This window comes from Eurypyga helias, unplaced genomic scaffold (assembly GCF_000690775.1).
Source record: "Eurypyga helias isolate BGI_N326 unplaced genomic scaffold, ASM69077v1 scaffold9049, whole genome shotgun sequence".
Lineage (NCBI taxonomy): Eukaryota > Metazoa > Chordata > Aves > Eurypygiformes > Eurypygidae > Eurypyga > Eurypyga helias.
The window spans coordinates 1-63,884 of NW_010273896.1; the positions used below are offsets into that span (position 1 = coordinate 1).

At 41.4% G+C, this 63,884-nt stretch overlaps 1 protein-coding gene across 3 annotated transcripts; it reads left to right on the plus strand.

Annotated features, from left to right (window-relative positions):
- The first annotated feature begins 10,930 nt into the window (after window positions 1-10,930).
- Window positions 10,931-56,721, plus strand: TFDP2 (transcription factor Dp-2 (E2F dimerization partner 2)). Of its 3 annotated transcripts, none has more exons than XM_010159640.1 (12): window positions 10,931-10,945; window positions 17,159-17,225; window positions 31,139-31,242; window positions 35,634-35,755; window positions 38,270-38,317; window positions 39,633-39,795; window positions 40,351-40,497; window positions 42,790-42,858; window positions 44,471-44,622; window positions 48,859-49,025; window positions 55,402-55,507; window positions 56,407-56,721. In XM_010159640.1, exons 1-12 carry the CDS (start codon window positions 10,931-10,933, stop codon window positions 56,588-56,590), a joined length of 1,344 nt encoding a protein of 447 aa, XP_010157942.1. In that variant the 3' UTR covers window positions 56,591-56,721. The 3 variants fall into 3 exon arrangements, with proteins under 3 accessions (XP_010157942.1, XP_010157943.1, XP_010157944.1); XM_010159641.1 differs by having other exon boundaries at window positions 40,354-40,497; XM_010159642.1 differs by lacking the exons at window positions 10,931-10,945; window positions 17,159-17,225; window positions 35,634-35,755 and having other exon boundaries at window positions 31,226-31,242; window positions 40,354-40,497.
- The last annotated feature ends 7,163 nt before the right edge of the window (window positions 56,722-63,884 follow it).

The following is a 63,884-nucleotide window of genomic DNA, read 5'->3' on the forward strand; positions in this document are numbered from 1 at the left end:
GTGCCAAGCGTAGCTGGGACTTCACAGGGCGGCGGGGGTGACGCACGGTCGTTACCGGGGCAGGGTCAGTGGGACAGCAGCAACAGCAAAACTTGGTCGAGTGCCTCCCCCTGCGCCCTCCGCGGCAGGCCTGCCCGGACTGTCAGCCGTGAAGGGCTTAACGGCAGAGGGGACCCAAATACAAACCCCCTCTTTCGGAACTGAGCATACGAACCACAGGAGGAAAATACGGAATAAGCAAACGTCCTTGACATGGGGAAGAAAACCGAATCCGAGAGCGTGCTCCCTCACTGAGCAGGGGGATGATGCTGGCCCTGTGTCAGCTTGGGCTGTTTTCCTCTGTAGAAGGGACTTTGGTTTCATTTCCTCTGTCAGTTTTTGAATGGGCAGGGAAGTTGAACAGTTTAAATCGAGACCATTTAACATGCAGTGTAAACGTTTTTTTAAAGATATTACTTGGTCAGTTTTTATGATTTGGAAATAAATTATTTTTGTGATTTCATTAAGACTTTTATCAGCTGATAGGTTCCTCCCCCTGCCGCCTACTGTCACTGATGTAGCTTAATGATGCTGACAGAAAACAGGGCAAAACATTGACGGTTGTGTGAAGTTGTCACTATTTGCAACTTGATAGAATCTTTGATTTTAAAAACATTTATGCTTATATAAATTGATACTGTTAAAAGATAAATTATTATTTTTTTCTCTGTTTCTTTACCCTTCAAATTAACTTTAGTTCATTTGATTATATTATGTCCTGCCTTATACAGGAAAAGTCTTTCCCCCTGCATACAAATAACACATTTTCTGTATGTGGATACATACGTACACTGTATCTGTATGTGGATAGTAATATTTAAACTTCTGCATCCTAGTGTGGATCAGAATGAGTTCTTTAGTTATAGCTAGTCTAAATCAGTTCTTGAAATTGCTTTCTTCTTATGTGCTACCTTAAAATAGTATTCTTAGCATTGTCTTTTAATAAGCAACAATTTATGAAATTGTTTGCTTTTTCTACATACTTTCTGGTGTAATGATTAAGGAATTCTCATCTACTTTTCTGATTGTGTTCACAGGACGTGACTGCTAGTGAATTAGCAGTGAATCTTAACATAGGGAAGTTTAATCTGGTGCAATGAAGTGCATTTGTGTAGTTCTGATGTGCAAAATCAAGAAGCCACTGGGATCAGATAGGTTCAGTATAAAATTTTAGGTATTCAGTGGAAAACAATCCAAATGTCTTGGTGTGGTAGTAGTACACATACTGTGTCAAAACTGATGGAATAAATGCCTGTTGCAGTTTCAGAAAAACTAGGTATATTCCAGGAAACACTGTAAAAAGGTGCAGGGGTGGTATAAATCTGTCAGGGAGTGACAGATTTATATCAACTTCCTAGTTTGATTCTTCATGTGCTTTTTGTAACATCCAGTATTAGAATGAAATTAATTCTTTTTGTTTCCCGTTATTTGATTTGTAGACTACAGCTCTTTTGCAAGAAGGTGAGGCAATAGTAAGTGACCTTACAGTTTCATTAAAGGAACTTTCACTACTTTGTCTGATTTCCTGTGTGGGGTGATGGTTTCCAATAAAGGTCTTTATAGGCTGTTCAAGCATGCTTTTATACTTTCCAATATTAATAGCCTAAAAATTAGTCTAAGCAACTGCATGCCTGTGGTAGTTCAGTTTGCAAGACTAATATGTATTGCCATATCTGCTAGTATAAAAATAATATATGCTAATAATGCATATACTATTATGTCCTAATATACATGTTAGTAGAATCTGTAACAGAGCACAGCTTTATAGAATATATTACTAGTGAAATGCAGAATAGTAATTAAATGAAAAGGGATGATATTCAGAAATAATTTCTCCTAGATCTAGTTATTAAACTCTGCCTTTCAGAATACAGTTTTCAAAATCCATGTCCTACTGAAGCCGCTTTTGAGAATTTTTGTGTTTAACAAAACCTGCAGGAATTTTTAGATCTTTGCAGCACTAGCTTGGTAAAATAATGCTTTGGCCAGCACACATTCGGTATTGACTGTCACAGTAGAGCCTGAAACTGAGCTGGAAAGAGATCAGGGTTTGTTAGATATGCCTGGTTGTGAACTTCAGCAGTTGAGGTGTTGGCCCATTTTCATTCTTTCTGACTTGAAGATAACGTTTAAAGAGAGGCAGGAGACAACCTGATATTGTTAACGTTGCAAATCACTTAAGCGTGCATGCAGAGGGGTCTGCTTTGGAAGTGCCTTTGAAGATGCGATCCAGAATTGTCGTGGCCCTGTGGTCTTAGTTTACAGTCCTTAGAATATGTGATAGACACCAGCAACCGAGTTTTTCGTGAATCTTCTAAATATGCTGTTGGTTAACATAGCTTCTAGAACTAATCCATTTTATAAAGGCAGTGGTCCTTTTCTTTTGACTTGTTTTACATTATTTCATTGAGTGAGACATGCCCGGATCATCAAGTTTTACACAAACAGTGGCAAGAGGAAGCAGTGATTGTAGTTGAGATTATGCTTTTTATCTGCAGCTAGCTGATTCTTTCCTAACAGTGAATGGAGTGCCTGTGGTCCCTAACATGAAATCTTTGTTAGCTTCTATAGACCAAAGTCCATTTGTGGATGTAATTCTGGTCTTGCAGATTTTATTTTATTTTATTTTTTTTTCCCCCCTGTGGAAGTTAGGGCATGCTCCTCTGTTTGGAAAGTCAGGTTTCTCCTGTTTCATCGGGTTCCTGTTCCTGCCAGGTTTGTCTCAGTTTAGGTGGAATAGTAAATGATTCAGTTCTGTCTTAAAACCTCTTTAGTTCTTTTGTTCAACAGTGTCCCTTACTAACCTCTGTCAGGTGACTGACTATATCATCTGGCAGGGTGCATGAAAAGGTTGCTTTGATAGTAACTCATAATCCATTTCCCCATGGTAGGGGTTAGCAGATGTGTTCTGCATGAGTAAGTGCCTGTTTCCATTCACTGAGTTGTTACTGAGAATTTCAGCCCAAGATGGAAGTGGGAAAAATCAAGAAAAATAAGGTCATATGTTCAAAATAAAATTGGCAGGTTCCTACAAGTACATGCTGTCTTTAAGGCTATAAACTTTTAGTGAAGTTGTATAGATTAATTCAACTTGGTAGCAGCTATTATGATGATATTTGTGGGAATTAAAGTCTTATAGCAAATGGATCAGTATTTGCTCATTAAGGCTTGTGAATGGCAACGCATTAACAGATTAAAAGTCACTTGTGAACTGTAATTGTCATCCAAGTATTAAATTTGTATGAATGGTAGTTGTAATTACCAGAATAACTGTAATTGACCTGTAATAGAAATTGTGGTGGTAATGTGACCAATAATTATGAATAAGAGTAGGAACTGCAGCTGAAAGTCAGTTTATGTCCCCAGAATGAAATCAAAAACCTTCAGGTGCCTGGGGTCTCCAGTTGTTGTAAGGAACGAGTTAGGTAACTTTTCCCTGCACTATAAACATGACCTCGAGACTTGAGAAACCTCTTCCTGTCCTCTTAAACGTGCAATCCAATTGTCATCAGCTTCAGTTTCTTTAAAATACAATTTACATTTGCAAATATATATAAACAACTGTTTAAAATTAATAATTTCATACATAGAACTGATAAAATTTCAAGCTGTGTATTGATTCTGTATAACAGCAGGCTTCTGCTGTCTGTCAAAAGCAGATTATTCGTCATGCTTCTTGCTGTTTAAGAAATTGGGAAAGCTATGATCTGAAGGCATCCCACTACTTCCTAACAGATTTTTGAAGCATGCACACACTCCAGTGAACTGTTCAAAAGCATGGGGTAGTCTTCGTATAAATTAAGTATATCCAACCTTTTGCCACATTTCACCCCTTAAGTAAATTTTCAGGAGGTCATAAATGTATGCTTTTTGGTGGGTGTTTTTTGGGTTTTTTGGGGTTTTTTTTGTGTTTGTTTTTTTTTTTTTTTTTCCCCCAGAAGCTGAGTGATGATGTGGTTTGGCAAACCAGACTGAGCTGGTCAAAGAGCTTCCTAAATCTGAAGGGCTAGGCCTGTCCCATGCACAGAACTGGATGGTCGTCTGAGTTCTCAGTGGGCTGCAGCATGTGGAAAGCTTTCTTCCCCCTTTCAGCCCCATTGTCGCTACTCTGACAGTACTAGCATGAAATTGGCTCACTGAGGGGGTCAAGTAGAAATAGGAGTTGTTGAGAGCATATAGCTTGGGGAGGAATGGAAAGTGGAAGAAACAGGAGAAGTGTAATATGCCTTTTAGCAATGATAGCAGGGGTAGGGTCTTTTACCAATGCAACTTGTTTCATGGAATTGCACCCTTTAGATACTTTTGTATGCTGTAATCAATATTGGAGAGCTTGTGCATCATGAGAAAAATCCCCTTTCTCCTTTGTACTCTAAAGAAGTATGAATTTTTTTGTAACCTTTACCCTTCAGTGAGTACTGTCATAATCTTCAGTCTGTGCAAGGGTGGAGTTAATAATGTCTTTAAACCAGAACAAAGCTTCTAGCAAATTAGAAGGAAAATGTAGGAAATGGTTATTAAGACTCTCTCCATCGTCAAGTTCTTTATCCCTGTATAACTTGGTGATCTTTAATTAAATGCAAATGTAAAATTATCTTCAGTTCGTTGGATGTTAAGATCCTTCCAGCTGCGGGGTGTAGAAAAAAAGTGTATCTTGACTGTCCCACGTAGTTGTCAATGTACTGATAACTCTGGAAATTTTAAAATCTCAAAATTAATGCTCATTACAAGACAAAATTACTATCTTGAGCACTCTCGGATGTATCATATGGTATTTGAGCTGGTGGTAGCAAGAAGCTTGTTTGAAGCCTCAGTAGTCAAAAAGGTGCTCATTTCAGCTGAGCTTAATTGGAAGAGGAGCTAACGTTTTATTGGCAATGCACAAAGACTGTCTTGCCAAGATAATGTATAGTCATTCATATAGATTGCTTCATTGTTTTCAAATCTGTTGCTAAAGTGAAATTTCATAAGGAAAAAGTATGTTTGTGAAAATGAAAAGTGCTCTTCACTCTGGCGAGAAGTTGTACCTGCCTCTTCGCACTGAAGCCACAGACTCCCAGTGTTGCACCCTGTGTAGTAGTCAGACATGGAAAAAACCCTGGGCTAAAAACCTAGTTGGAGAACAAAGATGAGCTTAGGGAGTAGATTGTCTGCGTAAAAGAACCGCTGCTAAATTTCTGTTAATTCCAGATGTACCTGTGTGTATGCGTGCAGGTCAAAAAATAAAGGTTGTTTATAAAACTAAATTTTAGGCCATCTTAGGAATGTTACCCACTGTTGTGATAACAACCCCTACACACTTTGTCTTAAATGACAGTAAGCTGGTTTGGGGAATTAAATGATCCTTCAAAGGTTCAAGTACTTGGGAATTATTCTACGTTTAATGTAACGTTCTCATTTGAGCAATAAGGGACACGCTTCACCTCCTCAATTTTGAAGTAAGCCGTGGGTGCTGCACCTGTTCCTGGACATGGAGTTTACTGTTAGTACTTGCATGGCTTTGAGCACGTCTAAGAAACTGAGTCCCTTGAGGGAAGGAATATTGGTTTCCAGGTTGATGGGATTTGGGTCTCGGGCTGTCAGAACTGGACAGGCAGCAGAACTTGAGTTCAGCAGTGCAGTTAAGCAGTGGAGGCTCTGGGCACTTTCAGCTAGGGGAGAGTTTGATTACAGTTTTGGATTTTATTCCTGTTTTGTGTGTTCTTGTCACCTGTACATCTGCTGAGACTGTTTTCATTCCTGGTATTCAAGATACTCAGTAGCCTCCATCAACTGTTTTGCTAGTTGTGTTATAATATGTACAAAGAGAGTAAATGTAGTGAGTAGTGGGAGTAATGGGGACGTAGTGTTTGGGATTGAGCTGGAAAGTATTGAAAGAGATGCGATTCATTTGTTGCCCCAATATATGCTGCGTGAGGTTCTGAAAGGGATGTTTCCCCTGACGTCCTCTTAGCAAACCTCACTAAATGCTGGTTGGTTGTTACATAGCTTAAGTGCTACAGTTCATACTAATTGAACTCACACATAGGCCTTGTCTGTTTTCCCAGGTGATCTGCACTGTGTAAACTTGAGTCATCATTACTGCTGTGTCAGTTAATTTGATCTGATGATACCTTGGCTTAGTCACAGCACCTTAGGAGAACCTGGTCACTTGTAGGTATTTATTTGGGTTTGTTCCTTCTGGTTTCTTGTGTGTCAGCTGTTTTCCCCAGACTACAAGATGAGATCTTCACTTTCAAATTAGGTTCAGGTAGTTATATTTTCCATTTGCATCTTGGTTTAAAGCAGTCATACTCATGTCAGTTCTTGTGTCATGTCGCCGTGAAAACTTCTGTGCTTTGGATTCATAGGTTGCAGTCTTTTAAGTCGCATAAAAACGATTAAACAATGAAGCTTTTAAACTCGCTGTTCTTCTCAAGGTCTTACTATATTTTGTTAAAAACTCCTTATACCACTTAGCAGTCAGGTCACTTAATTTCCTTTGTTCAGTCTCTCTAACCACCTTGTCTGTTATCTACTGGGATGTTTCTGAAGGCATACAGTTGCTCACAGTAAAAGCTGGAAAAATAAGTTGTAGTAACTACAAGACCTTCATCATGCACATCATGGTGGGAGTTCAGGTGTTTCCTAAGGGCTACTTCCTAATGTTATTTTCAAAATGAAAATTACTGTGTGATAACTGAAGATGGTGACTTATTTCCCATTCTCTGTGTATGACTTGTTGCATACACCCCTTGGTTGGCTTTTTGAGGTCCTTTATTAAGTGACAAGCTGGATGTTACATGCACATGCGTATTCCTGTCTTTTGCAGTTCCTAGGCCATTTATTTGTTGTCTATATAAATAAAGGGTAAAACTGAGACTAAATGATCTGAAGAGGACTCAGGGAAAAAAGTTGACAAATCAATATTCTTACAGAGATGCAAAATCTGCCGTTTAAATTTCAGAAGTTTGATAACAAAGTTATTTTTCTGTTTCTTAGGGTAGCAAGAAATTAATCTGACTAATACATACAGATATTTTCACTAAAATTGGTCCTTTTGTGTCTCAGTTGCTTCAAAAAGGAGTTTGATGTTGAAATGTTTTTTAGGAACAAAATGGGGAAACGCTTCTGGAGAGCAGGTGGATTTCTGATAAGTATTTTGAAATTTTACTGGTCTGAAAACTGAGACACAATGAAGCAACATGTGTGTAGTAGGTGGTCTAATCCATGCAGGTGCTCTGCATAAATTGCTGGTTTAAAACTGACCTTGGACTGATTAATCAGCAGTCGTCTTGTTACTGCTGTCATCTGAAATCAGCCTTGGGGTACCATAACTTGACAGTATTACAGTGAGCGGTGTCAAGAGCACAAACTAATTTCTAGTGCAGAGGCTGGAGTTACACAGCTTTCTTTTCTTTTTGAAACCGATGACACTTTCTTTCCTCTTAGCTGACCCAGTTACTTGGAGTAATTTTCACTTCGCAATATTCTTGATCAAGTAAATGAAAAAAATACTCTTTGATGATGATAAAAATATTTCTCGTGTACTAAAATATCTCTACAACTTTTTCTGTGTTTTGTGAAGATTTTCATCGTTTGATTTTAGATAACTGTACAATAGTTATATTAATTTGTTGATGTTTAATATGGGTGTAGTACTGACATAAATGACACCTCTGTTGTGAAGTGGAGGTGGCCTCTAGGACTGGGGAGAATCTTTGTGTGGTGCTGATCTACACGAAGATGCAATATGGGAAGTACTGATAAGAATCTGAGAAAGCTAAAGAAAACCCGGATAAGTTTGGTAAAGCTTAATTTTCAGGGGCAGAAAAGAGACTGTTATAGTACAGTGTGTTATTATTTTCTACTGTTACGTTTTAGCCAGTTTACGTATCTTAAAGGGGTATTTTTAAATTAAGACCTCAGACCATACAAAATAAACCTATGAAGGAATATGATATTTTCCTGCAGATAACTCTTTTTTGGTTTGCATTGCTTCTTGTACTGAGGTTCAGCTTCAGTATCACTGAAACTTCAGAATAGATCTGGGTTTTAACTTGTAACAAAGAATAGGTACAGATAACCTCTCTTGTACCGTTTTGTTGTAACTAGAGCTTGATTGTCTGGGCTGTTGTAAATTTAATGCCCAAACTGGCTTTTTAATGTCATTGGCATAAGTGATTAGGCAACATACGTTCTAGGCGAAACTACAGCTCCAAGTTGACAAAGTCAGACGGTTTGGTTGGCTCACTGTGCTGTGTGGTATTTGATCAAAAGGCAAAATTACGGGAGTGGATTATAAACCAAGGTTTAGATTATGAAGGGGGAACCTTAGTTCAAATAAAGGAATCTTTGTGTCTCATGCTTTGGGCTCTAAACCTGTCTCTATGCAGCTTCGTTTCAGTAGAAACCAGCTAAAGAACAAAAAGGTTGAGTTTTATGTTCCTCTATCTGTATGGTGCAAGCTGTCAAACAGCAACTGGGCTTGAAGAGAATCTCCATTTTGAGGCCATCTGTGTAGGTTCTTTTGTCTGAACCTGACAAGAGGTCGTGGCAGATGGTGAGGTCACAAAGTCTGGCTTCTCGAGCTTGACAAAATGTGTTCATAAAGCTGGAAGAATACCAACTGTTCGTACTGGCTGAAGAGCATTGTGGCAAAGGACTGTAATAGTTTATGGACAATACCTTCTGGATCACTAAGCTTGACAGCAAATAACTTGTCAAAGATGAAACTAGTTTGCTTCTGTGTAAAGGGGTTAAAACTGCCTAGCAAATGTGTTTTTAACTGTTTTATTTGAGTAATTTACTTGTAAAGCCTCTGAAGGCAAGAGAGGGATGTCAAACTTCGTGAATTTTGGCCAAAGCTCCAGATGAGAGCTTGTGATGTGGAGTTTGTGTGGAAGGAGGTGGAAGGTGGAAGGAGAAAAGGCACGTAGATCAGAATTTTCAGATGCATGGCAAGGATTCAGTATTTCCTCTTTGACATGACAACTGTAGCTTTCTGGCTTTTCTGTGGCTCTTTCTCAGGTTTCAGGATTGCTACAGAGACCCAGTATCCTCTTTCCCCAGGGTGTGAATAGAGCGCTCTCTGAAGGCAGAGAAGAATGCTGCTTATTTTCTTGTATGTTTTCTGTAAAACTAAAAGTTTTCACTGGAGAATGTCTAAGTAGACAGATTTGCATGGTGTTCACATGCTGGAGTAGCTGCTTGATTATGGCTGTAATAAACTGAGGCAGTAGGGATGATAAATACAGCTCATTCAACAGGAAATGGAGAGCCCCGCCAAATTGAACAAATTTTTTTCCACTAACTATAACAACATTTGAACTTATATGATATCTGAATAAACCAAGAAATCTATGGGGATGTCCTAGAATTTGAAATTCTTCCAGATTGTCCAAATCACTAATGCAGTGATGGTAGAGCTTCCCATTGGCTACGCACAATACTGAAACAATTTTTGTCCCTTTTCTGGAAAGGAGGTAAAGACACTGGCCATTCTCAAACTTTGCACAGGTTAAAATAAAGGGGAAATAGAATGAATTGCACTTTGCTTTTGTAGCTGGTGAGTTCTGCTGTAAATAGTCGTGACTCGTATTTGGTAGCTAGTTTGGGCATCTTCTAAAAGATTTTGCTTAATTGATGCCACGCTTGAAAGTGTGAACAGTTCTCCTTCTATTATACATCCAAGTGCAATTCAGATATCTTTTGTAGTCCATTTATTAACAGCAAATAGTACTTATAAAGTACTTTTGAAGTACTTAAATGCTTTTGAAAGTTAATTCTGCCTTTAAAATGATCTGTGCTGCTGGCATTGTTTTGTAACTTGTTTTCTTCTATTTTCTGTAAGAATTCTGGAAGCTTTGATTTTAAGAAGTCGTCACTTTAAGTATCTTTCAGTATACCAAAATGTTTGTCTTTCCCTGGAATAGTAATACTACAGTTCTAGTTATACTATGTTAATAAAAAGGTCTGAAAATTATTAAAAAGATTATTTTGAACTGGAATGCATTTTATTGGATGTTTCCTACTTAGTTTGCTGTGTATATACATTCTGTGATGCTCTGAGTGCTGGAGCCCCTCTGCCATGGGGACAGGCTGAGGGAGTCGGGCTTGTTAAGCCTGGAGAAGAGAAGGCTCCAGGGAGACCTTCCAGTACCTGAAGGGGCTACAAGGAAGCTGGGAGGGGACTTTTTACAAGGGCAAGTGGTGACAGGACAAGTGTAAGGAGATAGATTTAGCTTGGATATAAGGAAGAAGTTCTTCCCGGAGAGGGTGGGGAGGCACTGGGACAGGTTGCCCAGAGAAGCTGTGGATGCCCCATCCCTGGGAGTGTCCAAGGCCAGGCTGGATGAGGAGGTTGGAACTACATTATTTTCAAGGTCCCTTCAGCTCAAACCCTTCTACAGTTCTATGGTTCATACTATTTCCTTTTTTTTACCAAGATCCTTGGATGTTTGCAGTGATGGAATTAGAAACTTTCTCTTTTGTTGGAGGCTAATGGGATGGAGAGAATTGATTCATTTCCAGTTTTTAGAGTCAATCTGCATTAGATACAAATGATTGCATGGTTTTAATTACAAGACTTTAGTACTGGTATGACACACTTTGCTAGCACATTAATATGGTTAGGCCTCTATGTAAGGTGGGCATTTGTATGTAAGATTACATGTCTGCCTATTCTAAGTACCACTGCACATTTCTAGTGTCCCTGTAGAACCTGACTATTGTGAGTATAAAAAAAAGTATCTGTCCTCTGGAGATGCAGGCTTTCAGCTAGAGAGGTAACTGAAAATACATTTTAACTAAGATATTTTATTAACTTTCTTACAGGATGTTCATTTTAAAGATTCTGTGAAGATGAAAAGGGATATCTTATGGTTTTACAGAATATAAAGCAATATTGTCTGACATGACGGCAAAAAATGTAAGTATAATTCTACAACATGTATTATTTTTTATATTGGCATACTGCCAGTCTCTTCCAGCTTTCAGAATTTGAAGGTCTTTTTGTTTGATTTCTGGTAGTTATCCATACAAGAAATCAAACACAAAGACCTTCAAATACAAAAATTGTCTGATTTTTGTATACCACAGAGGTATACCCCATCATCTTCTCCAGTATTTTGATAATTTTAAACTGATTAGAAACTCTTTAAGGATGTGGAATTTACTCAGCTTTATGTTAAGTTGTTTACTGGAACAATGCTTTGTGTTATTTCCTTACTGATCCTTATGAGTCCCTTCCAACTCAAGAAATCCTGTGTGTCTTCTGATATTGCTCCAAACTTACCAGAGAGCTGCTCATTTTGTTGAGAGTGTCTCACCTATGCACCAGAGTAAAATCCTTCTGCTGAGTCTGAGTCTCTAAACTGAAGAAAGAACAGAAAACCAACATATTTCTTTACTAATGCCAGTACACTCTTCATTTCTGGAAGGCTGAGGGCCTTCCTTTTTGTTCGTCTGCCACATTAACAAGCCTGTAGTGTGTGTCTAGAGGCTCTGTATTTGACTCCCCTGTCCTGAGTTCTGGTGAAGCTTATGAAATGTCTAACACCCTGATGTTAATTTTCTGCCTAATGAGCTGTGTTTCCTGCGGTACACAGTTTGTGTGGAGAACAGTTCTGATTAAGGTTGGTGGTGAGTTCAGTATGACCTTAGGCCCTGGGCAGTTTACCTGTTGACTGCCTTTGACAGGGCATCCTGCAGTCTGATTAAATCTGAACAGGCTCAGGAACCAACATGACTAAAGAAGTAACCCAAAATAAAAGTGCAGGTAACCCTAGGATGGTGCTCTGTTCAGTAACTGCAAAAGCTTTTGTGCGTATTTGGTTAGATTAATGCCATGGGCATAGTTGGGTTAAAGTAATTCTCAAGTCTTGGAAATTTCTTTTCTGTTTGTTTTATTAATGGTTTATTTGGTGTGTAGTTCCAGGTAAGGCTTTCAGATATCTTATGTTTGATTCAAGCTGACTAAGCCAGAAAATAAGTTGATGTGAATATGCAAAGCCCTTTGACTGACTTACTTCAGAGGCCATATTCAGCTGCAGTATAAATAGGTAATTCTACTGATGTATGTGGAACAGCTGCACAAATGCAAATCTTTATGGGTTTGACCTTTTATTCCATGCAGTCAAAGGATAAATACTGATGCCGATAAAATCCGTGGGTGTTGTGTGATAGAGTCACAGAGTGACACAGGTTGGAAGGGATCTCAGGAGGCCATCTACTCTGGTGCTTTGCTTAAAGCTCTTTGCCACTTGAATTCGGAGTTGTGTGGTGCTTTGTTCAGGACCGCTCAGCGCTTTGTGTTTTGAAAACCTCCAAGGACAGACACATGACCTTCAGTCTGGGCAACCTACTCTTGTACTGAGTATAGAAACATTTAATGCAAGGCTATCATTATTTTATAAAATAAATATTTTATTGGCATGCATGCTTTGAAATTTTGCATGTTAAACTATGTAAACGTAGTTATCTAGCTAATGTTTATGGGGTTTATTTTTAAAAAATCAGTTACTGTGATGCAGGTGGAAGCAGAACTCAGTTTCCATGTTTGTTAAGTATATCTGTAAAAGAGTTGCAAAATAAATGTGTAAAAACAAGGATGGTCATATACTTACTAAACATACTTTGTCATATACTTTCTATACTTACTTATAGCACTTCTTTAGGAAAGCCCAACCTTAGTCACTCAGAACTGCACACTCAGGCCAATCGTTTCAGCCCTAGTGTTTCTATTGCTGTTAGAAGGCCCAGGGATGCTTCTGAATATGCGGAGTTGTGGGATTTAGTATATATCTACAGGTTTCTGCAGCCTGAAACCTGTTTCAGATGTAAGGTTAGTGCTTGTTAGACTGTCTGAAATATTTTAATGATCTGCAGAGTGAGTTGAGGGAGGGAGCTCTGCAGAAGTATTTCCATCTTTTTTCTTTCTGTTGAAGCATCAAGGAAAGGGAATTTTACAGTACTGGGATTTGGAGATCTTCTGGGAATCTCTCGAAGGGCACATATCTTTCATGAAACATGTACACCAAGAAGTTGTCACCTCTGTGTTCTGAAGTCCCTACCCCTCAACTGGCACACAGTAGTCTAGGGATGTTCGTGTACTTGCGAGGCGTTAGGAACAAAGCGCAGTGAGTTTAGGCTAAAATGCCTTTGCGTCTCACGTGCGTAAGCTGTGTTGAGCAAGCTTATCTCAGAGGAAATTTGTGCTTCAGGCACATGGCAAAACATTTCCATGGATTGAATGTGTAAGTAAGGTAAATAACGTTCCCTGTCACTGCTTTTCCATGCTAACTTTTTGAGTACGTGGTGGGAGAATTATCAAGACTGGGTTCACTGCTCACTTTCTCTAAATGCAGGACACTGTCTGTAGTATTTGATTGTGGAACATTGCTAATGGGTAGTTTGACAGGCCTTAGAAAACAAATCCAACCAAAACAGCTATGAATAATAAGATGTTGGAAAAAAGTTATTAATTTTCGTGAAAATTAGATGTTTACATGCTTACTGTATACATTGTACCCTGATGTAATTTAAATTGCCCTCTCTTAATGGGTTATTTCATTCTTTGCTTATGTCACAAAGTCTGTTTTTCTTGCCTGTTCTGTATTTCAATTCCCATCTGTCCTTCAGGTAAGAAGGCACCAAAACAGTATTGAGAAATGGGGGAAAAAATGGTTCATGAGTACTTTTTAGGACAAAATAGGTAATATGACTTAAAAGAGGTAATATGACTTATTTGAATAAGTCTGTTAGTCTTGATGTTGTAAAGTTGTCACTGCTTCTCAGAGGGTGGTGGTCTTGTCACAGATGATGTCAGATAAATGGCTACAACAGTTCTCCTTTCACATGTCAGTATGGAAGACAGAGTTCAACTGCTGAAGTTGGTCAGGAGCACCTTAAAGAAGCACCTGTCTTACGCAGGAAACTCTGCACAGGGCAGAGAGAACAAAAAAAAAAAAAAAGTTAATTTCTGGGAAAGTTAATTTCTGTAAGAAAAGGGAAGGATTGCAGGCAGAGACTTGCTACCTGAGAAGTATGTCAAGCAGTGGAGAAGGCTGATAAGCTACAAAAGCAGATTGTGACAGTTTGTCCCACCCAAGACACTGCTTGTGATTCTTTTGTTTCTTTCCCCTTACCCCATTTGGAAACTTCTAGTCAGCTGTTAGGAAAGGGGAAAACTCTTGATGAAAATATTTAATAGGATGCAAAGGCCTGCGTGCCAAGTGCTTACTTCATGGCTGAATTCATCTTGCTGCAGATGGACAGAAGCAGGAATCCAGCTCCCACCATATCCAGTAATCCAGAAGCTTTGGGGCAGTGCTATAAAGCAGAAATGTTATGCAAGCCATACAAAAAATACTAAATTATACCTATGGAAGCATTTGCTGGTTTCAGCTTAGGAGTGGTAAAATGACAAGATACCCAAAAGCAGTGGATGGTATAGTTTACAGATAACAACATGTCCTGGGGCCTCTCTGACATCAAAATGGAACACTATAAAGTTCTCATTCCACTGCAGTATTGTAATATTGTATCACACGTTGCTTCTTCTGAGGGCTTAGTTATGATAATTCTTCTGCAAGAGAAACAAGTTCTTTCAGATCTGCCACACTTCTCATTTAACTGCTCATGAAATTCAAGTTTGTTTTCAAGCTCTTCTAAACTTAGATACAAAAAATATAATGAGAGAAGTGCTCCTGTTCATTGGATGCTCTTTAGAAAAGTGTTACTAGGACCATTGTCATGAAAATACATACTTCTAGGCAAACTAAAATTCTGCTGTTAATTTTATATGACTTAGATCACTGAAGTACAAGATACACAAAAAATAGAACGCAAGTACTTTTTTTACATTTCCTTAAATATTGAACCAGTTAAATAATCTAAAACTTTCATGGAATTGAGTGTAAATGTTAAAATTTTCATAATGTCTGGAGAGCCATCTTGGGCTAACAGTGCTTACATATATCATCTTCGGTGTTTCACTGAAGCCCCGATATGAACCAATAGGGAAGTGTAGAGTGGTAAATCGAGAGCTGAATGTTCAGTTGTGAACAAATTGCAGTGCTGCCTTTTGAAGATGGTCCTGGGAATCGCAATTCTTACACTTTCTCTTGGAACGAGTTAAGGCCCTTACATATATCAGTTGATACTTATCCCTGTTCCTTCTCTGGATTAAAATTCTCTCCGATTTATGCTGTTCTCTTCCTTGCAGAAGTAGGGATCCTAGGGAGAAGCTGATACTGTTCTTTATTATGCAAATGCAGCAGTAGTAGGATCCAAGAGTCCTGCCTCTTCATCTTGGCTTTGCAGTTGTAATGCTTTTTCAATGCTATATACTACCCAGTTTCGTAACCTTTCCGAGCTCTGTTTTAAAGATCTCCTCAGGAATGCATTTCCAGCGTAAGGAATCACAGTGACCTCTTACACATGAGCTTTCCTTGCCACCTAGGCACCGGGGGGGAAGGATACTAGAACACTGCTGTTTTCCATATGGACCTGCTACCAAAATACAATAGGAGACTTTCTGCATTTGTTTTCATGTCTTCCTCCTCTTTCCCGTGCTCAAATCCAGGCGCTCCCCCAGCCCTGTGCCTTGCCTCTACACCGCTGCAACCTGCGGGGCAAAAGGGAAAACAGAGGCGAAAATGGGACAGGTTCTGTGTGTTTCACGAGCACCTTCTGGCGATACTGTAGTCTACAACACCCAAAGCACTTGGTTGCCCCTTAGAAATAGTAAATGACCATCTCTCTAGTTGGGTGTGATCAAAGAGCACATCTGATTCAGACAACGTTTGCGATCAATTGGTTAACTATTTCGAGCATCTCTACGGACTTGTTCCTAGCAGCAAGGAACTCAGCTCATTCAGGCAGTATTTGACGATCAGGGCAGTGCAGCTGCAGTTAAAGTTTGTACGGTGCTCCTGATGGTGAAAAAATCTTCATAGAAGTAGTTTCAGGAGTCTGTCGCATCACTGTGTGCATATTTTCCCCTTCAAAAACTACTTGCCGAATACGAGTTCTGTAGTGGAACCCAGCGCTTGAATGCTTGTAATACATACTTTTTGTTATTGTGTAGTTTATTTTAGAGTTATGTTCCTACCATTTAATTTGCCTGCAGTCAAATTATTATCTAATTTGAGATGCTTAAAATCCTGTGAGCGGCCCTAGCGTATGTTCCATTATTACTACATACATCAGTAAATTAAAGGAAATATTTGATCCTTGGTTATGATTAGTTTTTCTTAACTTTGATATCTGGACCCTTTGTCCCAATTATTCACATAACTACTCAAATTTTATAATATTTAGAAAGAGATTTTGTAGTATTTAGTTTAATTGCCTACTGCTCCAACAGAGCTCAATCCCTCAGTGTTTATCATGGCTTTTGCCTTGGAATGCTTTGTTGAACAGGGGTTACTAAGGTGGTGCAAGCATAATGCTGTGGAACTCTAGAATGCCTTATCATTCCTAGCTGTTGCTGGGCCCATCCCTTGTTAGCTGGGACCTGAGGGACTTTCCATCTCTTCTCTCCCTCATCCAGGAAAAGTGATTTTCTGGTTTTCTATACAAACTTTACCTTTCTATACCTTGTGTACATGCCAAAATCTGAGGTACACTGTTCTCTGTATGATTTAAGTTCTCCGTCTCTCCAGTAATTTACCATCAGGGTAAACCAGTTTATCTCTGAAGACTAGGGTATGTATTTAAAATGCATCAATAGGCACATCTCCTCAGACCTATAGATTGTATAGCGTAGTACTGAGAATACTGGACACCAGGCAGATTCTGTTGTGTTACTGGTGGCAGCTGCTCTGTTTGGAGGGGACAGTAACTTACACCGTAATAGTCAGAATGTGTTGCTTGGGTCATGTATAGCACAATATCAGAATGTTTAGGGCTTTTTTGGGGGGTAAGAAGTTAATTAGAGTTTGTCTTTATATATACACAGTAAATGTCTTGGATCCTTTGCTTTGAATCTCATGCTCCTGTTAGACTCAACTATCCATAGGATCAAGATGTTTCAGAAATGCAGAGCAGATTACTTTCATAAGACTGTTAGTTGCATACTAGAAAACATAGAATGGTTTATCATATTTTAAGATATGATAACAAAAAATATTTTGTTCAGGTTGGTGTGACTTCCACAAATGGAGACTTGAAAGGATTTATAGATCAGAACCAGAGTCCAACAAAAGGTAAGAGAATTCTACTTGTATACATAGAAAAGAAGCATACATTAACACTTATTTCTCTCTAATATTTACTAAATTAGCATTACTGCTGATTTCACTCTATGTGGTTGGTTCAGTTTTGGGCGACTCGGAATTTAAGTGTTCGAAATGTATTTCATACATCCACACTGATAAATGTTTTGTTACTCACGTGCAAGTGTTGCTGACCTTCAGGTTTTCAAAGAAGAAAAGAGAGTGTAGTAAAAATAATTAGGTGGTAAAAGAAACCATTTTTTTTTCCCTTGTCTTGATGGTGAATAGTGTGCTGAATTTTCTGATTTCCACCCCAACCTTAAAGTTACCAGACTCTCATGTAGTCCAAATCAGAGAAAAGGTTAAGCATGATTTCATGGTCAGTGATATTTTGTGGTACTTCTCTAAGTGTTATGGACAATTTACAATAATAATTATATTTTTGTCCTATCCTGTTTCATCTCAGCATTTCTAGATTAATCACTTTTGACTCTAAAACAGTGTGTTGGCAGTCAGAACAGCTATAGGATTCCAGTAAAATAAAGCTGCAACCCTTTCTCAGTAACGAAAACATGAGGATTTACAGTTCAGGAAATGGTGTGATCAACTTTTCTGAGTAAATACTGGTTTGCTGTTATCCACTGCAGTAAGCAAATGCGTGTACTAGCTGAAATAATGAGTTTTGTCTCATCACAAAGCTGAGGCTTGAAGAAACCTGGTCTAGTGGAAGGTGTCCCTGCCCATGGCAGGGGGGTTGGAACTGGATGGTCTTTAAGGTCCCTTCCAACCCAAACCGTTCTAAGATCGAACACGACAGTTCAGGTGCATCAGACATTAGAGTCTGACAAAATGAAAGAGTCTAAACAGCAAATGTGTAGAGCTACTGTTACCTTCCTGGTTTTCTGAACTATGCAGAACATTACAAACTTGCTTTAGGCCTTTAAGAATTAATTTATTGCACACTGGTGAGATTATTGCCCTTCGTGTTTCATGATACTAAGGAAAAATATTAAAGTAAGCGCAACATTTTCAAATAATTTCTTTGAGACAAGCAGTTGATTTGTTCAGAGAATAACTGAATTGATTAAGTTAATAAAGTATGGGACATTATTGTTAATAGTAATAGCTCAGCCATCCTGATCCCAGTCTTTATCAGATTCTGCTTTAGGGGTGGTAGATGCAGCATTTACCTCCATTCTTCTATACTTTCTAAACTGTTACGCTCTAATGATTTTTTTTGTTTTGGTTTGGGTTTCTTTGTTGAGGTATAATTAAAAATCACTGATATCTCTGTTGAGAAATAAGATCTTGTTCATGCTGGCTTGGAGAATAAAATATTCCATAAAAGCTGGAAAAACTTGTACGCCAGTATCTTAGTTGTCTCTTCCTTTCACTCTGAAGTATCCGTTACTTCCTTCTTCTGGCGCGTCCTCTGTTGGACTCTGGAAATTGAGGCGGGAAGAAACTTCAAACAGGCATTCAGATCTACTGTATTAATAGGGCTTTGTGAACTTCTCAGTTAACACAGTTTTTATTGTTTTATCAGTTATTTAAATTAACTCATTTGCTACGGTAAAAATAAATGCAATTTTATTGCTGCATATCTGGGCCTGTTCATAACATGCCTTCAGAGTGTTCTTAGCTGAAGCATGATGGATTTATAAGCTCAAGAGCAAGAGAGGCCATTTGCTCAAATAAGGATCTTCTTGAAAGCATCAGATTTCAAGTACTGCAAATTTATGTTTAGAGAAGTTGGATTTTTTTTTTCTTTCCAGAAAGATAATTATTTGTAGTGCGTGTTTACTTGTTATTTGCCTCTAGCGCAAGCATACTAGTTCAGTACCAATGTCGCATTAAAGGAACACTTTTCAGATTCCAATGCTGAGCCATGAGCACCCAGAAAATTCCTTGCAAATTCTGTCGTCTTTTTTAATGAACTCTGATTTTTATTTTACTATGAACTCTATTGTGTAATCCTGGTTTTACTGCATTTCATTTTGAAAAATGCTGGACTGTTCTAGGTAAACCCACTGCTCTACCACTTTGCCTAATAATAGTAGACTGCAGCCTTGATCTTGACGCTGTTTCAGACTTCGGGATAGTGTCTTGAAACACTTACCAAATCAGCTAGTGCTTTTTCTCTACTCATAGCTGCAGTCTCATTCTGTAGCATTGGCACCACTAGATTGACTTGCATAAGGGAAGTTTTCTGGCTTTTCACACTAAAAATGCGTAATCACAATAGCTCACTTCAACTTTGTGCTCTAAAATTACTTTCTCTGCATTTTTTCTGTTCGGAGGCTTAATTTTCAAAATCTTTTTTTATCCTGAACCATCTGAAGCAATTACTCTGTTGCTGCAGTTCCAGTGGATGTTTGGCTCCATTTATCTTTCTTTCCATGACCTGTAGTGTCCACACACAACCGCTGGATATTTTCCAGGTTTATTTTGCTACAGGAGACGCTAATGCTCACCACAGACTGCTTAGGTATTGCAATATAATCTCTTAAGTCTTAAAGTACTGCTGTGCCACTTCTGCAGATTTTTAAATCTGAATTACTGTTCCTAAATAGGTTTACAGGTGGTTTGGTTTATTTGGGGGTTCAGTTTTCTTACAGCTTGCTTGTTTCCTGTGTTTGCTGTAGCTTTTTTTGATTCAAGCTTTTTAAAATATTTCCAGTATTTTTTTATTCCTTGTATAGATGATGTCTGGGATAAAAGAAACACTTCTAGTACCTACTGTATCTAAACTCAATACAGATTTCCTAAGGAATTTGTTTTAAATGTGATGATTGCAGAATCAAGGCACATACATCCAAATCTGTAATCCTCATTAAAAAAAACATACTGCCTCATTCTACATGTGCCTAGAAGAAACATCACAGTGCTCAGCAGAGCATTAGCTCAGAATGTTGTTCACTTTTAGTGAACAATTCCCATTCAACAGTTCACTTTCCTGCATTTGTGAAAAATGCCTTAACTCATAGGTAACAGGCTCTTTTGCCTAAAGGATTTCCATTTGGAGCTTGTTTCCTCTGCTTGAAATGAATACTTGTTGGGTCTGAGAGGGAATGCCACATGCTGTTCACTAATGGCCTAATGCCAGGGGCCACTTGTTACAAGGATGGTTATTGGGCAATATAAGTAGTCCGCACAGCACAGTCTGGATATCTCCTTTCTGAAAGCTGATTTTGCTCACGTTTTCACTCGGTCTTGGATGCAGTAGATTCTTACTGTTAGAGTCAAAATGGTTCAGCTATGGCAAGCTGGGCTGACTGTGCTCCATTTCCTTATCTGAAAGTACCTGGCAGACTAGTGATTCAAATGAATCTTGTGGGAGACCTGCATTTTAATAATTTCCAGAGAAATGAAAAAATTGGCCCTGGTTCTTACTCTTCAGTGAATACTCTTGGGTTACTCAATGCAAAAGGGATGCCTCCTCTTATGTTTTGGAGAAGAGAGATGATTATTGCTGTTCTTAGCCTTGGGGATAGGGCTGTATGTATGTGTTAGGTATTCTTCTAGTGCTCTATTATGGATTGTTCCCGTCAGGAGAAATGAGAAATTCCTGGTATGCTCAATATTAACAAGACTGACATACTGTAGTCAGAACTTTGGTGCCTAATGAAGTTAATTGGCAACAACTAGAGTACTCTGTTATTAAGGCAAAATCCTGGTTTAAGTGGGAAGATGTCTATGGAGTTGGCCCATTCTGTTAAAATTTTTAAGTATTATAGTTCAAGTTAGTTCTTGAACAGGATATAGTTAGGTTTGTGAATGAGTTGGATAATGACAGTTCAGTTACGGATTTTGGGTGGTTATTTTAAGCTGTGAATGAATTTAAATCAGACATACTGTAGAGTTCATGTTGAAAAGTTGTGTGTGTAACCAGTAGAATTTAAAATATAACCTGAGAGCCATTCCCAGTCAATAAGTTAATCACTTGCAGTTTTGTAATCTTGCTCATATGTAGTATAAAAATGGCCTAACTGGATCATCCTGTTATGGTAATGTTGCAGCAGACATCTGTGTTGGGTGATTTCTCTTAAATATGAGAATTATTATTGTCTTGAGAGAGCAAAGAAGACAGTTGGGAGGCTGTGTCTTGTTTATAAAACCTGACTCGTATCTTGTCTGTGAATCCTACAAATCAGAGAATAAGGAGTTCCAACATTGTAATTCTGAAATGGGAATCTTGAGTCATGTCCTTCAGGATAGGACTTCTTATATATAGCATTTCTTCCTGCATTTTGATTTTTCTTTTTGTGACTAACAGCTTACTTTTTCAGGGGAAAAGATTGACAGAAGCATTTTGAACATTGTTGCAGGGCCATAGCAAAATACTAATATATCAGTGATAAGATTGTTTGAATCATAAAGTATATACCAGTTGTTGGTGTGCTGATCCTCTCCTCTTTCTGATTAAATAATAAATTGTTCCTCGGTAGAGACTAAAGCTTGAGCTGAAAATCAAATCTTCTCCCACTGGTCCCAAGCAGAGGGCACATCGGTGTCACCACTTGGTCGCTTGTCCCATGAGGCCCCCTTGCCTGCCCTCTGTACATCCACGTCCATGTCTGCGGCCTCGAGGTCTCTGCTAGTTGAGTTAGTCCGATTGCTACCTCATCTGCTGAGTGTTGGAGTTGCCTAGGTGTGAAGCCCTGTAATAAGAACAAGGTTTTGCAGTCAGATATTACTAACAAAATAATTTTAGGAGTCAGAGAAAACGCTGCTTCTCGGCTGTAAATTCAGTGAGATGTGGTGCCATCCGGTGAGTGCTCTGATTCAGCCCACCCGAGTGAGTTGTTACCTTGTGTGGTGACAAATAAAGGGGCAGCATGTCCTTAAGATTCCTTTGAACAGAACCAGATAGAGAACTCTAAATTTGAAAGCAACTGCAGATTTAAAAGGTTTGTGCTTGATCTCTGCAGTTCTGCAGAGCAAGCCGAGGTGTGGTGGGCCGGGGCAGAGGAGCTGCCCACCTCACTGGCCGCCCACCCTCATCTGCCTCTCACTGCAGTGGCTACCCTGGCAAAGTACCCTGTCCTTAATGCAAACCAGTACTGGCTGCTGTGGGGTCTGTGCCTTGATTGGCACGCGTGAGATGGTGAGGTTTCTTCCTTTTAGACTCCCTAGCCTGAGCAAAGCGTTTTCAAACTCCTGGAATTTGTAGGCGCCACTGCCGAGGCCGCACTGCAGCGCGGGGCTGGCTGAGTTGAAGCTGTTTGAATTCAGGAGTATGGCGTGAATGCCAACACTGACGTCCACGCAGCTGGAAGTGGAGAGCCTTTGGCAAGGCAGGTGGGAGGCCGCCCCATGTTCTGCCGGCACGGCTACTGCGCAGCCGCCCTGCGCATGCCCCAGGGGCGCCCACCCGTGCTTTGCGTGGGCTGGCTTGGCACACGATGCCCCGGGTAACAACGGCGGTTGGGGACCACCGTCCCCCACCCCGAACCCCCATTCTCTGGCTTCCCTAGTTTAACCTTAGACCGGGGGCACTTTGTGGGCGTGCTGGGGTGTGTGCTCTGACGAGAGGCAGTGGTGAGGCGGGGGGAGTTCAGAAAGCGAGCTCCTGACTGAGCCGGGGAGCAGGAGTGGGAAGGTCCTACAGTATTGTAGGAAACCTGTGCTTGAAATGGCCAGACTGCGCGTGGGGAGAGGTGTGCTGCCAGCCGGGCCTTGGTAGCTGCAGAAAGGCATGGTGGGAGGCAGTGCCCCCTGCCCCAGTTACAGCCTGGGACTGACCAGCTGAGGGACCTGGGGGTGCTGGTGGGGAGCCAGCAATGGGCCCCTGCCTTGAGGAGGGCTAAGGGTGTGCTGGGCTGTGTGGGGAGGAGTGTTGCCAGCAGGCTGGGGAGATGACTCTTCCCCTCCTCACAGCCCTGGTGTGGCCACACGTGGAGTGCTGGGTGCAGTTATGGGCTCCCAGTGCAAGAGACAGACAGTGGCGAGGGTCCAGCCAAGGGCTGTTAGCATCGTGAGGGGGCTGGAGCATGTCTTGTGTGAGGAAGGGCCGAGAGCTGGGGCTGTCCTGTCTGGAGGAGGGAAGGCACAGGGAAGGACTTAGCAATGTATACAAATACCTGAAGGGACAGTGCATAGAGGACAGAGCCAGGCTTTTTTCAGTGGTGCCCAGTGACAGGAACAGAGGTGATGGGCACAGACTAAAATACAGGATTTTTTTTTTTCTAACATAAGGAAACACTTTATTTTTTTACTGTGGGGGTGACCGACCATTGGCCAGAGAGGTTGTGGAGTCTCCATCCTTGAAGATTATGGGAAGCTGGCCATGGTCCTTGACAGCCTGTTGTGGCTGACCCTGCTTGAGCAGCAGGGTTGAACAAGATGACCTCTGATGGTGCCTCCGCATCATTCTGTGATTCTGTGTGCAGATTCTTGTGACTTTGCTTGTTAAATACAGATTTTACCAAGAATAGCTTAGGTTGGGACAGGGAGGGGTTTAGTGATGTTTTTCATAAACTTGACAAGATGGAATTTGATGAGAATTGTTACAGTTACAACAAAAAGAAAAGCAAAATCAGTAGAAATCTCAGGAAGGCTTGGTTTTGGGGAAAAAAATATTCTTACCAGACTTTGAGCCAGAAAACTGCCAGTTAGAATTTGTTTCTGAAAAAAACAAGATGTCTCCTGTAACAATGTTTCATTCCAAACTCATAGCTGCTGGTAGGAATGAAGAAGTGATATATAACTGGAAAAAAGTCTAGTAGTGATTAACTTGTATTTTATAGGTTTCATTTTTACTTACACTGTTTCCAAGGTCTTGTTTTAGTATTCTGTTAGCTTATTCTAAAAGTACTTGATATACATGACCTGCAAGATATTCCCAAAAGTAAATCACATCGATTTAATACACAGAGAAGTCATCTGGAGCACAAGCTTAATTTTCAATCGATAATGACGTGAAAATTTAAAGAAGTCTAAATTTGTATGTGCCTGTAAAAAAAATGTATAAATGTTACTGAAACTGTATTTTGTTATCTTTCATCTGGAAGACTCTTGCACATAAAAAAATGAGTTTATTTCACAGGTTAACCATTCTACTTGCCTTCTAATCAAAATCTGTTGGCTGACCCAATGAATCTGTATCACAGAATCACAGCATGGTTTGGGTTGGAAGGGACCTTAAAGACCATCCAGTTCCAACCCCCCTGCCATGGGCAGGGACACCTTCCACTAGACCAGGTTGCTCCAAGCCTCATCCAGCCTGGCCTTGGACACTTCCAGGGATGGGGTATCCACAGCTTCTCTGGGCAACCTGTCCCAGTGCCTCCCCACCCTCTGCGGGAAGAATTCCTTCCTGATATCCAATCTAAACCTCCCCACTTTCAATTTAAACCCATTACCCCTTGTCCTGTCACTACAGGCCCTTGTAAAAAGTCCTCCCCAGCTTCCTTGTAGCCCCTTCAGGTACTGGAAGGTACCAAAGGTATCTCAGTGAAGTCACTGGGCACTGATCCACTTTGATCTATGAACACTGCATTGATAGTTTATAGGGTGTGGAAGAAAGAAGGAACAGTTTAAAACTGGTTGACTATGAGTGACATATATGGTTGTCAACTTAAAACGTGTATTGAGGACTACATATTTTTTGTGAATTTTTATATTCTTAAATTCCGTGAATTTACATGGTGGTGTCTGTTTATTGCTGCGGAGGGAAAAGGGAGTCCAGCTCTAGACCACCAGTCTTGCAGAAGGATCCATGAAGGAATATGCCTTAATCAGATCAAATTGCAATCCCGATTGCTTTGGATAGGAATCTTAATTTTTAATACAACTTCACAATGAACTTTGTTTCAGCATGTCCTTTTTTTATGCAGTACCTAATTTTTACTAAGTCCTGATAGGGCTGGCATTTTAGAAACTTCTCAGTGCACAGGACTGCCCTATGCCTATGCTACTGTAATGGAAGCAGTAAGGCAGGTAGCTCTCTTTTAGTCTTTTTTTTTTTTAACACATTTACCATTTTCTGCCTCTCCTTGTGATGTTATCATTTGCCTGCTTTGAAAGATGACATCTGTGGCAACAGTACCAGTTAAGGTGGCTCTGGCCACCTCACAGCTGCTTTTAAACATTGTCCTTTGCTCAGTGCCAGCATAGGCGTGTAGGTGGCTGAGCAGTTTGCCGGACCCAGGAACAGATTCAGCTGGAAAATACCATTGTTCCCCCTTGCCAAAGGCAAAGAAGGCAGTGTCACTGCATAGCCATAGCAATAGCTGTTGCTGTGCTGGCTTGCGGGCAGGAATGAGCACTGCTGATACGGTCTGCATAAACTAATGTTACTAGCAGTGTGCTGAATATGTGATCAGGGCCTTAGGGTATTCCAGCTCGAGGCCTGAAGAACACTGAGAGTTCATTGTGTGCCTGAAGAGATCTGCTAAAATAAAATGACCTAGACAACAGAATTGGGTTTCAGTGGGCCTACACTTGGTACTTGGAGATTCATACAACTGTTAACACCTATAAATTTGTCTTAAATTGAACAGTAAAAGACTGAAAAAGTACTGGTCAGTGTAATGCTGAAGTATACTGGAATATCATCTGCCCCATTTTATTTTGTCTTTTTTACATATCTCTCTGATTTCTTTATTTCTAGATATGTATGTGCTTCTACGGACTATGGAATTTTTAAAGATAGGCTTATAGCCTAGTAAGTGTGTGCAATAAACAAATGAAGAAACGTAACAAGAAAATATATGCATGTTAATAGCATGTTCATCATTCATTTTTTCTGTATGTTTTTGTGATACCGTGGCCTGATCTTGGAGATCAATTTATGGTTTAGTGTAGAGGAGCCTGAGGAAACATCACGTGTTATTGCAAAATACCCTAATGGGCTTTCAATATTTCACAACTCTGAACTGGGTTTTTTACTGTCTGTTACCATCAGGCCATAGGCTGTATTGTTTAAAACGGCTGTTCTTCAATACACTTTTAAAAAATGTGGGCTTTTGTTTCAGAGCTCTGAATATGAAATCCAAATTACCAGCACTTCCCTGGTGTTCTGTCTACAAATTCAAAGACTTTTTCTGTTGACGTATGCATTGTGTGTGACCCCAGCTGGTTGGTCTGTGCTTCCCATCAGCTATGCTTTCCTTCAAACTGGCTGTGACAGATACTACAGATTCTCCAGTTGACATTGTTTCTGATTATCTTTGCAACGAAGCTGCAGACCTAACAAATTTAGTTATATGAGGGGAAAAAAATCACTAAAACCTCTTTAGCTTTATATTTGTATAGGAGTCCATGTTGTTTGTGTGAAGTTAAGCTGTCTAGGACGCCACATAATGATTTAAAGTCAGCATTGTGGGACAGTTAGTGCGTGTATGTGAGCATACCTCTACGTAAATATGAATAACTAGTCTGTAACTCTTTGAAACTGAAGGTAATCTAAACTGAATTCTTCTTTGTGTGTGCAAGTAAAAATATTTAGCAAATGCCATAAAAAATGATAGTTACTTAGTGATCATGGTTTTCTAAACATGAAAGAATAGCAACACTGTTCTTTCCTCCATGAGAAGTGATGACCAAGGGATGGAAAAATAATTTACGTAGAGGCAAAGTACTTTTGTTCTAAGAGAAACATACACATTTCCTCTAACAGATTTTTGTCTTGAATTTACATCAGTGATGAGCATGCTGAGTTTGTGGTGGGTTTATAAATATGGCAGTTAAGGCCTTTCTGAAAGTTTTAAGTGGGTTTCTTTCCCATGTGCTCAGTTTGCCATATGTAAAATGGGAATCAGGACACTGATCTCCTTTGTGCTTTAAAATTACCACCAGAAACATTATATAAGAATTGAGTATTATTATACGAATCATTCTAGTTGGATCCATCTCTGCTGACCTTTTCCATCCATGCAGTAAGATTGCTATGACTAGGAGGCTGGTGGGTCTCACTGGGTTCAGCTTATCACTATACACACTGCTGGTTTTCAGTGAAACATAAATCAGTGTCCTCTGTTTTTTGTCACCAAGTGACTGGTGTTTTTAAGACTTGGAATTTGATCATGTTTACAGCTGCTATATGATCAAGTATGTATAATTAGTTTGGTGATATTTCTGCTTTAAGTTGAATACAGAAATCTGTTGAGTATTTTTTTAGATGATCTACAAACAGTGTGACATCTACTTCCTCATTCTACTTTTTCTAGGCTGTTTTATAAGTAAGACTTGAAGAGATTGTTCCTGTTAATGCTTGCTGGTTTGTAATGCTGCCTGTCCTTCCAAACTTCAGAAATTACTAGCTCTTCAGCAAACAGATGTACCCTAACCTCAAAAATGTGGTGTAAAATACAGCTAGCCATCTTAGCAAACAAGTGCCTGCTCTCTAAGCTGGTTGTAGTTGGGTTTGGGGTCATGGCTTTATTGTGCTGGCACCAGTCCTGGCTAGCTCCAGCTCTTTCAGTGGCAGCTGTGTCCCACAGACCTGGGCTGCTGCTGCGCAAGGGCTGCGGGCAGGACGGGGTGCTCTTGGAATTTGGACTGCAAAACATGTCTCTTGAGGTTGGGGTGCTGGTGTGATCTGTTTGGAAAAACTTGAACTTTTTGCAGCAACCAGGTGAGCCAACTGTCATGGTTGCTGTGAAGAGAGATGGGAAGGTGGTGTTTCCACTACTCAGTATTTGGAGCAGCTGAGGTCACGTGAGTGTCTGGGCTATGACACTATTTTGGCAGGGGGGAGGTGATTAAAAACAAACAAACAAAACGGGAGAGAGGAAATATTTTATTTGTAATTGATTTGTAATCGCTGACAAACACGCAGAGTGCCCTCTTATTGTGAAAAATTTGGTTGCTCTTTTTTTCTGTCCATGGTGGATGAGAGTCCTCACTCAAGAAGAAACCGGTCCCCTTCCATCCTACCTGTGTGTAAAAGTCTACACGTTCACATACATTTATTTGCCCATAAAGAAATCTAAAACGAAGGACAAGGGCAGGGAAACATTTATTTGAAAACTTGATCAACTCTTATGATCATTTTGACACTTCTGCTGCCAAGTGGGGATTTGTGTAGGGTGAGTGAGTGGCTGTGTGGTGTTCAGTTACTGGCTGGAATTAAAGCACAAGAGGATTAGAAGGTGGAGATCTCTTACTGACAGTAACTCTAGCCAGAAAGACTTTTAAGCATGTCATATGTAAGTGACCATCTTTTTAAAAATAAGATCAAGTAATTTCAACAACCCTTGTCTTTACTAAAGTTGCCCTAATGGTGACCATAGACATTTATCTAGGTAGCCTTGTAAATGAAGGCATGGTGCAGTGGCAGCTCTTAATTAGTGTTTTTTCCAGGGCTGCTACAGTAAATCTAGTCGTTTTGGTCATGGGCATTGGAGGTTTAAGCTACAGTTTTCAGGGAGTCCGCGTGTGTGGGCGAGGGGAGGTACGTGTGTGTGTATATGTGTATGCACATACATACAGATGTTAAAAACTATTGCTAGTGCAAATAGATTACAATCTACATGCCACGTGTTGAGAAAGAAAGAAACCATGTGTCAGCGATTGAGGTGGGACAGTGGGTAGATGTGTACACTGAACTGTACACCAGCAGCGCTAATAGCACAGTGCAGTAGGTCTGACAGGTCTCATGTCGTGAAATACAACATTGCAGTGCCTCCCTCACGCAAGCCAGGAAGTGCTGCTGGGGACGACTCTGATGTAGCCCTGGGGTAAGAGAACTGTAAGGCAAAAGCTGACATTTCATAATTTTACTGCACTTTGCCTTGTGACCTTACGTGTTCGGTACCAGAGAAAGTAATGAATTTCTTTTCCCTGGCAAGAAAAGGGACAAGTAGAAATACCATGAGAGCTGATGTTGGAGAAAAGGGGGGCAAAGGTTTCAGCTGCAGTAGACAAGAGAAAAATTTCTACGACAGAACTGGGAAGTGACAGGCACGTCAGTGATGACAGCCTGCAATGAGAGGGGAGGCTGGGTTTGTATGAGAACACAGCACAGCTTAGCAGATCCTGGGTAAAAAAACCTGTAGCAAAAGTAAAGTTGCCAAGTAACTGGCCAGTTTAGAGAACTGTTTTGAGCTCAGAATGTGGACACAGTGTCCATAAATCATGAGTTAACTGTTGTCTTATGCACTCTGGCGCTACCTCACAAAAGGTGTTTCATAAAGAGCAAGGTTTTACTGAGGGGGTGGGTTTGCAAGGGTTTATAACTTGGTTTTTCTAGGTGAGTTAGGTGACTGAGTAAATTATTCAACTTGTTGAATAACAAAGAAGCCAGCTTCTTCCAAAGATGTTCTTGGGTACAGATCTTCTTTTTAGAAAATTAATACTAAGTATTAGTGTTACTCCAGATGCCAGAGGAATTCACACAGAACCTTAGAACACCTTTGTCTCAAAATGTAAATGTTTGTCGTATCTCTGTTCATTTTTTATAAAGGTGAGACTTGGCGTATGTCTACATCTTTTCTACTTCTGTGCTATATAGCTAGAGAAGATCCTTTGTCAAGTATTCTTTTTCTCTCAATTGTTGCTTCTGCTTTGTATTACAGAGCAGTTACACTGTTGAATTTATGATATTCCAGTTATCTCATGGGAGAACATAGCTGTACTAAGACATAGGGCCATGATTCAGGATCAAGTGAGAAGAGAAAAGCGGGCAGTGGAGGAGAGCAGGTTATGTGAGAAGAGACCGGGGAACAGAGATGTCTAACACCACTGAGTCAGCTTGGGACCGTCTGGGCGAAGCTGAATGTTGGCCAACTCCTGAGGAAGGAGAGGGCAGGGCAGGGCGGTGGCGAGGGCTGGTGTCTGCGCTGTTGTGAAGAAACCTGTCACCTCAGATGCCTTCAGTTTCTCTCTGCTCCTGGCAGAGAGTGTTAAGCAGCTCTTCTGGAGCCGGTCCTTGTCCTTATGGCTCATGGCCCCATCTAGATCCACGCTGACTCTGTGGATTACAAGGCAGTGGCAGCTCTTCCTTATTCGATTCTGCCTCCAGACCCACCACTGTAATTCCCCAGTTTGAATAAGGCTGTGCATAAGAATGGGGGAGGTATTTGACTGATCAATTCCCAGCCCTTTTGCTCTGAAACTGTCATAGAGACAGGAGCTGCTGCCTCCACGATGTCTGTAGATAAACATGTTCACCACTTTGGGTGGCTTCTGTACAAGTTTGAACATCATGGGCTATAATGGTAGTGTTGTGTGACAGTTTTGATTAAGACATTGAGTCTGAATAATAAAGCTTACAAGGTAGGATTTGGAATAGAGGAGGAGCAGTGGCATTTGTGAGGCACTCAGCATAGAGCTGTGCTTCTCTCTGTGAAGGCAGGATGATGTAGATCTGTAAGCAGTCCACGATCACAAAGATGGTAAACATCTTGGGGTGAGAACAAGCTGGGTTAGAGATGCATGGTTGGCTTTGTTCTGAGGTCCAGCTGCCTGCTCTGTTACTTAAGGTAAGTTGCAAAGGCATCATTTACTCCATCTGGACAGTGATTGGCTTACTTCACTGCTTCAGTGTAGTCAGATGACGATTGGTTAAGGCTGTGAAGACATGGATGCTTGGTTTGTACGTGTACTTATTATAAATAGCATTTGTATGCTGACTTCTTTCTAGAAGTATACTCATTGATTTTAACTTTTAATTGCTGAGGTATGGCAGGCTGTATGCTCTTTGTCTTAGGCAGAAGAAATTGTTTCTGGAATACTAACATGTAATTTTAAAGGTAAAATAGTGAAGGTGTAGGTTTGTGAGGTGTCCTTGTGACATCTGATAAAAGGTCTGAGGCTGTTGTGTGAGGGTGTGTGTGCAGAGTATGAGACACAAAAGCTAACCTGATTCCAAAACGTTAGTGATGTGAGAACTTGCCAAAATGTTATTCATAGGTTACTAAGGAATTAATTTAAAACTCTCTTTCTACTGCTCTTTTTAGGTAATATTTCAGTAATCACATTACCAGTTTCCAGCACCAACTCCCCAACTAAGATTTTGCCAAAAACCTTAGGACCAATCAATGTGAATGTTGGACCCCAAATGGTAAGTTTTGCAGCTCCAGCAGTGCTACCTTTTGTAACTAGCTGCGTGATTTCCAGTTGGTGTAACACGGAAACGTGTAAAGCAGAGATGTGTGAACTGTGCTAGGAACTTGCAGCTTCCGGCCTCGGCTGCCGCAGTGGCTGAAGTGCCCCGCCTGGATGGGGGGGTGAGGATGCGTGGGCACAGCAATCTGGGCATGCCGGGACTGCCACTCCCAACAGCTGTCTTGTGCATGACCTTAGGGGATACCCATCTTCCTGCCTTTGAGTGGAAATTGAAACAACCTTACCATTTTAACTATGACTCAAAGGTGTATTAAGAAAAAACACAACTCATTAAGAATGTTACTGATCCTCTTTGCATATTTTGAGTCATGTTCTCACTAGTAAACCCCCAGCATTGCTGAAGACGGAGTGTCTCGGATGTGTTGCTAGGGATTTAACTTGTTGAAACTACAATGACAGCTGTGGATGAGCGTATATTGCTGTTTCAGGGGGGTTACATCTGGTTTTGAGAAAAATCCTTGGGTTTGTGGTAGCCAAAGAGCTAAATAGGCAATACAGTGCCCTGTGTCTAGTAACCTGATGCCTGCTTGCCGAGGACTTAGCCTGAGCACAAGGACCATTTCGTGTGTTTTATAAATAATTGTGTTGGGTCCTTTTCACGTCAGCCGTTATCACTGTTCTTCTTTGGCTTTTGTCCAGCTGGACAGATGGGCACGAGCATTACAGCCAGGCCCCCTAAGCGGCCTTCTCCAGTGTGGAAGCTCACCTTCTGAAGGACTAGTCACAGGCTGTCTACCAGAGAGTAGTGTTCCTCATTGCATTGGTACTGATGCAAGTACTGCTAGAGTACGTGCCCTGTGGCATTTTCCTGGAATAGTTCTACTAAAAAAAGATGTGTTTTGTGAGGGCAGTAAATAATAGCCAAGACCAGGGAATAGCAGTCACTTCATGCAGTTTCTGCTCTTACAAGTGATTCTTAAGGCCCTGCTTTTGCTTGAAATGAACTCAAGGTACAGTTCAGGCTCTATAGCAGATAGAAGTTGCAAAAGATACTACATGGTGTGAGACAGACATTTTATTTTTACATTTTTTGATTCTTTTTTTATTATGTTATTTTATTTTGCTGCTTTGCAAGGATAGATTTTATATTCAGAAAACATTTTCTTGTTATCTAGCCATTAGCACAGGCTTCCTAGGACACCCAGTGTACAGCTGTGTTGTATCCCAGACTGTTTAAGAGAACGTTCGCAAGTCCTTAATAGCGAGAAGGTTAATGCTCCTTTGGCATCTCACCTGTGTTAGCAACATCCTGCTGCTGTGAGGGTTCTGGGTTTGTTTCACCACTGTAGGTTACAAGGCCTTGCAGCTGCTCCAGGTTCTGCAAACCAGCACACAGCCCCAGGAGCAGTGGGGCAGGCTGCTGGTGGACAGGGACCATTGGTCTGAATCCCTTGGGGTACAGCTGTGCCAAGAATGCAGTCAGCGCAGTCTGCGGCCTCGACCTGTGTGGATGGCTGTTTGGTACAGTTTCTTTGGATTCAGTCTGTAGGTGTAAATTTAACTGCATAATTATGATTGATAAAATGTTAGTGCTTAATTACAGGGAATTAACACATCCCACAGATGCTCTATTTTCTAAATTAAGGTGAGGTTTTCTTTGTTTTATGCCATGCAGTGACTTCTGTGAATACTTCAGGCACACTGGAAAAGTGTTTGCTGTTAAGAGAAGATGGAATTAGTCCTCTGAAAATACCATAGCATTTCTTGTGAAAGCAAACATTTGGTAGTAGTATAAGTGTGACACTGAAGTAGCACCAATTTGCATACCTATGACATCTGTGTCCCTGCGTGCAGGAACTTGCAGCTTTAGCACAAGCTGCGGGCAGATGGATTTTTGTGCTTGTGCAACTGCCACCCATAAGTGCCCACCAAACAGGGTACTACCCGAGCGGCAGGGGTGCCATGGGGAAGGGGCTCCCATGAGAGCATGCTGCTGGGGTTCGTCTCCACTAGATGGCATGAAGGGATAGAAAGATGCGGGACAGGGCAGTCTCGCAAACATTCAGCATCATTTTGCCACCTCAGTTTATCATAGTGGTTGTCACAATAAAAATTATGAGGAGGTTGGACACAAAATACTCTTCTGTGACACATATGATCAGCAATTTCCAAGACATCAGTAGGGCAGTGTGAAACCTCAGCGTGGAACGTGGTGAAGTGCAGCCCTGAGGAGAAGGACTTGGGGGTACTGGTAGACGAAAAGCTGAACATGAGCCGGCCGTGTGCTCTGGCAGCCCAGAAAGCCAACCGTATCCTGGGCTGTATCCGGAGAGGTGTGGCCAGCAGGGCGAGGGAGGTGATTCTGCCCCTGTACTCTGCTCTGGTGAGACCCCACCTGGAGTGCTGCGTCCAGCTGTGGAACCCACATCAGGAGGTGATAGACCAGTTGGAGTGAGTCCAGAGGAAGCCACGAAGATGCTCCGAGGGCTGGAGCCCCTCTGCCATGGGGACGGGCTGAGAGAGTTGGGCTTGTTCAGCCTGGAGAAGAGAAGGCTCCGGGGAGCCCTTATAGCACCTTCCAGTGCCTGAAGGGGCTACAAGGAATCTGGGGGGGACTTTTTACAAGGGCCTGTAGTGACAGGACCAGGGGTAACGGGTTTAAATTGAACGTGGGGAGGTTTAGATTAGATATCAGGAAGAAATTCTTCTTGGGAAGCACTGGGACAGGTTGCCCAGAGAAGCTGTGGCTTCCCCATCCCTGGAAGTGTTCAAGGCCAGGCTGGATGAGGCTTGGAGCACCCTGGTCTAGTGGAAGGTGTCCCTGCCCATGGCAGGGGGGTTGGAACTGGATGGTCTTTAAGGCCCCTTCCAACCGAAACCATTCTATGTTTGTATGATGTAGGTATGCAAGAGATCTAAAATCTTTCCTCCCTGGCCTGTGCCTGCCATATGCTGGCAGAACCATATGCTTACTGAAGAGGAACCTTATTTGTAATCTTGCAAGAAGTTGACATAAAAATTACTGGCTTGGATTGATGGTTCATTGAAATACTGTGTTACCGAGTCTCACTTACACACTGGTGTTACACCATGGCTGAACTTGGATTAATTTTTAAAAGCCTGCCTTTCTATCACAAAATGTTTCTGACTTCAAGCCAGTGTAGCAGTTAAGTTGATATAAGTTGGTAACGTTTCTGTGCCAGCATGCATTGTGTAAGGCATCCAGCCAGCCAGGGATCTTCTGCTCTCCAGTATCAACCACTAACTTGTACCTGTGTTTTAGTTTTCCTAAATTTCTGATTTGTTTCTGTCAACCTATCCACTTGAAAAATAAGCAAGGTAAATTTCTGTCTTTAAGATAAAAAATATATGTATGTAATTAGTGTCATGTCAGAAGGGATGTGAAGTAATGCTCAGTGAGCTAAGGAAATGGGAAATTCTTCAGATATCATTTTTTTCTACTTTTTTAAACAATATCGATGGACACCAAACAAAGCCTCTGCCATACAGTTACACAAGTGTTGGGTAAGTTAAGTAGTAAAGGAAACTACAAAGTTTAATACAGGAGTTACTCAAAATGGCAATAACAAACGGAGTGAAGTTAAAATAAAGTTTAAAGAAGCAAAATATGAGTACAAAACATTGTCCGAGAAGCTTTGGTATGAATCTTTTATACTGGAATCAAAATAATTTAACATGTGTTTTATTTTGAAGATTAATACTGCTTCACTTTTAAATACAATCTAAATTCTTAGTGACCTCCTTCAAAGAATTAATTTAGATGCGATTTAAAAGTTGAGACACAGGTGTCTTGGTGTTAACAACCATTGTACATATGGTTTCACCAGATTTGAAGGAATGTAAATTCTCTCTATACTGTACAGACTTTACATTTAATTCTATAGGTACAGTGTCATATTATTAGCTTGCTGGAGTGCTTTGAGATCTCGTGAATGCTAGGAACTGCAGGGAATACTTTGCCTGCAGCTCAGATTATCGTCAGCAGCAAAGACAGACAATTGCAAGAGACAAATGCATTGGAAATTAGTCGTTATTGATTACAGTGATCAAGAAATTGCCTAGATGTACTCTTGAAGAATCAGACAGATGTATGTAGTTATAGATCCTATCTGTCATACCAGTAATTATTTCTATTTGTCTAGATCTTGTCCATATGAATAACACAGTGATATGGGACAATTAGTAGAAAACCTAACAGCATTGTAATTACTTTCATGTGTAAGGATCTTCTGATGGCATCTGTTCTGTGTATTTTGGTTGCAGCTTGCATGTGGTACAGAATTACTTTTTTCTTACTATGAATTTTGGGCTGTGGTCACCTCTGTTTTCTTCAGAGAGCTGTGTTTTTATTTTGAAATTTCACAGATCATAAGCACATCGCAGAGACTGACCAATTCAGGGAGTGTTCTGATCGGGAGTCCATATAACCCAGCTCCAACAATGGTCACACAGACACACATAATGGAAGCTTCTGGCTGGGTCCCAGGGTAAGGTTTTCATTTTATTTGAAGATGTTGGAGGATCTGTTCTGATTTTTTTTTTCTTTATTTATACTGTTGTATCTGTATGTTGGCTTATGGCTTTAGTTCTTACACAACTAAAAGGAGTATGCTCTTTAGACTATTGTAATTTTTGATGTCTGGAGCATGGGGATGAGGAAGTACAAGCACCAGTCACTCCACTGTCTGGTTTAATTTTGGCTTATGGCAGTGTCTGTTTCTTTGTGTCAATGGAGAGTCAGAAATTCCTGAGTCCTGTGAAAAGAATCACTTCCCTCTCCCCCCAAAAGTTCATGGTATACCCAAGTAGCTTTGCTTTTGAGTGTATCAGCAGGTGTCAAAAGGGGAAGGGACTGTCAAAAACACTTCAAGAGTCATTTAAGAATAAAGCTCTAATGGTAAATTTTGAATGTAATCAATGTTGTATTTTTATTACTATTTTACAATAGCAACAACTTTTCATGGGTTCTGAGGTACTCCAGAGTAATACGACTCTCTTTTTCTCTTCTAAGGAGATCTGGCCTTTACAGCATTTCACTCGTTTGGGGTTTTTTCTTAATACCAGCACTGCTGAGCTTATTTGTTTCAGGACAGATGTAGTGCTTTACCTTTGAAAATTAAAGCATAGTTTATTTCCGTATCTGGATTAATTCTTCTAAACAGGTGATGAATGTCAGTAGAACCTTTCCAGCTTTAGAACTGGGAAAATGGAGCACCTAGAACGTGGCAGAAATGAGAATATAATAGCTGTAACCTTTCTCCCTTCATGCTATGTTGTAAGCAAGGATTGTCATAGGCTTGTACTTCCCAGTCGCTACATTCCCAACATAGTGCCATAGCGGAGCCATGCTGGAATATAGCCATGGTGGAGCCGTAGAACCATAAACTGCATGCCTGGCTGAGCAGTTTTTAAGCTTGATTTTTTAATAAACACTGAGTATGTGTTTATCTCCTCAAATACCTTTTGAATTCACTTTAGTTTTGATTTTATTTGAAAAAGGATTTGTCAAAGATTACTTTCTTTCTGCAAATGTTGTGAATCATGAAGGCCAGGCAGAAGTTCTTTCAGTACCCAGAGGAGGGAAAAGCTCTAGTGTCAGTTCGCAGCTTGGTAAACCAGAGCCATTAGCTTGCTTAAGCTTCATCTGAACCCAGATGCTGGAGATCCCCAGAGAGAAGCCTAGTTGTAGTGCATCAACCACCACCACCCTGCTGTTTGTTCGTGTACTGTTAAAATCCAGAGACAGTATTTCCAATGAGGCTAACTACTGTTTCACTGATAAAAAAGAGCAAGATGCTCTCCAGACTGACCCGTCAGTATTGATCCCTGCAGAAGTCCACGTGATAGGTCATGTTTTCATCTGAAGAACAAAGGTGAGGAAGGGTCTGTGGGAGTGCTGAACCTAAGTGGTGAGCCCTTGCTCAAGACAGCTCTGGAGGATTTGGAATCCAGACTCCTTGCTTTACTCATTGTTTACTCCTCTTCACAGATTCCAGATTGTTTCCAAAATCAAACGAGCCAAGAGCATGTTCGTGCTAAGGGCTCTGTACACCCTCAGTCAGCCTGGCGTACAGAGCAGGGGCTGACTGGGCCGTGCCCCCCACCCGCCCCAGCTCTGCTGAGGTCAGCCCCAGCTGTTCAGCGGGAGCGGTTAAGCACCATGGACAGAGCTGCCAGACTCGGCTCCCACCATCGCTGCCAGGGGGTTCTGGGTCGCACAGCCCCATCCCTGCCGGCTCTCGTGGCACAGATCTTCCAACCCACCTTTTGTTCAGCTCCATAGCACTGCTGGGGTTTTAGCTTCATTAGTATCTGCTGTGAGCCCTGGTTTTCCAGCTGCAGGGTAACAGTGTGAAGTAATGGTAGTTCTCAAGTATCAGCTGCAAGAGGGCAAGGCAGGTTTGGAATACTACTTCAGAAGTCTGCTTACTGCAGCTGATAAACAGAACTGTACAGAAACTGGCAGTGGCCGGTGACTGCTACTCGTAGGCAAAATTCATTCACTACTTCTTCAGAGTACCTCTCTTCAGCTCTGTATGCATCAGCTCTAATATGAGTTTAGTTGTACCCTGGTTTTTGTTTAAAGACACCAAAACATTCAATCTCCTGAAAATACAGACTTAAGCACTTTTTAAGGGCATTTTTCTTCTACATGGTGGAATTTTAAACAAGAATTTTCAAAGGAGCCCAGCTTCTACTTTTTGAAGGGATTTGGTTACCTAGCTCACATCTGCACTTCCAGATAAAGTGACTTCCCTAAAATCATATGGGCAAAGAGTGTTAAAATTAGGAATAGAACTTGTCTGGCAGTGAGCTCAGATAACCTCCAAAGTCCTAATCACCCTCTCTCAAATTTTATCAAGCTGCCTGTGTGCTATTTTCCCCTTTCAGTAAACATGAAACAGCAAATGTTAGTACCCAGCTAGGCCCCAAATGCATTAATTTTACTGGTCTAAATATATAACGTTGTTTTCATATAAGTTTGACTTGTGTTTTCTTAGGGACAGAAAGCGGACTCGAGAATTTATAGAATCAGATTTTTCAGAAAGGTGAGTATCGCTGAACTTCTATTTTATGTATACAGTCATACCTGTTTTATTTCTTCAGGTCTGCCTTTCAGCAAGATAGGTGTCCACTTCCCACTTTCAGCAGTTCTCACTCCTCGTAAAAGCTGTGTTATTCCTCATAGCTGTAATTACTCTATCACTTCCTGAGAAATATATTTGCAATTACAGATGATACTGGGAGTAGTGAAAAACAAGCACATCTTCAGAAACAGGATTGTTCTAGTTTTCAATGTGACAACTATTTGTAAACAGATGATCTTCTCCTTTGCTTCCAGAAGTTATTTGAATGCATTCAAGGTGGTTTCATTTGTTTACTTGTCAGGGGTTACTCAAATTGAATAACTGTAGGGATTAAGAGTGTTTTGGGATTTTTTTTCTATTCTTCCTTTTCTTCTGTCCTTCTGTCCAGTGTTCTGTCTTCTGAAATACATTCAAAATTTGGAAAAGCATTCTTGTAGCTTAATGGCTTCCTTGCCTAGTTCTGTCAACAGTAACAAGCTCTTTTTCTGTAAAATAATAGATCTCACTGAAACATATTATCAAACCAACTTGTAAAACTGTAATTAAAAAGAAAAGGCACACTACAGCTGAGCTTTTTAAAGGCTTCTGCTGAAATATGCATCCAAATCTAGTTTGTGTGATAAAACCAATTACACCTGTTTTTTCCATTACCATTATCTAAGCTCTTGCTTTTTTATGAAGAAAGTGAATGGAAAACAACCCTGACAGTTCCCAGTTGTTAATTTGGCACAATAAAAGCCAATGAACATGTACTTAGTCTCCAAAAAAGAGATTCTTGTATCTCAGTTTTAACTGTGATGGCACAAATATTAAACTTGGTTGTTAGGAGAATTGAGGTATCTCCTGCTGTATTGCACATAGGGATGTTTGAGCCTTTCTGTTTTAAGCACTAGCATGACAGTTCCCTGTAAATCTCTTCCAGGCACACAAACTCCCAGTGAGGATTTTCCCCCTTTCTGATTGTTCTTTTGTGAAACCACCTGGAGATGAATTACAAATCCTTTTTTTTTTTTTTAAGCATCTGCCCAGCAGTCTATGTTCAAAAACTATCAACGTAGAAATCTCCAGGAAAGGGGAAAGGGCTCCAATGTACATTTTTGCCAGCTTGGAAAGAACAAGGAACTGAATCAAAAAAGCAGAATGGTTTTCATTTTGATTTAGGCAGTGCATGCTGTCATGACTCCTGATTCCCGTTGGAAAAGATAGACCTTTTGCTATGTAACAAAGTAGGTTATTAAAAATCAATATATTAAAATAATTACTTTCCTCCTTCCAGTAAGAGAAGCAAAAAAGGAGATAAAAATGGGAAAGGTCTGAGGCATTTTTCAATGAAAGTATGTGAAAAAGTTCAACGTAAAGGAACAACTTCATACAACGAAGTTGCTGATGAGCTGGTATCAGAATTCACAAATTCTAACAGCAACCTAGCTACAGATTCGGTAAGCAAATATGTGTTGAAATTTCTTATACCGTTACAAAATTGCCTGGTTTATGATGGAATTTTTTCCCTTCTATTTCTGCATTATCCTGCCACACTCCATGCTTTCCTTCATTTGCTTAACTACTTCCCAAATATAAAGACTTACCATCTGAAACTTAAAAATACAGAATTAAAATGAAGATTTGAACTCTGTCTAAATTATAACGTAATAGAAAAATGTGTGAAAAGAGTTACCTTCAAAAAAAGGCTACTCTTGTACCCACCATGTGCAGTTTAGTCAGGCTTTTCAACTATAAACAGACTTGCCATGACAGGACTTGGCTGCGCCGAGGCTCCAAGCAGGCCCGAATCTTCCATTTGCAACCAGACACGCTCCAGGCAGTGTCTGTGGTCTCCAGGCGGTAGCACAGAGGGAGACATCATGCTTTACCACCACTCTGCCTTGAACTGCCGTTTGGGCGTTTTATCTTCTGCCCATCTATGGAGGATGTGTTCAGTCTTTCTTTCCTTGTTGAGTTCTTCTGTTGTAATGAATTCTGCATTGTTTTCTTAGCAGGCTTATGATCAGAAAAATATCAGACGGAGAGTTTACGATGCTCTTAATGTCCTGATGGCAATGAACATCATTTCAAAGGAGAAGAAGGAAATCAGATGGATCGGCCTTCCTACAAACTCAGCTCAGGAATGTCAGAATCTAGAGGTAACGTGAGGTAGATGGGAAGTTCTGTCTAGTTCACAGGTTGTGTTAATGGAGCTGTTCTACTTCAGAAGAGAGGATTATTCTCAGTTTGAGCCTGATAGGTTTTGATTCTCGCCCATTACAAAAAAGCAACGTTTGATAGTTGAATAAGCTGAAAACATATGTTTATTCTTACTTCAGTTTTATTTAGTATACATTACATGCAGTTTAAAAAAAGTGTTTATCTTACAAAAGTAGACATTGATTCGATCAGGGATAACTTTTAAGATTGAAGTCTGTAGTAGCCTGAATTCAGAAGGAGAAAGTCAAAAGAATTTGCGGTGCGGTTACGCTTATACATTAGAAAGATCAATTTTCTATTAATGTGTGTACTTGGAAGTGTTATTCAGAGGAAATTAAATTGAAAACTAGTACATGCTAGGATTTCAAATGCTGGTTATGAATTAGTAGGGAGAAAAAATGAAGTTTACTTATTGGTTATTTCCATTATTTTTCTAGCTGGCTAAGAGTTACCATGTTTTTGCAGGGATGCCAGAATTTATAGGCAGGAATGTTGCCTGGCCTTCAGGCCAAATGCCTCATAAATAAAAAGCCCAAGTTACTCTACTTACTGCAGAGTGCTGTAATGGCTGACTGTAAATACATCTTAATATCTATTACATTTGTGATATTTGTGGCATTAAACATCTTAAAAGGTGGGTGGGATGCCTCTCCAGTGCAAAACAATCTTGGTTTTGCAGGTTCATTTACATCAGTTGTCTTACCATATCAATGTGGTAAGAAAAAAGCTTTTTCTTACCTTTCCTTGTCCCTTAGAGCAGCTTGGAAAATATATCCACCTACGGAGTATGCATATGTCAAACCATTATATTCAGGGTTTGTTTTTTTTAAATCATTACTAAATCTGTGTTTTACATGCATTCACGAGATGCATTACCTTCAGCATAGGTTAGTGTTATGGAACTTGAATATCATTGTGTCATCTACAGTGGTCATATGCTGTTCGGTGTTTCAGGTCCAGTTACATATGGGCAAAATGGAAGCTGGGCATATCTTTTTAAAATGTTGCTTCTTGTGACATAATAGAAAATAATAGAAAATAAATCTGCATGATGTGAAAATCAGAATTAATTTTGCTTTTAAAGCTGTATAAAGTGCCAACTCTTCTTACAGTGTCATTCGGTAATAAGATTAGCAGTACAAAAATGAGAAATCTGTACAAAAATGCTTGTTCTATAGAAACCATGCCTAAATTTTATCTGTAGCATTTATTGGTTTTAAGAGATATACATTTGTCCCGGCATCAAAATGGGGGGGATACACCACCACAAAGCAACATTGTAAATAAAACAGGAGGGTTTAGGCCAGTCAAGTTTTGAAAGACTGCATCATTTAGTTTCAGTGGTTGAATGAAAAGGTAATTTAAGCTGAGTTTAATATTTTGGGGAACAGTGATACAGTGATGGCATCAACAGGATTATGAGGAAAGATACCTTTGAAATATGATGACTGTTGTCCAGTTGTTTAGTGTTGCCCCAGAACACTAATAAAATACTGTTGGCTGTATCTGCAGTGTCAGTAGGCAGCTGGTACTGCCGCTGTCTCAAACAGAGCATATTTAGGTTGAAAACAGGCTTTGCCCCGTAAACTGGCATTAACAAAACTGATGCAAGAAATGGATTCTGTGCTTATGTAGAAAATGTTACCTCTATCCCTTTTTTCTTGCTGAAATCTTGTTTAATGGAGTCTCAAATCAGTAGTCCGGATAAGAAGTGGAGGTCACTGGAAAGATGCAGGTGCTGAACCTGAGCCCAGCCTCCACACGTGTATGTCTCGTAGCCTGCAGCCAGGCCTGTGCCATTCCAGGAGTGGAGGGCAGGGGAGAAAAATTAATAACCCAAAGCATCCCCCAAACAAGTGTTTCATTTGATGCTAATCGCCACTCAGGGCACAGTACAGGAGAGGAGGAATGGGTGGGGAAATAAGTCTCTCTCGTAGTAATTGATGCTTTACTGGGATTCAAATGGTTGATAAAGAAATTGCAGTGTGTCAGACCTGTTTTGTGGAGAAACTCATGTGACTATGCGATTGAAAAAGAAGCAGATGTATGGCAAATGGGTAGGGCTGAAAAGGCTTGTGCGATTTACTTACCATGCCATGGAATTCTCCACCATTCACCAAGGAAGTATGGATTTTTGTAATGGTGCTAGCAGAGTGATGAACGCTAAAGCCTCTGGTTTGGCACAGTGGAACAGACAAGGTAACTCGATGCATTTGTGTTTGTATTTTAAGATAGAAAAACAGAGACGGATTGAAAGGATAAAACAGAAGCGAGCCCAACTACAGGAACTGCTACTGCAGGTATGTTTCGTTATTTCTTCTATAAATGAAATTATCAAGTGCCAATCCAACAGCTTAGAAATACTGAAACTCTTTCCAGATGTATTCAGTTGCTTTGATACACTAGGGAAGAGAAGTTTCACACTTGTGACTTTACTGGATTCTACCTCTTACCCTCGTTTTCTGGGTCAGTTGTAACTGTCGTAAAACTGCGCGCTGCGTCTGGTTGCCGCAAGCCTTTGTAAGCATTGTGCTGAAGCTTTGCCAACATCACTGGGATTGGGAACAACTCAGGAGTCCCCTTTGCTGACTCCAAGTCCCCCCAGAGTTACCTGTGCTGAGAGTTGGTAAAATTGCAAAATTTCTTGCAAAATTCCCAATTCTAAACTATGAAATTTACAACTGAACTTGTGTAAGTATGTAGAGAGTTGTCTGGGGGGAGATAGGTATTTCTGGATACTAAGAGTGGAAGGCTGGCAAATCCAGCTCTCTTACATTCTGACATGCACCTTTGAGATGACTTGAGTTTTGGCTTTACAAAGTAAAATTTTGCAAATACAGTTATGAGCATTCTTAAGTGTTTTGGTCTGTGCAGACTTTCAGTAATTGAAGTGCAATCCAACTTCTGTGTGGTCACAGGCAATAAGGCTGTATTTTTCCTCCTAGTGCCACTATATTGATAGAATTTTCATGAAATTAGATAGATATGCTGTGAAACGTTTAAATATCTGATGTTTCTCCTGTTTTTTCATCACCAAAAACTGCTTCCCTACTTTGGGCACAATTCTGATTCTTTCTGTCTGACCTAATAAATTAACGGTTTGAAATTACAACATGAAATTATCTTGGTGAAAATAAGACAACTCAGGCCCTCTTAACTATTAGTCTAAAGATGACAAGAGTTGCACCCCCTTACTATCTACAGCTGTCCTTACTTCCTCGATTATGTTCACTGGCAAACGGTTTACCAGTCCTTTGTGATTCTGCCTTCCCCTTAAGTGGAGTAAGTAGTGCCTCAGAGTGACTTCCAATCCCTCAAAGAGCATTTCCTAAACAGACACATTTGCACACATGCAGACAGATTCAAGAATTCAGTGGAGAGCGAGGGGTGTCACAAACAGCACCTTTTCAGGGAACTTTAGAGGAGAATTTCAAAACTAATTCCTTTGAGGAGAGGAGATGGTGGTGGATGAGAGGGAGAGGAGAATATGGACCACGGGAAGTGGGGGAACACTCTAATTTCTGTTAACTTCTGTTTCAGTGTAACCAGCTCCTGGTCTGAGGTAATTATGCATATAAAATAATAGAGAAGACCTCTGACTCCAGCGCCTTTTCAGAAGGAACAGGGCAGCACTCTCCATTCTCCACCAGCTGTTACTTCTCCTTTCCCATTTTTTCTGCAGGGACTGTGAGGGGGGCATAGCCGTTAGGGTACATGTGCAAAAATAGCATTTAACTTGTGTTCCTGGTGAGCTTCACTAGTGCAAAGGGGAAGTCAGGCCACAACTTACTTGTTGACAGAGAATTACTGGAGACACTGAGCTGGTAAATAGGAGCTATCAAGTTCCACTTCCTGGACACACTGATGTCTTCTCTTTCATTATCAGTGATCATTTTTTCTTTCTTTCTGCAGCAAATAGCATTCAAAAACTTGGTACAAAGAAATCAGCAAAATGAACAACAAAATCAAGGCCCTCCAGCTTTGAACTCAACAATACAGCTGCCTTTCCTAATAGTCAACACTAGCAAAAGAACAGTTATAGACTGCAGCATATCGAGTGATAAGTGAGTGTTTATGGAATCAATTTGTACAGTTTTATTTTCTTTTTGGTCTGCAATCTTTCTGTGAACAAATTGGAGACATTTTTCCAGTTTACTACAAGTACTTCTGTATTCAGATTCACTACTGTCACTTCAGGGTGGTGTTTGGGGTTTTTTTTGCATTTATTGCGACCGCAGCAGTAATAGGAATAAGTTCATCCGCATTCCTTTACAGCCAGTAGTTAAAACAGGCTGACTTTCACTGCTCTAAAAGCCCTTTAGAGTGGTATTCCAGGGAGCAGGAGAAATAGCTGAACAAAACGATATGCCAGGACAGCACTAGCTTTTAATGAAGCCGTGTGGGAGTGCTGCTGCATTCTTCCTCTGATGCACCAGAGGTGTAGTCAGAGACACAAGGAGATCCACGTAACACAAACGTAACGTCCTAGGGGCAGTATAACAACTTAGGAACTGGTTTTTAATAGCTAAAAGGTTGCACGTAGCTCTTTGAGGGGGGAAAAAAAAAAGGAAGGAAATGGTGTAGAAATTTGAAATACTGTCTTTGTAACCAAAGTGCTATAGTTGCACTTATATTAATCTGAAAATCCTCCACTTACGTACCTCTGCGTGCTGCCGTGCTTCATCCTGTGAAAAAATGGCTGGAAGCATGAGGTGCTGTTATGTTGGCTGTTAATCGGCTCAGACTAGTTTATTGGCTGAGAATAGCTGGCTTTGCTTTAACACTGCAGATTACAGACTGTGCTCTCTGGGATACAGAGCCCAATGGGAACTTCCAGTCAGGTAGCACACAGCACAGGCAGCCTCTACTGCAAAAAAGCAATACTATTGCAAGTTGAATCTTTTTAGAGAATTGGACTGAAGTCCATTACATTCTGTGACAAACCTTTCGGAATACTCCCAGCAGCATGGCAGTTCAGCAAGTTGGGAATTTTAGGATCAATATTAATTTAGCTTAACTGCACCCGTATTTTATAGGCATACTGTACACTTCTCACTGCACTTGTAAACAGTGCTCTGCATTTAGGCTTTAAGTCGTTAAAAAGTTGAGCGATTTCATACTGCAACTTCAGAACTGCTGCGTTGAAGCTGTCAGAGATTAAACTGGCATCTGGGATCTAGAGATGTAGATCTGGAGATCTAGAGAAGTAGTGCACTTCTACAGTCTCGAACTGACTACTAAAAATGAGCATACCAGAATGATTCGAGGTGTTGATATCTCAGTGTATATAACCCAGCCTCAGCATTACTGTCATCTGGAGATCATTAAGTGTACAACCCCAGTTAAACAAGATTTCCACTGTGGTGGTCACTGTGCAGCTGATTTAGTGGCAACAGCAGTATGTAGGTAAAGAGTGCCAGAAACTGTTTGGGCTTAAACCAGTCACACTGATCTGCTGAGCAAGGCAGTTGGTAAAAGTGGTCGCAGTTTGGAGAATCCCAATTCTGTAGCTCATTGGAGAGGATTTGTGCTGCCTAACCCTGTAACTCGTCAGCTTGAATGTTTGTGCTGCATGTGGTTTCAGCCTCCGTTGATAACCCAGTGTTGTAATGGGCTTCCATTTTCCTTTCTTCTCCCAAATTCCGCTTCTGTAAAGCATCAGTTGGTTGGTATTTATGACAGACCAGCAGGTGATGTTAGGAAGTCTGATGAACAGATAAGCTCATGGCGTTTGGCTACTCAAAATGGTATTTACAGAGGATCTTCCAGAATAAATAATTGCTTGGAAAAGATGGTACATAGAGGGGGAATTAGCATCACAAGGGTCAGAGGTTTGTCTCCTAAGTGCGTTCCCATGCAAGAACAGGCTTCATCTGGCCCCAACAGCATGGCATTGCTCTCCTGTAAAGCCAGGAGGTGTTTGGGTTAGTTTGAGAAGGTAGTGGGGTGCCCGGCAGCGTGCTGGGAGTGACATTGCTGAAGCCAGAGTAGAGAAAAGCAGTCTTCAGATGAAAAGGAAGTTAAAAATTGTGTTGAAACGATGAGGCATCTGAAGAAGTAAGTCTCATTTAAACAGGAAAAATGTATTTAGCATATAGGATGCTTTTCTACAAATGCTATAGGTCTTGGGGAAAAAACCACCAGGGGAAAAAATCGCCAGGGAGGACGAGGTGGCCGAGGCGGTGATCCCGCTCAGGGGTGCTGCTGCCCGCGTCTCCGGCTGCAGGGAGTGCCTGAGCCTGTCGGCGTGGGACGTGGGCGCTTGTACCCTGCAAGAGCAGAAAGCGTGGGAAAGAGCGGGGAGAGGTACCCAAACGGTGCGCACGTGGGCTTGCCCTCTGGCCCCAGCTCTTAGCACTGAGTGCTAAGATAGCCGCCCAGCAGAGCATTCTGTGAGAACAAAAGTTGCTTTCTCATGAACAGCCAAAATAATGCTGAGAATTATTAGGGAAACCAGGAAGGAACGCAATGTAAAAGTAGATGCCTATAGTACTTCTACATCTGGAGTACTCTGTGATGTCTTGTTCCTGGAAAAAGTGTAGCATAACCAGGAAAGAGAGACAGGAAGGCAGGAGGAATGATTAAGTTATGAAAAAGCTTTCACAGAAGGAACAGATAGATGGATTCTTCGGCCTAGAAAAGAGCAGACAGTGGATTCACAGGCATCTACAAAATCATGGATGACATGGGGAACGTGCACAGAGAACAGTTGCTTATTAAAGTTAAAATTGAGGGACATTAAGAGAAGATACCAGGTGACAGATTTTAGACAAAAAGAATGTAAGGGGGTGGTAACAGTTTGTGCAGATCATAGCATTTGGTGATGCTTGTGTCAAAAAGGGGTCGTGTCAAGTCTCTCAAAGAAAACACTCAACTAGCTGTTAACGGTAGATAGAAGTGTGGGGCTGCCTGCGTCAGAGGCTGCAGGTTGCTAGAAACTAAACTGGAGAAACAGTTCTTTTAAGTTTCTTGGCTTGGAAACTTGCAGGGGGAGAGAGGTGTTACAGTCCTTTCTAACATCCAGCATTTGACCACAACTCATGGGAAGAGAAATGCAGAGTGGGCAATAAATGCAGCCTTTAATCCTGTAGCACAGAAGCTAAATGCAGTTATTGCTTAGCACACAGCTTGCTGGTAGTAACTCAGCGTGACACTGGTCTTCCAGCCCCCGTTCGTGTAAACAGTTATGTGACTTGAGCTGTGCCAGTCTAGGCAGCAGCACTGTAACTGTACCAATTAAAGGTAAACATCTTATTTTCCCCTTTAGCATGGTTATGCTTGAATAAATATAGCTGCATAGTTACACCTAGTGCAAAGCATGTAGATTTCTAGGTGAAAATTTTGTGTACAGGCACCAAGGACATGACTTCTCCAAACTTACTGGATGAGGTATAAGAAAATGAGTATTAAAAAAACCTATCAAGAAAATCCACATGTGACACCAGCTAGGAGAGCTAGGGGAAGATCCACCAGTGACTTGGCTTTCTTGCAAAGATCCTATCCCATGGGTGGGTTGCGTTTCCAGGCATAAAGGTTTTGTCAGCAGAAAATGAGAACCAGCCTTATACTGCAGTCCCTGGACAGTGCTGTCCAGGCTTTTCACAGCCTGTGACCACAGCATAAGGCTTGTAACAGCCTGTGACCACACCCCTGCTTTTCTAAAAGCTATGTTAAGTTTATATCACTCTTTCCACTTTTATATGCAATGAAAAAACGTCGTGAGAGTCCTGCAGCAGAAATGGCAGGTTGTGATCATCCAGGACTCTGAACAAACTGCTTTGCTAGCCGCATCCAAATGCGTCAAAATCAGCAAAGTTATACCAAGGTGAAGAGGTCAGCTCACAGGAGGAGTGTTGCACAGGACAGAAAGTGAAATGTAAAAGAAGCAAGACCAAAATAGTTATTTTGGTGACAGGGCTGCAGGTGACTGACCTTTACAAATACTGGATTTAATGTAAGTGAAGGTTCATGTTCATTAAGGTCTCCCTTTCCCCCTTTGAATCTGTTCAGTGAGGTAGAAAATTGCAGGCTTTCTTCCTGCAGTGGTGAGGGTTAGTTACTGAGAAAGTGCTATTTAAAACCTGTGGGCATGCTGGGCACAGAAGCAGAAGAGAGAAACCATTTGCTGCACTTTCCCCCCCCCCTTAAGTACCCTTTACAGATAATGAAGAACCTAGACACTTACATCAGTGCATACTACAAACTTAGTGCATACCGTTTCAATAAAAAAAGGAAAATAGGCCAAAAAAGCGTAGCTGTGCCCTTTTCAAAACCATTTCACTTTGACTTTTTACATGCAGATTTGAATACCTCTTCAATTTCGATAACACTTTTGAGATTCATGATGACAGCGAGGTGCTGAAGAGAATGGGGATGTCCTTTGGGCTGGAGGCAGGCAAATGCTCAGTTGAGGACCTACGAACTGCGAAATCTCTGGTGCCAAAAGCTTTGGAAGGCTACATCACAGGTAAGTTAGATGAGACTTTCAAATATCGTTCCTGATCCAATTCCTAACATGAGTTATCTGAAGCAGAGTGAATGATACTAACCCACACGGGCATGTAACAGGTGAGGTTGTATGTGAGCTAGCAGGGTTGGCACATAAATGGTTTATGGTTGATTTTGGAAGGTTGATCATAGTTGTCCTGTAAATCTGATTCACACTAATTCATAACAACAAATTTCTGCGTGAGCTGCATTATGAAGAAATTGTTTCTTAAATAACTTAACTGACACCAAGAACAGATTGTCATGGGTTAGTATTTTCAATAACTGTGGATGCATGGAGGAGGAGACTGGAAGAAGGCAGCTTTTCCTAAGTTGAGGAGGAAAAGGAAAGAAAGAGCATCTTGAACTGGTGAAATGTGATTCATACGTGACCCAGCTGCATTCACATTTTACTTTCCCTGAGGCAGGTGAGTTCCACAAAGAATTCTCCATATCCCTGTCCCTGCAGACGGGCTCAGTGTACTCTTGATACATGGATGGCAAGCTGTCCTGTGTCCAGTCATTTCCACTCTTCTTAAGACAAGAAACAGTGATGCTTAGGTAAAACGCAGGGCCAGCAGGTGCCATCTGAGAGCTGAGCTTCTCCGAATAAAGCCAGAGGCTCTGAAGAGTTCCAGGACAGGTGTCCCACCCAGGGACACTGTTTGAACAGGTCATGCTCAAAGAGACTCAGACCTACCTCTCCTTCAGTCTTGCATCAGTGGGCTAGAGCTGCTAAAATCTGTAGCCACGTCCTTCAGCTCCTGTCAGCCGTGCTCTGCCCAGAGCTTGAGCTTGGCCCAGTGTTTTCTGGAGGGACTTGGTCTGTATGGGAAGTGTCAGCCAGGGAGCTACAGTGTGCAGACCTTCCCTTTTGAGGGAGGGTGGAACAAAGCCATTGCCCTGACTTGTCTACTGCTTATTTAAACTACAGCAGCGTCAAGCTCTTTCACACAGGCAGTTGGAAACTCCAAACATTCTACTTTCTTTTTCTTTTAAAGTTGATTCCCTTCTGTCGGCAACATTTCATCTTTGTGTCAGGATCTTGTAAATGCAGGCTTTGTATTAAAAATGCTATTTTGTTTTGCTACAAAAAATAATAGTTAAGTAGTCAGGAAGCTGAAGACGTTTTTGTATTCGTCATTATACCCTGTGAGAGAATTCAGAACCAAGAGTTTCTTCAAGCCTGTGATGTCAAAACACTGCTGGATGTAAATTAAAATTCAGTTACCTTCGCAAAAATTAGTACATTTTAAGTGGCTTAACATTTCCAACTACATCAAATAGGCTTATGTTTATCAACACTAGTTTGTGTTTTCCTGGTCCCCTTGTCCTGTGGGCTTCAAAACTAAGATTTCGTATTTTAATTTCAGTCAGTTTTAAAGTTACACACCAAGTCTTTAAAAGGCTGCAGTGGTGCCAAAAAGAGAACTTGAAAGACACCTTGATTTGTTCCTTGCAGATTCATTCAACTAAAAATTATTCACCACCTGATTTACCACCAGTGTAAAAAAGGGGAAAGGAGCAGAACCCACATCTTTCAGCAGTGTTGGCACTCTTCAAGTGCCAACTTAATTGCTCCCATGTATCAAGGAGCAAACTAAAATTACTATTTCATTTCAGACTCCCATTAATTTATCTTCAGAGCATGGGTTTCCCTTACATTTGCAAAACAAGCCCTATTTACTGAGTAAAACCAGCTTTTGAAGTTTAAGCAATAAAACTACATGTCTAAACTAGTGATTAGTAGTTCATTTTAGCTTCTTTTGAAAAAAAAAAAAATTCACACCAGTGTACTGCTGGTGAGGTTTTTTTATTGGAAGCATTAAAGGCAAAACCATGATGTTCCTGTGCAAGTGAGAAACAAGTAGCTCTCTGTTCCGAAGAAACTAAACAAAAAAAGACCAACCTAGATTCTAAGACTGCGTATTCAAGAATGTTGTGGTTAGGGTTATTTCCCTAGTACCAGATGAGCAGCCAGAAACCTATCTAGAATTTTAATTGTAAGAAATGTGTTGATTGTAGTGTTTACTCAGAATGCATTGAGGCAAGTTATGTGCTCTTCAGAATCGGGTTACATTCAGCTGTTTCAGCCTCTGAAAAAATGATTCCAGAAACGTTGTTGCTAGAGTATGTACATTTATGGTAGGGGTTTCTACCGTCTGTTGCTTGCTACTTGATGACACAACACAAATCTACAGTTAAGGCTACGGATTGCATAGTAGAGGTTTCAAATGGCAGTAACTGGCAAATCAGGGAAACATTTAAATGTTTTGCACAATACTTGAAAAGCCAGCATTTGCCTGATTACGTATCTTAAGTATAACTTCCCCTGCTGTACAAACTCAGCTGCTGCACAAACCAGTCCTGTGGCACTATGTCCAAGTAGGTTAAGTCATTTCCTGTACCGTGTTAGTTTGACCTTAGCCTGGTCATCCTTTTTTCAGATCATTACTGACTTCCAAACACTAACAACAGTTTCTATTGTAATGCTTGCCAATGGGACTGGAGCAACAGTTGGAAGAATCCAAGTCTAAACCAGTTCAATGAAGAAATTTAAATTTACCAGAAAAAAAAAGAGATCTTGGACTGTCTCAGCTTTTAAAAAAAAAAAAAAAAAAAAAAAAGAGAAATCTTGGACTGTCTCAGCTTTAAAAAAAAAAAAAACCAAAAGTAATTTCTAGTTGCATTAAACATGCTAAATAATTTGCCTGGAACTGCTGAACTTGCGTTGTGTGCATCAAAACCTTAGTAATGTGTTTTCTTTGCAGGAAGATCATGTGGTCTAGCCATTCTTAAAATTCCCAAATTGGATACAAGTAGTGTCTTCTAGGTTTTCTATGGCTTTTGTGATGTTTTAACAAAAATTGTTGGGTTTAATATGTATTTTAAGTACTACACTGGCAAGATCTTTGGGTGCCTGGCTGCACTGAGATCAGCAGAAGCTAAGGCTTAATAAAACCATACATAAAAATATTACGTATATGTTAAATGATGTTTGTAACACATTTTTCTGTTGTTCAACTGACGTAATTGATGTAGACTTCTAAAAGTGACGTGATTTGACCTAACTTTTTCTTGTTTCCCAGAGGGAGCAAGAGTAGAGGGTGTACAGCAGCTTAACCATAGCCTAGAGTAAAAGTTAAAGTGTTGCTTAGCTAAGTCGTTAATCCAGAAACAGCGACGGATGTACAGCACACTGCACTACAACCACCGTATTGACTGCGGAAGGAGCAGGCTTCTAACACAATGCTCGCACCAGCTTAAGACGGCACCCCAGGGTCACCAGCCTCATTTCACACTGCTGCATTTTGACACGGTTACTTCCCTCTACCCCCTCGAGAGCTGGCTCGGGGTACTAAACTGCGGGCTTTTTATCTGGGAGGGGAAATTCTGAGAGTGTAGCACGTAGAACTACCTAGCTAAGGGCTGAAACCAGAACAAGGGGAAAGGAGGGACTGAGACTGCTGGATGAACAGAAATACACCGTTGACTGAGACAAGCATAAACTCTTGTAGAACCATATCCACACTAACATCCTGTGCCTTTTAAGCCACGCATAGAGACTCCAGGCAGTTAGTGCAAAATCAAGTCCTGCCTTTGTCAGCTGAGTCCTTGCTCCTAGAAAGAAGACTACAGATAAAAAGGCAGGAAATAAAAACTCGGAAGCACTAATAGTCATGGTAACCCCAACCCATTTGTATGTATCCCCCTAAGGCGGTGGGCAGAGAAAGTGCTGCAGTTTAGGACCTCTAGATTCCACCGCTTCTTTATTCTTCTCTGTCCTCTGCAATCTACTTGCATACCGAGCCTTGACTGGAAAACCGGCTGGAGTTGGAATAAAGAGATGAGAGTACCCGTTGGATGAATGAGCTTGCTCAGCTGTCAGCAGTAAGCCCAAGCAGCACTTTCACTTTTGCGTTAACTGCTAGAGGCTATGGAGAGCATTCAAAAAATCTACCAAGTCCATCTCCTGCAGGAGAGGCCTGGTACATAAGGTTGGCCTGGACCACCTTGGGAAGCTTTTTCCAAGCTACTTTCCCTGGTTCATAAGTGTAGCTATTAGTAACTTCTCTATTCTGCTACAAGTAGTAAGTCTTCTCGTTGTAGGCAGAATTCTATTCAGCAGTTTCCAGACAGGAAACAGTTTCTTAAACTCTCCAAGTCCATCTCCTGCAGGAGAGGCCTGGTACATAAGGTTGGCCTGGACCACCTTGGGAAGCTTTTTCCAAGCTACTTTCCCTGGTTCATAAGTGTAGCTATTAGTAACTTCTCTATTCTGCTACAAGTAGTAAGTCTTCTCGTTGTAGGCAGAATTCTATTCAGCAGTTTCCAGACAGGAAACAGTTTCTTAAACTCTCCATCTTTCACAAACTTCCTCTTTGCCCTGACTCCTCAGAACCCACTGGAAAACAGAATTTAGAAATACACGGCAAGGGAAGTACAAGGCAGAGATCTGCATCTATGAACCTTCTTTCTGCATGATGTGTAAAACCCATACTTGCTTTCACCACCTTCTTCAAAACTAAAAGCTAACTAGTCATTATCCCCAAATGTTAATAAAATGTGTGATTACTAGCAGCGACTTGTTACTCGTCCGGAATATTAAGCAAGTACCCACAGGTACACCCTTCAAATGATCAGGAAACAACACCAGGATACCTCTCTAATCCACTTTAATAATCTAAAGACAGTGCAGTCATTTCAAATGGTTTGGCCTCTTCCTGCAGAGACAGGAGGAGACTGTCGGAACATGTTCTCTGTACAAATGAACCTGTATTTAGGGCAATCTTAACGAAAGCCACCCAGCTGTATCCATATTCAGCTATTCTCCTCTATTCCCTCCCCACAGATCACCTGAAAGCCCCACTTACTAGTGTTCTGTCATGTTCCAAACCCTGCTAGCCTCGCTCTGTAACATGGCATGGAAACACCTCACTACTAAGGAGTCTGCACAGTCCAGAAGGTGGCCTGTGAATCCCAGGGCATGGCGAGCCAATTTACACGGCTGTGACAACCTGCTTAGAACAGTCCCTGTGCTAGTCAGTACCCTGTCAGATCTCAAGGGGCCAAAGCTTAACGAGCACAGGATAAATGAGACAGTGTATGGAACAAACACATCAGTTACTCCTCTTTCCTGCTATTACGGAGCATGTCTGTATAGTTGTGAATAGTACAGCCCCATTTTCCTGCCACCATGCTGTACAGAACCAAGGTTTGGTCAGGCATAGAAAGGAATAGTAAGGACTGGGACTCCTGGTTATCTGGCATCCAGCTGGAACCACACGCAGGCACCATGAAAAAGGACCAGACAGTCCTGATAACTTGATTTTGATCTTAGCTTTGTGTTGTGATGGAGTTTGGGTAGGTCAATGGAAACACACTAGCTCAGAAACAACACACACCCAGAAAAAATCCCGTGCGTGTAATTGGGTCAGTGGACTTGTTTTGCTGATTCCCTTGGCAGATACGTGCGTAACTGGAACCACCTGACAGGCATTCCTAGTTAGGGAATCGGAAAATAGGTACTGTGAGGGCTGGAAGTGACCCGTGCACATCCCTCAGGTGGCTTTTAACAAAGTACCTCAAGGAGTTCAGCATTTTTGCAAGACCATCCTAAAATTTCCTGTCCCTAAGGAGGAGTCTTCCTGACACATTGCACGTGCAGTGTACAACAGGGTCTCACTTTCATAGTCTTGCTGTGAGACCTCTGATGGGGTCTGTTGATGCCCAGAGCTGATGGCCGTCTCCGTGCAGTGTCAGCGTGGGTCAGGGGGCTGCCTGACAGCCAGACCACCCAGACGAAACTGCCTTCGGCCAGCGGAACACGTGCACTGGAACACATACTGCCTTGGTGGCTTCCCTACAGCATCACCAACCCTGCCAAGCGTTATTGTACTTTGTACCTTCCCCAGGGGCAATAGCAAAGGCACTTGGGGCAGGTGGGGCGCTTGATGGGATCAGTCTGTACCAGTACGTCTCCGTGAAGGACTTCAAAACCCTATTTCAGGTACCTGTGATTGCACAGAGCTCCTAGCTGGGTCACCTGCAGGGTGAACTCTCCTCAGAGGGAAAAGCCTTGCCAAAATAACCACAGTTCTGACTGTGAGGGAGTGCAAGGCTTGAGTGCATCCCCAAGTGCTGGGGGGTGGCGTGTGTGTGTGTATATATATAACGTTTCATCCTCATTAAACAGGACACGTCTACAGTATAAAATCAACTATCAACTCGCGCTACTGGTACCCTCTCTTCTAAACTAAGGAATCATGCCTGCAAAGAGAACACACATTTTAAGATTGTAAAGGGAAGAAAAAAATCTAAGTAACCATCATCGAGACAATTGTGCTTTCTTCTAGATATGTCTGCTGGATTTTCATGGATAAACCAAGGGTTACTTGCAAGTTCAGCAGAAGCAGTTTCACATCTAGAGGTAGCAGGAGGCACTTCTGCTGTTAAATCAAGGTAAATAATAATTTTTTATTCAAGGATAGTGATCTGTGCTCGTGGTACTTTCAGTAACCTCACTATTCCTACCATTTACATGCAGGTAATGAGATGTTTTCTACTGATTTTTTGATCGTGGAAAAGTCTCTTACTCTGTCTTCCTTGATAATTATATTTGAAAGGTCAAATCAACAGCTTTGAACTTTGAACATACCAGCTATTTTGTATCTGTTGCAAAAGAATAGAATCACTCCCAATCCTTTATAATAAAGGACAGAGTTTCCCTGATTAACCTTAAATTCCTGCCTGGGCATGGACTACAAAGAGGTAATTACATGTGGAAAAAAGCCTGATAAAGCTTCTGAAGAGCACAAAGAAGGTTTGGTGTCGGAATGTGCTACTGTTTAGGCGCTTAGTCCGCGCTGTCTAACTGCAATTTCAAATTAAAACCCAACCGACTGACCAACCAGCGACCAGCTCCACCACCAACAGAAACCCAATCCAAACCGAACACCTCAACAACCATACTTTACTGTGTGAGGTTACCTGTACCTTCAACATGGGAAGGAGGGATTATTCTGGAACAGGTTCTTCCTCATGACATTTAATAGCTTAATCTCATATTGCAAACATTTCTGTGTACTGACAAAACTGTGATGGAGTTATCCTTTAAGCTTTCTTCAGCTCGAGCAATTCTACGCGTTGGTTATGAACAAAAAGCCACCCCATCAACTTTTTTATGCAGCTTTCTAATATTTTAACAGTTTTCATAACTATTAGCTATGTTAAATGTAAAGCTTTTGGATTTTTCCTTGTCAGTAGCATTTCTTTAACTAAAGGAAAAGCTGAGGCCAAAAAGAAAGCTTAAAACTTCATAAGAAATCCTCTAAACTTCGACATTTCTGTTGTTTCGATAGTGAGAATCCAGGATTGGGTCTGGATGCTGAAGTGGCCTTAGCAACTGGGCAGTTACTTGCCCCTAGCAGTCAACAGTCCAGCAGTGCATCCCGCTACTCTGAATCACGGGGAGAAACTCCGTGCTCGTTCAATGATGAAGATGAAGAGGAGGATGACGATGAGGATTCTTCCTCCCCAGAATAAGAAGAAAACAGAATATACAAAATGCTGCTCATAAATATTCTTAATGGGAGCTCCTGTTGGGATTTTACTGAAGTTTCCTGCCTTGGTTTGTACTGTGTTCAGTGAAGCAAAATGGAAGCATCAAAACAAATCTATCTACAGCTGAAATGGAAAACTTTTGTTAACTGAAGAGTGACATGCAGGCACAGAGCACAGTGGGTTTTATCAAGTATAACCAAGGAAAAGAGCAAAGTCCCTGGGGATTTCGCAAAGTAAACGCATTTTCCATCTTGGGACATGCTGTCTCAAGTCTCCGTCTTCCCCTTAGCTTTACCAGATGGAGGAGAGAAGAGAGTCAGTCGACAGTTGCCAGTTCTTGCATTGTCTTTTGGCTGTGCTACCTTTAAAAAAGGGGGAGAGAGCGAGCGCACGCGCCAACGCGCTAGAATAGCTATTTAAAACTATCTTATATGAAAATTGTTCTAGGGAAAACGGGCTGTTAGGATGTTTGCTTTTTTCTGTTCAACTTTCTGTATAAAAGAATCTTAAATTAATATAAATTGCAAGTGATTAAATGAATCTTGAAATAGTTTAAATCCATTTTAGATCCTCCAGAAGTAACAATAGTATGTCTCGTTTGAAAGGTTCCTATGTTCATTTATACTGCAGACCTAATTTATTATAATTAAGTGATTGTTCTTAGCCATTAAACAGTCAGGAGAAAAACAGCAGTATTCTCTGCACCAGCTTTTTTCAAGGAAAAAAAGTTTTAAAATTGTATTTCTAGATTATAGTGTGTCCAGCAGCTTCTCCTTTACTGTTCTGACTTTACAACCCCTTTGATTTTATAGCATGTTGTGGGCTTTGGGGCTTTTTAAAAAAAAAAAAAGAAAGACCTCTATGTTACAGACCTCAGGCAGCATGTTTTCAAGACAGTCTTTTCAAATTCAGGGTGGGCAGGTCACATAACTTTTTAAGTCATAGGTTGAGGTTCTTTGGAAAAAAATCAGATTTTACCAACACATCATTTCATGTTTGGCTGTCTAGTCAGCTTGGGTTACGGCGGAGTCGCTTCCCTAAAATGCACTTCTCTTGCATTCGCCTTGATGCGCCTTTGAAAAATAGTATCAAACCACTTCTTAAAGTCATATGCCACTAAACTACCCAATATGAATCCCCTTTGAGCTGTTAAATTAGGACTTGGAACAGGAGTTCCACAGCTAACATCCCATCCAGTCATGATGACCTGGTTAAAAAACCACTTAAATAACAATGCGAAGGACGCTGCAGATGTACTCTTCCGTGGCGTTCTAACAGCCAGTAGCCCAGCTGGTCTCAAAGTTAACTGTTCCGATGAGGCAGCTCCAGGTTAAAATAGTGTTGCTTTGCTGTAGGTGAAGAGTTGGGCCGTTACTGAGTACCCGTGTGTTGGCTGTCGGCACTCACTGAGGTCGGCTCTGGTGGTTAGCTCCACGCTCAGGCAGCTTGCTTGAGCAGTGGCAGCAAACTGCATCCCTTGGCCACTGTGACCAGGCCACATGGCCTGCCACAGACCAACATGCACTCCAGCCTACGGGCCCGAGCCAGCGAGCTGAAGCGCGGCTCCTGGCTGCGAGCAGGCGTCAGCACACGCCTGGCCACCGCAGGAGAGGCACAGCTGCGAGGAGCGTACACTTGGAAACGTCTCACAGGCAGCTGGCACTCTGCACTGGAGATGCAGTTAGGCCCGCACCATTATTTAGGGGTAGCTCTGGACTGAGCAAGCCCAGACTTGAGCTTATGCAAATGAATTGCAAATGCACAAATTAAAAGAATTCTCACATGCCTACCATGTTATTCGCCCTCCGGGCAAGACTGTTAAGACTGTCCTGTGCTCACAGCTCACAAGCAACAGCAGACAGAGATTTACACCACCTCACCTCAACCAAATGTGTAACACTACCTCTGCGTGAAGAAAAGCTTTACAAAGGCAAAATAACGATTGTGAGAGTCGATGCACTTGCTTGTAGTGGCTCACTGTTGAAATAGAGGAGAAGGTAACAGATACTTCAGGCATGTTGCCATGGAATTGTCAGCTGCATGAATGACAATTCATTTAAACAGATAATTGCTCTTATTCTCAAAAACTCATTGTTTTTTCAGAAACTGTCCTGTCAGTCAGCTCTCCCTGGTGAGGGCAGACCAAAGATACCTGATGTATGCAGGATCCTAAGGAACTCCTAGGGCAGAACATTTTCTCAAGTTGTTTTCCCCCCTCCCCAGTACATTAGGGGCACATTTAACTTTACACTTTCTTCACACTTCCCGCTCAAGATCGGTGTAAAAAGAAAACCACTGAACAATTGCTAAAGAAAGAGGAACACTTGGTACTATAAGAATGTGGCAGAAAAAGGCTTCCTGTGCAGAAATGTATTTTATTAGCAGTCAGTGTGCTTTCTGCTTTACCGGCGGGAGATCTTCAGTGACACCCTCCTTCCGTTGATGCCCGTGTCCTTGCGAGCAGCAGACTGCACAACCGCTTGCTTTAAGGCAAACTTCAAGCCATGAACCTTGTTAAAAAACAAATCTAGGAGCACATCAAAGGTATTTTTCCTGAACTAGTTGAATACAAAGACAGAACAAGTTAGAACATTTAGAAAAGACTTCAGAAGAAAATTCTTTCCTTGGGATTCTTTGTGCCAAGTTCCAGTGGAGGATGAAGTTCAACTAAAGCACTGTGGTCTTGTGGTTACACTGAAGTCTGGGAACTAGGAGAGTTTTGGACCTTATCCAGCCATAGTCACTCGTGTATGATCTCAGGCAAGTCCTTCAATCATTCTTGTTGATCTTAGCTGGTATATGAAAACAACAAACCAAAACAGGTAAACACAGGACCTCACAAAATGCAGCAGCTGCATCTGAACTGAGCTCTGGGCAATTACAAGTAACAAGGGGAATGGGAATATTAAGCAACCACAGAGCTCCCATTGAGCTACTGGCAGGGGTTGTGCTCAGGTGCTTCAGCATGCAGGCTTCCCCCACCCCGAAAGCCAGCAGCAGGTATCTTCAGAGTGAAACAGGTATCAGCAAGACTGGCTTTCCCATTTTCTGTCCAGTTTCCATCATCCACTCTTGTCCCATGCAATACCCTTGACATTCACTGGTATGAAACAAGCAACAGCTGGTGCTAGACCCCTAAGTTAACAAATTTTCACGTGTGACATGTTTCTGTGTCTTGGGACACTAGGCACTTGGCCACAAGCAGTATGATGCTGTGCGAAAATGCATTTATATGTATCGCAGTAAACAGCTTGATTTCTGGACTTACCTCACAGTGCTTGAAAAATCTACATTTGACTCTGAAAAACCTAGCAGCACCACAAACTAGATGATAATAAAATATGAGGGGGAGACAGCATTTTTCTGTTATGTGGAAACCTGACATAATGTTTGTGGATTTGGGTTTTTTAAATTGTATTACGGTGTGCCAGTCTTCTCATCCCAACACTGGAATTAATGGCAACAATCTGCCTAGTCTGAGAAAGTCTGTCCATTTGAGTGAAGATGAAAGCAAATGATACCAGCTTAGCTGAAGGCATGATTTTAGCTAACTTCATTAAACCTAGGACAAGCCACACTACAGGCATTTCCATTTTGGTTTTGTCAGTTTTTGAAACTACAGCTTGCAAATGCTCCTGATGCTTTTGAGTGCTGGCAACTGCTGAATACACAGCAGGACTTGTGCTGATCATCTGATTCAGCCTGAAGTAATTATGTAAAGAGACCTAATCACCAAATTCTAACCCTTAAGAAAAAAAGAAAACAGAACCCTCAAGTTCATACCTCAAACGATCCTTGAATTTAGAATTCCAGAGGTAAGGTTTTAAATGTCAGGTGCTCTTTCTTCTGACCATATCCACTGTTTCAGTTCAAGAGTATGGCTGAATGTCACCTTGGAACACTGGGCAATACTCGGTTTTGTAATGAACTGGCTCTTCTCAGCTGAAAATCACCCCGGCAGTTTATCAAGAAGACTTTCCTTTTAATGAGTTAAAGACGTGGGGTTTGGAATCAGTTAAAAACAAAGCTAGTGACCACAGGGCATAGTCTACAGTGAACAATCCAAAGCAAGTTATCTTCTAGCTGACCCACCTGAGGTGTATCCTTTCATTACAAGAGCCTCTCGGGAACATAATCGTTTGAAATAACCAGGTATAATGGAGCTGGGGAAAGGCTAGAGGAACTTTTAACATTTTGTTTAAAAATTCTTTGAGGTGACAGCCTTCTGCTTCCTACATGCTTAATGAGCCATGAAGAAAGAAATGCTGTGACTGAGTTGCTCCACGGCCTCGTGTGTTTTAGGGCTGAAGGCACCTCAACCTTCAGCGCTGGGAAGCAGTGCCTGCTGCAGCATTACTGATGAACAAGGAAGGGCTAAGGACCCTTGGGCTCTTAATATCGAGGCTTTGGTTTTTGAAACATGCTACTTCTTGAATTCTGACCCATGTCTAGAAGCAGTATGACAATAAACCAGTCGTAATTTCTGATTATCACACACCTACCCTTGCAAGCATGGTAACAGCTCCAAATACTTAATTTTCTGCTGGCAGGGGTTCACATAACCAAATCCTGGTACCATGAAGCTTTCTGAAACTTTCATTCCTCAGACGTAACCAGGTTCCCCAATCAGGTTCTCTCTTTCCTATGTACTTGTTTGTTAGAATTTAGTCTGGTGAGCGTTTTTAGGTGGCTGTGAGCAACCGTTCTCCCCCGGACCCAAGTACGTTGCCAGAAACATCCCCACAGCCAGTGTTCCTCCCAGCTGCCATGTACCACCATCCTCTCAAGTCACTGCAGAGTTGCTCATACAGGTGCTTCCTAGCTGGTGCCTCCATGGATACCTCACCCAGCTGGCACTGGCAGCTCCGTGAGGGCGTGCTCACAGCAGCAGCGCAGCAGCAACAGTCAAAGGGGCTGTTTATCACAGCTGTTTAGAGAGCGCATATTCATTCTGCATCTTTACCTGCCTGCCCCAAAGATCAGCAAACCCAAAATGTTTTCTTTCTGCTCACATCTTCTTGACAGTACCCAAGAATCCAACATTTAGGACATCCACCTAAAGGTGCAGGACACCAAAAACCCTTGCTCAGAATGGGGCAGAAGAAACACGGGAGATGTAACCATCCAGATCCCCAGAGAAAGCCGCCTGCGTAGGGACAGTGTGGAACACATGAATACCAGCTCCTCCTTTCTCCAGTAAGATATGAGGCAGCATCTGTAGGTAGGAGGGCCATGACCATTCCAAGCAGATACCAGAACCTCCCAGTAGCCCAGACTCGCATCTCTTGGTGTTGCGGGAGTAGGTGGTGACCGCGTAATCTTTGGACCTCTCTAAACGCCATTCTTCAGTACCTCACGCCCTCCCGGCGTAGGTGCCTCAACGCTGTGGGACGGCAGGGCGCAGCTATGTAGTGTTTACAGCTAGTTGTAGATGTAAAGCCAGCTCATCCGTGCAGCGTACAGGAAACGCTAAGCCAAAAAGAGTCTTTAGCAGTGACTTGTTTTCAGCCTGTTCTCATCACCAAGGCTGAGCGTGACAGATGCTCACCCCGAGCCCTGTCTGGTGGCACTTTTTAATGTCTACAATAGCCTACGTGGAAGGAAGTTGTAGAGAGACTTCATTTTTATGTTTAAAATGCAAAAAAACTCTCGAAATTCCGTTAACTTTTAAATGAAGTAAGACTTTTTTTTTCCCTTCCTTTTTTTTGGGGTTTTTTTTTGGCTTACAAGAGTGAGGCCTGTCGTGGACAAAGCCATCCTACGACGTCTTTCAGTGCTGAACTCGCAGGCGGGCTTGTAAACTTGGTGGGTGGGAAGAAAAGAAGCACTGACAAATCCAACTTAGGAGGATGCTAAGTACATGGGATTTGAAGTTAAAACGGATTTTTTAATCCACCTGTCTGACTCTCCCCCAACACGTGTATTGGCAAAACGTGTCAGACAAACACTTGGGCAGAAACGTTTCTCCCCTTTGTGCTAAACCCCTGTGTCTCGGGGAAGTCCAAGTTGCCCATTCACCTTTCAAACAATTTGCTTTGTGTTTTTAAATCCTCCATAGGTTGATTTCTTTCCAAATAACCTTCAAATGATAAAGTCTTATTTTTGCAGAAGGACTCCTATTAAGCTATGCTGACTCTTTGTCCTGATCAGATACTGTTAATTTCTACTGCCATGCTGCAAGTGGCTGGGCGCAGTGTAAAGAAGAACGTGGTGGTGGTGTATGTGCTTTAAACACTGACAAAGATATAAAGAAAAATGCATATACAAAGTTTTACTTTCCTAATAGGACCACTGGCATTAGCAAATAGTGTGTTTGAACCAATAGGAAATATTACTTTCTAGTAGCAAACACTTTGTAAATAAAAACTTGTTATTTTTTTAATGGAAATTTTATAGAAGAAGCTATTTCTGTATACTCAACTGGTCCCATGTTTACTGAAAACGCTGCAAGTGGGAACTGTACATTGCAACGTGGCGGGGAGGAGGAGCAGGCAAGTTGGGCTGAAGTGAAAAATATGTATGCTTGGGAGAAGAACAGTTGGCTGTGAACAGGAACATAAAGCTTAACTGTAGCTTTTTTTTGTGAATAAAAGACATTCACGGCAACAGGATTGGGCTTGTTTTTGAGAAAAACATGTGGACAAAAGTTGCTCAAGGTTAACGTTCACAGTACATGTACCTCATCTTAAAAAAACCCAACCCCCTACTTCAGGATTTCCTGTCGACGAAATATTTGCATCCTTGGGCCCTTTGAAAATGATCATGGAAGTCTAGGAATTGCAGCCTCTTTGGCTAGTTTACCATTCAGAAAAACTTCCTACGTCATTATCCAGGGAAAGATGCTGGACTTCCCAAATCAGCAGAGTTTAGCAGAGTAACTCACAACACACTTAGGAATGTTACTGTCCCCGTCTCAGCAAGACACGCACTCAGTGGATGCCCAAGGGAAGGCGTCAGAAAATGCCGGTCAACGTCAGGCTGAACGCACTTTACACGCAGGCTTTTCCAGTCTCTTTTTCTTACGAGTGCCCGGCCTTCCTGTCTAACAGTCACGCCTGGTAGGAAGGCTTTCACCGCCTCCATCCTGGGGGCACCCTTCAAACACCTACAGGCTCTGAGCACGGCTCCTTCCAAACGCCTTCCCCGTATTTTGGTAGCAAGGATCCAAATGGTGCTAATTTAGGAAGCATTCAGTACAGACCCTTGGCACCATCTGTGTTGGTGTTCCAACTCTCCCAAATACAAAGCCACCAAACAATTTCCTGGTGCTTGTCTT

Bases quoted from the DNA above. Each gene is read 5' to 3' on its own strand.
- TFDP2 (XM_010159640.1), top strand. The intron at 35,756-38,269 runs GTAAGGTTTTCA...GTGTTTTCTTAG, and splicing joins GCTTCTGGCTGGGTCCCAGG to GGACAGAAAGCGGACTCGAG. The intron at 44,623-48,858 runs GTGAGTGTTTAT...TTTTACATGCAG, and splicing joins TGCAGCATATCGAGTGATAA to ATTTGAATACCTCTTCAATT.